This window comes from Molothrus aeneus, chromosome 27, assembly GCF_037042795.1.
Source record: "Molothrus aeneus isolate 106 chromosome 27, BPBGC_Maene_1.0, whole genome shotgun sequence".
Classification (NCBI taxonomy): domain Eukaryota; kingdom Metazoa; phylum Chordata; class Aves; order Passeriformes; family Icteridae; genus Molothrus; species Molothrus aeneus.
Window position 1 is genome coordinate 1066020 of NC_089672.1, and position 65332 is coordinate 1131351.

The window sequence follows — 65332 nt, forward strand, 5'->3', positions numbered from 1 at the left end:
CCCTGCCCTGCCCTGCCGTGCCGTGCCGTGCCGTGCCGAGCCGAGCCGAGCCGAGCCGGGCGGTGCCGTGCCGTGCAGTGCCGAGCCGGGCGGTGCCGGGCGGTGCCGTGCCGTGTGGCCGGGCCGTGCCGCGCGTTCCGCTCCGTGCCCCCCCCGGGACCCCAGACCCGGCTCGGCCCCGGCGCCGGGCGGGGCTCGGGGGCGGTGCCGCGCGGGCGGGGGCGGCGGTGACGTCAGGCGCTGTCCGCGGTGCTGAGGGAAGATGGCGGCGCGCTAGAGCCGGGCGGCGGCCAGGGCCCCCCGCGCCCCCCGCGCCCCCCGGCACCCGCACCGCCGCCATGTCGCTGCTCTGCGTCGGAGGTACCGGGGCGCGGGGCACGGGGCGCGGGCCGGGCGGGGGGCGCGTCCCGCGCGGGGACGGAGCAGAGCCCGGGGCGGAGAGGGGGGAGCGCGGGGTTGCGGGGCCGGCGGGGCTGAGGGGAGTGCGGGCGGGAGGGGGCGGTGAGGCGGGGGGGCCGTGGGAACGGCTCCATTCACGAGCGCCCGGCGCGTGGATTTATGAATGAACCGGCGGGGGCGCGCGCGCGGCGCGGGAGCCAGGAGCGGGGGTGGGGGAGGGGCGGGGGTGTGGGCGCGCCCTGCCCGCGCAGGGATCCCCGGAACCCCCCGGGATCCCCGGAACCCCCCGGGATCCCCCCGAACGCTGGTCCTGACCCCAAACCCCCGCCGGGAGGGACGGGGCTCCCTCCGCGCCTCCCGCCGCCCCATGGGGACGGCAGGGGAGGGACGGGGCTCCCCCCGGAACCCTCCCGGGCTCCCCTCCCGCTGTGGGAAGGGGCTCCCCCCGGAACAACTCCCGGGTTTCCTTCATATCCTCCCAGCGCCGTGGGGCGGGAGCTGCCCCCATAACTTCCCACTGCCGGGGAGGGAGGGGGCTCCCCTATAAACCCCCCTGGGCTCCCTCCGTGGCCCTCCCCCGCCGTGGGGAGGGGGCTCCCCTCTCGCCGCCCACCCCAGCCTCTCCAGATTGCCGCCCCCTCGGAGCCCCCTTCTTCCCATCCTGCCCCCTTCGTGTCTCTTCCCACACCCCCCTCAAGCGCAGACCTCACCGTGCTCACCCCCCCAGACACCCCTGCCCATACACCCACCCCCCCACCATCGCATCTCTCCCCATATACCCCCCTCCCCAACCCCCCAGGACCCCACCCCTCACGCCTATCCTCAGGCACCCCCATCCTGCAGATGCAGCCCTCTGCATTCCCAACCACCCCCTCATCAAAAACATCCCATCTGTGCCCCCAACACCCCACATCCATCCCCACCCCCCCGCCAATTACACCCTGAATCATCCCCGACCCCCAAAATCCCTCCACTCCCAAAATCATCCACCCTCATCTATGTATCTCTACATTCTCTCAATCCCCCCAAAATCATCCATACCCATCTATGTATTTCTACATTCTCACCCCCCGAAACAGACCCCATGCACCCCAAATCCCACGCCCGCCCCACTTCCCTCTGTGCACCCCTAAATCCCCCCCTCAGATTACAGCCTGAGCCCCAGAGCCCCCTGTGCCCCTGCAGGTGTTGCTCAGCCTGGCATGGGGATGCTGGTGGGAGTCGGGGCAGCTGGGGGGGTCAGGGTAGGAGCCTGGGGGCCTGGTGCTGTGTGCCCAGTTAGGGGATCTGATGCTGGTCACCCCATACTGGGATGTACTGGGGGACTGCCCAGGTAGGGGATCCCTGCACTGAACACACTGAGCCCTGCCCACCCCAGTGCACAAATGAGTCCTGCAGGCTTGGCCTCAGCCTCGCTGGTCAGTCTGGATTGAATGCTCAGTGAGGGGGGACAGAAGTCGGGGGGGGTCCCTTTACCCCCTTGTCAAGGCCCTATGACATCCTGGTGGGGACGGGGTAGCACTTGTGTGTCTTGGGGTCAGAGGATGGAGGTGGCAGAGTGACAGCTGGGACAAGGGTGGGGGCATAGAGTGTCTGGGATTCGCCCACCCCAGGAGAAATCTGGAGGAAATGGGGCTCTCCTGGTGCTGCCTGAGTTCATCAGGATGGGGGCTGTGCCCCTTCCAGCCCCTGACGTGTCCATGTCCCTGAGGTGCTGTCACAGCCCCCTCTCTGGTGGCAGTGCCACAGCTGGCGTGCCCCTGTGTGCCCCCCCGCCATCCCCAGATTTCGAGGACTCTCCTCTGGCAGGGGAGGTGCCTCTTTACTGCCACTTAAAGGACTGTCACATGTGGTGACACCCTCGGTGGCGCTGGGGGTGGCTGCTCAGAAGCAGCTCCGAGTGGGCTGGGGCTTCCCCCAGTGCCCTGTCACCACTCGCTGCTCACGCTTCCCGTGCTATTTTGGGGGTCCCGGGGGCGGGGGTGCCACCCCAGAGCCTCCCCCCGGCTTTCCCTGCCCCTCCTGGGGGGCTTCGTGCCAGGGGCTGTCCCTGTGTGACAGGCACTGGAGTGACCTGGGAGTGTGGGGTGAGTGGGGACAGGAGGGGGTGTCTGGAGTGGCGGGAGGCAGACGGACAGATGGACAGGCGGGCGGACGGGCAGCTGGAGAGACAGATGGAGAGACGGAGGGACAGATGGATGAAGGGGATGGGAGACGTGATCACGGAGGCTGAGGGGTGGGTGGGTGGAGGGACAGAGGAAGAGGAAGGACAGAGGGGTGGATGGAAGGACAGAGGGGTGGGTGGACGGATGGAAGGATGGATGGAGGGGTGCATGGAGGGTTGGACAGAGGGTTGGATGATGGACAGACAGATGTATGGGGGGACAGACATAGGGAGGGTGTGTGGAGAGACCGGTGAGTGGACAGAGAGTGGGGTGGACAGGCAGAGGCATGGGTGGGTGAACAGAGAGGGACAGAGGGATGGACACACAGGAGATGGACAAATGGTGGGTGGTTGGAGTGGGTGGACAGACATGCAAATGGATGGATAGGCAGAAGGATGGGTGAGTGGAGAGACAGGAAAATGGACAGAGGGGTGGGTGGATGGACAGAAGGATTGTGAGTGGAGAGACAGGAAGGACAGAGGCGTGGGTGGATGGATAGAGGGGTGGGAGGATGAATGGACAGCAAGATGGATGGCAGATGGGTGGGTGGATGGCTGGAGGGATGGGTGGGTGGAGAGACTGGTAATGGACAGGCAGCAGGATGGATGTGTGGACAGGCAGAGGGGTGGACAGACAGACAGACAGGCCTGTTGGGGCATGCCAATAGCCCAGCCCAGCTTTCATGCCATTCCCAGTCCAATCTCTGCCAGCTGCCTCCTGCCTCAATTTCCCCAACTATTCAACACCCCCTGAGAGGAGTGAGATCACCCCAGCCTGGGGAGACCCCAGCTTGTTGATGTCACATAAGTGTCACACTGTCCTCAGCTCCTTGCCTGGAGACTCAGGTTGAATTTAGCCCCAGGGTGGCACCCCAGGTCTCACCACCCCTGTGCCAGCTTTGGGGACCCTTTGATGGGTGGGAGGGCAGCACATCCTGCAGATGGTGATAGCAGGACTTCTCCCTGGCAGGAGATGACAGCCAGGAAAGCCACGTGTCCCCTGGGTAATTGTTTGTTCCTGTCAGCTCGGGTATTTTTGGAGCTTTTCCTTCCTCTGCTCTCCCGTTCCTTTTTGGAAGCAGCAGCTGGTGAAGAATAGTGGGTGCCCCTGGGCCCGGGGGAAGGGGGATCCCTGTCAGCCACAGGCAGGTTCTGGCTCCAAATGCTCTGTTAGAATAGAATGATATCAATTTATAATATGTATAATATAATGTATAAATACATTCTATTTCATTTACATAATCATTACACACAGTGGTGCCAGCCATCCCCACACAGCCCCCAGGCTCCCAGCCTTGTGTCACTCGAGGATCTTTGGATCCCGGAGCTTTGTGCCAAGCTCCCAAGTGTGAATTCCCCATCTCTGTGATTCCCTGGGAACATGGCTGCCACTGACGTCGCTGGTGACCTTCCTTGAGGCAGAAAGCCACGCAGGGTGTCACCCTTTCAGTGGCACAGGGCAGGCAGCTGAGTTAGAGGGTCCCCAGTTGTTTTCCGAGGTGATGCTTTCCCTTGCCTCAGTTTCCCCGAGGTGTCTGGTGCCTCCTCCCAGCCCTGCCAGGCACGTGGCGCTGGCGGCAGCCCCGCGTCCCCTCCAGCGCTGGTGGCGGCTGATAAGCGGCTGGCGAGTGGCACGTCTCCGAAATCAAATTACCTTTGATGTCGCCAGGGCTATTTTCATCCCTGCTCGGTCACGTTGGTCCTGCACCCGCTGGCACCCGCGTCATTTACGCGTTCTCCGGGTGCTGTGTCATTCCCTCCCCGCCCGGTCCCCTCCCGACAGCTCCGAGGACACTCCCGGGCCCCGCCGCCCCCCGGCATTGGCGGCGCCGGTACCGGCCCTGCTCGGTTCCCTTTGCCCCCCCACTGCAGCCACAGGCTGGGGACCGACCCCCACCCAACGGGGAACAGCTGGGGGGTGTCAGCCAGAGCTGGGGGGGTTCCCGTGGAACTGAACAGGATCAGAGGGCTCCCTGCACCCCCCAATGGACACGATGGGAACCAGCCCCACAGTGCCCCCACGGGAGAGGCAGGGCTGGGATGCAGTGTGGGAGGTGTTTTGGGGCTGTATAGGATTTTGGGGGGGCATCTCCTCTACCCCTGGGGCTGTTTTCGGTCAGGGAGGGTTACAAGCCCTGACCCACCCGGTTTCCTGCGGGAAATGTGGGTCAGTGGTTTGGGAGAGCCTTAACCCTGGTTCTGCTGGGTTGCTGCCACCCAGATGGGACTCGAGTGGGGAACAGCGTCCCCCATGTCACCGGTTTTCCTCTGGATATGGATGGTAACATCATCTGTTTCTCCAAATAAATCCCAAGTCAAAAGTGTGGGGTGAGGGGGGGTAACACCCCCTCAATAGAGGAAGGCTGGTCATTTGGGGTTGCAAGCTGTCCCAGAGTAGCGTTTTTTTGGGGGAGCATTTTCTCCCCTCCATCTCATATCTGATCCCTCACCTCACTTGGCATGGGGGATCCCAGCACTTTTCTCACCTGGCAGCTGGGGGGGCGTGGGGGTCAACCAGGACTGGGGTCCTCCCACCCCTTTGACACCCTGGTGGGGATCCCCAGCCTTTCCCCAGGGTCTCAGCCTGATTTTCTTCCTTCCCTTTGTCCCCACAGTTAAAAAGGCCAAGTATGATGGGCCCCAAGGTGAGTGAGACCCCACCTGAGGGGAGAGAGTGGGGGGCTCTTGGGTTGGTTGGGTGTGGCAGGATCAGAGGAGGGGCTGGGGAAGGGGGTCAAGGGGACCCTTAGCTCTGGAGGCATCATTTGGCAAGTTGGGGACACACACACACAAATGGGGATGCCCTGGATGGAGTGGGGGGCTCACATCCTCCCAGCCCTGGCAGATGTAGGATCTCTCCTGGGACTGGGGTGCTGAGGGAAGTGTGTGGGGGTGGCAGGGGGCAGTGTTGGGGAGTGGGGACACACTGGGGGTCACTTCACCCTCTGCTCGTTCCCACAGAGAAGTTTAACACCTACGTGACCCTGAAGGTGCAAAATGTCAAGAGCACGACCATCGCAGTGCGGGGCAACCTGCCCTCCTGGGAGCAGGACTTCATGTTGTGAGTGTCCAGGGCTGTGCAGGACTTCATGTTGTGAGTGTCCAGGGGTCCCCCGAGCTCCCCCATCCCTGCTGCTCCCCCTTGCCCCCATAAACAACATGGGCAGTCCCCCACTGCCCTGAGCCCAGATCTGAGGGGCTCACCTGAGTCCTGGCAGTCCCTGAGAGGACAGGTAGAAGCTGGGGTGGTCCCAGGAGGCTGCTGAGACCCGAGGGGGGGTTAACTTCATGGGGGTAACCTGATACCTTTCCTGTCCCCAGTGAGATCAATCGGCTGGACTTGGGCCTGACTGTGGAGGTGTGGAACAAGGGGCTCATCTGGGACACCATGGTGGGCACGGTGTGGATACCCCTCCGGACCATCAGGCAGTCCAATGAGGTAGGAGGCAGGCAAAGGCATCTCCCTGCTGAACCCCAAGGGACATGTGCCACCCCCAGCTGTCCTTTGGGCCAGGCAGAGCCTTCCCCATCCTGCCTGGGGTCACACCCTGTGTGCTGGGCTTGTGGGGAAACAAAAGGAGGGTCTGGGAGCTCTCCTCACCCCATTTCTACCTGACAGGAGGGACCTGGGGAATGGCTCACACTCGACTCCCAGGTCATCATGACTGACAACGAGATTTCGGGCACCAAGGATCCGACTTTCCACCGCATCCTCCTTGACACACGCTTTGAGCTGCCGCTGGGTGGGTGCCCCAGGCCCAGGCTGTCCTTCCTTGCCCTCAGCCCCAGGGGTGCTCATGAGCTTTGGAGCTGAGGCTGAGGGTCCAAAAGCTTGAGGGCTGTTTTTGGGAGGTCTGTGCACCAGCTGGGGTCTTTGCCCTCGCAGATATCCCTGAGGAGGAGGCCAGGTACTGGGCCAAGAAACTGGAGCAGCTCAATGCGATGCGGGACCAGGATGATGTGAGTGCTGCCAAGCCTGGGGTGAGGGGGCAGGGGCAGTGCTGCCAGCAGGAGCCCTCACCAGCCCCTCTCTCCCCAGTATGCCTTCCAGGAGGAGCAGGAAAAGCCTCTGCCTGTGCATGGCTCACAGTGCTGTAAGTGCTGCCCTGTCCCTGCCCCGCTGTGGGACACCCACACCCTCCTTTCCCACACTGAGGAATTTTAAGGGATGGGCTCCACATCTGCTTTGGGGCATTGGACCCCAGCCCAAGTGGGGTTCAACTCCACCCCATACCCAGTCCCCATCCCCACTCCTGTTGTCCTTCCTGTGTTTGCCAGTGTTTCTCTGCTGTCTCCCAGCTCCACAGTGGCTGAGCCTTCCTGTGGGTGGAGGGGAGCAATAGGAGCAATGGGGCTGATGAGGACAGTTCCACTGGGGCAAGGGGCAGCAGGCTGGTGTTGGGGGCTGCTGGATGGGGGCCCTGTGGAGGCATTTGGGGTGGCAGCTCAGTTTGTCCCAACACATGCCTCAGTTCCCCCTTCTATAACCACCCCAGGGGCATGCATGGTTCAGTGCTCCTGTGCCCACCCCCAGGCCCCGTCCCCTGTCAGTGCCACCATGCCTGGCCATAGCATTGTCCCCAGCCTGGGTCAGTGGCACCATGCCCACCTCGGGCACTGTCTCCAGTCCAGCTTGGTGTCATCATGTTCAGGCCCAGGCAGTGTCCCAGTGCCAGTGTGCCCCATGCTGGATGCTGTCCCCAGGGCAGTGTCCCCAACCCAGGGTGCCCCCTGGGGCAATGCTGGTTCCTCCCAACCAGCTGCCTCCATCTTTATTGTCTCTGCCCCTTTCTTTGTAGGCAACTGGAATTATTTTGGCTGGGGAGAACAGCAGAGTAAGTATCCTGCCCACTCCTCTCTTCCCAGCCTGGGGGTCCCCAGCACATCCCTCTTTGCCTGGCCCCAGGGCTCAGAGGACCTGGAGCTTGGGTCTAGCCTGTGGCCTTGTGCCTTGACTCTGTACTGGGTGAGGACAGTGTCACCAAGTGCCCTGTCCTGGGCAGGGCTGTCCCCATGGGCTGGTGGGGATATGGCACCATGGGGCTCTGTGCCCTTGGGGTGTCCCAGTGGCAATGAGCAGCTCAGGCTTTGCCTCTGTGGTGGAGCATTGGTGGGGCAGAGGGAGGGTCCCTGCCCCCATCCTCTTCCCCCTTCTGTATGTCCCAAATTCCCCCTCCACCTTCCCCTCATCCCCCCAGACCCTTCCTGTGCTGACAACGTCAGCTCGCCCCTCATCCTGCCCTGGGCCCACCTCCCCAGCACAGTCTCACAGCGGTGGGGATACAGTGGTGGCACTAAAGGGTCTGTGCAGGGTGGGGGGCAGATTTGGGCCATCCCCTGCCCTGCTCACTGTGGCCCCTTGCAGACGATGACCCTGACAGTACCGTGGACGACCGGGACAGTGACTACCGCAGCGAGACCAGCAACAGCATCCCCCCACCCTACTACACCACGTCCCAGCCCAACGCCTCCGTGCACCAGTACCCCATGAGGCACCAGCAGCAGAGCTCCCGCGACTCCTACACTGACTCCATGCAGAGCTACGAGATGGACTACTCGGACCAGGCTCCCATCAGGTACAGTGGCCACAGCCAGCTCACCCTGGCACCGGCTCTCTCAACCTCCCCCACAGGTGACAGAGGCCAGCGGGTCCCCAGGGGGACGCCAGGGATGGCGCTCCCAGTGCGGTGGGTGACAGAGGGAAGGATGAGGTGAGGAAGAGCAGGGTGGTGCTGGCCCCATCCAAACCTTTCCTTCTCACTGGGAAGTTTTCAAACTCTTTTGGGTCACTGCCCTCCTCTGTCCTCACTGGGCTTGGGGCCCCCCACCCCTGGCTGTCCCTGCTGGGAGCTGGGCAGCTGAGCGTGGGGTGGCTGGGGACACAGACGTGGCAGGGCCCAACCCAAAGTGCCAGCCCCATCCAGGTGGACAGAGCCTCCCTGCCAGTGTCCCCACGGCAGCAGGGGGTGGCGGGTGGCGGTGGGACCTCGCTGACCATGTTCCTCTCCTCCCCTGGCAGACGCTATGGTAGCGTAGACTCTGCCGCAAACGGACGCAGCGACGCTGAGTCCGGTTCTGAGTCGAGCAGGCGGACCAGCCGCCAGCCTTCCCTTGAGAGCAGGCGGTCCCTAGACCTATCGGATAGGTGGGTCCCTACCTGTGCGTGTGCCGTGTGCCGTCGCAGAGTGCTGTGCTCGGTCCTTGCAGCCATGGTGAGGCCAACACCAGTCCTGGCAAGGGCGGCCTTGTGCCACCCTCCCCGCCCCGAATCAGCCTCCTACAGGGACAGCTTTGGGGTGCTCCAGGTGTCCTCCCCAGCCCTTCTTGCTGCTGCACCCCAGTTCATGGGGTGACGTCCCGGCATCCTGGTCCCGCTTGCTGGCACTGCCACTGTCTGGCAGCACCGCTGCCTGTTCCTTGTCGTGTCAGCGGGTGTGGGACTGGGCCCTGGGGGACTCAAATGCCACTCCCTGTTCCTGGTCACCTGCCACGGTGTGCCTGTCTGGGCAAAAGCTTCATGCAGTGATTTGGGATCCTGCGATGCGCCAAGAGTGCCTCTCCCAGCTCTGGCCAGGATCAGGATGGGGAGGTGTGGGGTTTCCAGGTGTGAGCTGTGTCTCCTGCATCCCTGTGCCCCAAGTGCTCCTTCCCAAGGTACCTGGATGACGCCAGTACCCCTCCCAGCTGGGATCAGCCTGAGCCATCCCCCAGTACTCCCTTCTCTGCGGTGTCCCCTGGCTTCCCACAGCCTGGCTCAGCCACTCTGGGCTCTGCCCAGCCCAGCCCCTCACCTTTGTCCCCTCACGCACCCCCTGAGCCCTGGCTGCCAGTGCTGGAGACGTGGTGTCGGCCTCTTCCTTGGCATGTCCCTGTCCTGTCTGCATGTCTGCTTCTGTCAGCCTGTCCCCACGGAGCCATGGGGCTGCCCTGTCCCTGGCAGCCTCCCGGGCCACAGGGCCCCTGTGGGCCTCCCAGTGCAGGCACCTGTGAGAGGAGGGGGCTGGGGGGACACATGGGGTGGGGGAAGGAGTCTGGCCTGGCAGCAAGAGCAGAGAGGAGCCCCCCAGGTAGGGATGGTGTTAAGAGGAGTGAGGGGGTTAAGGGGGTGTCCTGGGGTGGGGGTGCCTGGGAGGGCTGTGCAGAGCACGGGTGACAGATCTGTGTGTCAGGGGCAGGACAGGGTGAATGGCAGCAGCAGGAGGCAGGATCTGGCTGGGGGTGCTGCTGTCCCCACCCCTGGCTGGGGTGAGCCCAGGAGACAGACACTGTCAGCCAATCCCCACTGTCAGCCCAGGCACAGGCAGGCAGCTCAGAGTGCCCCTCTTGGGGGGCTGGTTCCAGCCGATGGAGTTTCCTGGTTCTGTGCCTTCGGCTCCCGATGGGAGCTGCACATCCTCCCGGCCCTGGTGCAGGGCCTGGGGCTCTGCCTGGGGTGCCACGGACCCACGGGAGCCCTGTCCTTGTGTCCCCTCGCCCCTCAGCCCTACAGGGAGCAGCCGCTACGCCTCGTCGGCCGAGCTGAGCCAGGGCAGCTCCCAGCTGAGCGAGGACTTCGAGAACGAGAGCCTGAGGGACTCGGAGCTGGACGAGAGGGACGGGGACTCCTACCACTCCTGCCACAGCTCCGTCAGCTACCGCAAGGACTCCCCCCGCTGGGAGGAGGAGGATGATGATGATCTCTACCTGGAGGAGGAGGAGGAAGAGTTCATTGAGGACTACAGTGAGACTGAGGAAGGCTACCCCAAGGAAGAGGAGTTGGAAGAGGAGGAGGAGGAGGAGCTGCGGGAGCAGGACACCTATGAACCCCCTGAGCATGAAACGTACCCACCACCACAGAAACCCCTGCCACAGCAGCCACAGCAGCAGCAGCAACAGCAACAGGTCCTGCAGCAGCAGCAACAGCAGCAGCAACAGCAACAGCAGCAGCAACCCCAGCTGGTCCCACAGCAGAAGCCTCAGCAGCAGGAAAGGAAGGAGGAGAGGAAGGAGGAGAGGAAAGAGGAGAGGAAGGAGGAGAGGGACACCTCTGCTCCCCAGGAAGCCCCTGAGGCCCTCCAGGCCCAGCGGGCAGAGGAGGAAGTTCCCCTGCAAGAGGCAGCCCCGGAGACTGAGCCCCCAAAACCAGCGGAGAGGTAGGAGGGGAAGCTGACCTGTGGTGTCCCTGCGATGGCACTGTGCCTGCAGGCACTGAGGATGCTCTGGAGGTGGGTCAGGGATGGTGCTGGTGCTTGGCACAGGACCAGGGACCTTCTGCTGTGTCTGGAGCTTTTCCAGGTGCCTGAGCCATCGAGGTGGGGCAAGCCCACCTTGTGCCACCCAGGCAAGAGCCAGCACCCTGGGCACATGGCCTGGGCCCCTGGGCCCAGCCACCCCCTGTGCTAAGCATGGCTCAAGGTGTTCAGGAACCTGCTGGGGCTGCAGGGCTGCAGGTTTATAACCTGGGACAAACATGGGGCTGGGGGAATGGGATCTCAGGGCTGTGATTCCTCTCCTCTGGCATAGGCTCTTGGCACCCTGGGTGGAGCTTGGTCAGAAGAGGAGATTTCCTTTACAGAAGTCAGTCCTCTCCCCAGGCCTGGTAGAAGCTCATCCATGGCCTCCTGTGCTGTACAAGTGAATTAATTGGTGGTCAGGTTCCTGGTGCAGCATGTGAATAATTCATGTCTTGGGGACAGATTATTCAAATATCATTATTGATCATTTCCATTTTCAGTGAGTGTCACTGCTCCGTGCAGAGGTGAACCGCTGTGATGGGCTTTTTCAGCCTTTTATTTAGTTTAAATTACACAGCAGGAATGGAGAATCTCAAATTTAAACCAATGTGTAATGAGCTGTTAAAAAAAAAAAAAAAGGATATTTAGGCCCAAGACCTAGCAGGAACCTGAGGGCCTCAGGTCATCTCTGCCTCAGTACCCACTGGGCAGGGGACTTAGGAGTCCTGTGCTAGGATTTGGGGACTGTGGATTAGTGCTGGGGACCATGGATTGTGCTGAGAACCCCAGATTGTGTTGAGACACCCAGATTAGTGCTGAGGGCCTCAAGTTAGCACTGATGACCCCAAATTAGCTTTTGGGACCCCAGAGTAGCACTGGGGACTGTGGATTACTGCTGGGAACCACAGGTTAATGCTGAGGATCCCAGATTAGCACAGACAGAGCCCCCAGGTCTGAGCAGGTTCATCTCCTGAGTGCCCCATGGCCTCTTCCCAGAGCAGTTCTGGGTTCCTCTCTCCATGTTGCATCACACCAGCCTCTCCAGGAGACTGGTGTGTTTGAAGCATTTCTTTATTTTTCCTCTGTGTCTTGATTTTGTAGGAGAGGAGAAAAAAACCCACAACACCCAGCACGTCCAGGCAGACACTTTTCACTGGGCTTGGAACCACTGGGGTGTTGGGTGCTCTTTACCCAGGGAAGTGGCCAGAGGACATTGTGCTGGGGAGATGGGGGGCAGAGGATGTTTAATTCACATGCTGGTGTCACCAGCTGTGCCCTCTGTGCCACTTGGGTGCCCAGGGCAGGGTTTCCTGAGGATGGGGGAGCTTCTGGCTTCTCCCCAGTGCTCTGCCCTGATTGTGGCTGCCCTTTGCAGTGGCACCTGCTGCCTTTTCAGTCCTTCCTGGTTCCAAGGGGCAGTTTTGCCATGTCTGCACTGTCTCAAGGCACATCAGGATCCCCCAGTTGCAGCCTCAGACCTGCTGGGGCTGTGGGGGCTGCTCCCCCCTCCCTGGTGCTGTGCTGGGAGGTGACAGGGGGTGTGTGTGCTTGCAGGGAGCCGGCAGAAGAGGAGGTGCAGGACCCCAAAGCACGAGCCAAAGCCAACTGGCTGAGAGCCTTCAACAAGGTCTGCATGCAGCTGCAGGAGGTGAGGACCCCCTGGCCACGGCTCAGGGCTGGGGGCACAGCCCCTTTCCACACCTGGGCAGCTTCCAGAGACATCCACAGACTCTGTGGTGCCAACAGTGGTGCCCACAACCCCACTGGCACCAAGTGGGATGCCCCAGAGGGGCCGGGAGTGCTGAGGATCCCCCGTGTGTGCTGCATGCGTGTGCTGGTGCGAGACCCCCGCCCTCTCCCCTCTGTTGAGTTGACAATATTTTGTTTTGTTTTTAGACTCCATCCTCCATCTTTTCTTTTTGTTTTGGCTCTGGATTCGCTCCCCGGGGTCTCGGTCCCCCTCCCCACCGCTTCTCTTTTCAGTTGTCCACCACCATGGCCCTTGCATCTGCGTCTCCCCTTCCTGCAGGGAAGGGGTGTAGCCTGCCTGCAGGTAAGCATGTCCACCTGGAACCTCCCAGCCACGTGTGTGCCTTCCCTGTGTGTGTGTGTGTGCTCAGGGATTGCCCATGAAGGAGGGGTAATGGTCTCTCTCTGCCCTTTTCCTCCAAAATAATCCCCTGCCTGCCGGGGTAGCTGGCACTGCTGGATGATCCCTGCACACACACCCTCTTCCATGTGCTCTGGCTTTTCCCTGCTCTTTTTTCCAACTGCTGTGGGTCCCTGAGGACCTGCTGAGCTTTTGTGATGCTTCTTCACTCCCCCAAGCCCTGAATTTTCACACAGTGTAGCCATGCCCCCTGCTTTACCAGCCTCATTCCCTTTGCTGAAGCCCACCCACTTGCTCACCCAGCTCAGCCTCCTGAAGAGATTTATTCCCAGTGCTGGCTCTTTGCTGGGAAGAGCCCCCTTGGTTTTGGAGCACACCTTTCTCTGCCCACCCTGCTCATCCTTCCATGCTCCTGCAGTGCTGTGAGCGTTCACTGCCCTGGGGGCGCTGTCCCCATGCTGGTGGCTCTTGCTGTGCCCTGACACTTGTCCTTTGTTTTCCAGGCCCGCGGGGAAGGTGATGGAGAAAAATCCCTGTGGTTCAAAGGCGGGTGAGTACAAGGGGAAGCTGGGCACACTCTGCCCCCTGGGATCTCAGCCCCTCTCCTCATTAGGATGTGATTAATGAACTCAGCATCAATGGGCTTGTGTGGGGAAGGGTTGCCAGGCTGTGGGCATTCAGGGAGGCCAGTCTTTTGGAGCTGAATTTTGGGGCTGGTCAGTGCTTTTGGAGCAGCCAGCAGACATGACATTGCTCTGTGACCCCAAGAGCTGCTGCTGAGGGGGAGAGCGAGGAGGTGAGTTGAGATGGGGATCAGGAGGGGTGGCAATTCCTGCTTCCCCCATGGAGTGGTGTCATGAGGAATCCAGAGCCTCTCACCTGGACAGGCTGGAGCTCTCAGTCCTGTCTTGCCCTCGCAGACAGCCCTGCCATGGACCTGGGCAGAACCTGGTAGGTTGCCTGAGAACCCTCAGATCACTCCAGGGGTTTCTTTCCAGCAGGGCTGTGAAGTTCCACTCCTGCCTTGGGTTCCCTTGCAGCAAAACTTGAGGCTCACCTGCACAGTGCTCCCCTTTGGGGGTCCCAGAGGGAACCCCAGCTCTCCAGCCTCACACTGCAAAGCCAAAGCTGACTAAGCCAAATGGGCAGTTTTTCTCCTGGGTTTCATTTCATGGTTAAGCTCCATGTGGGGAAAAATCACAGTTTTTTACCAAAATCCCTTTCCCCTTAGTTTTTAGTTCAGTGATCCCTACCCTGGCTGGAGTGGTGGTGGGAATGGGGATCCCATGGGTGGGTCCCTGGCCACTCAGGGGTTGCTTTGCAGTCATATTCTCCAAGTCCTAGATATTAAGAAGAAATCCTTTCCTGTGAGAGTGGTGAAGCCCTGGCACAGATTGTTCAGAGCAGCCGTGGCTGCCCCACCCCTGGAAGTATCCAAGGCCAGGTTGGCAACCTGATCTAGTGGAAGGTGTCCCTGCCCTTAGCAGGGCATGGAACGAGATGTGCTTTAAGGTCCCTTCCAACCCAAACCATTCCGTGGTTCTCTGAAGTGCTGAGTGACCGTGGGGCAACAGCAGGGGGCCCCTTCCTGCCTCAGTTTCCCCTTGCCCGCTGACTCTCCTCTCTCTTGCAGGCCTGGTGGTGGGCTGATCATTATAGACAGCATGCCGGACATTCGCAAGCGAAAACCCATCCCCCTAGTTAGCGATTTGGTGAGGTTCCTCCCAAGGCACGCCCCCACAGCTGCCAGCTTTGCTCCTGCTGCCCCACCGGACTGCGCCGCCCGTGCCCCGCTCCCCAGCTGCCTCTAACATGGCTTGTGTTCTCTGTTTTCTTTCCTGTGGCCTGGCTGGGCCTTCCCTGCGGCAGGGGGGCGGCTGTAAGGTTTCTGCGCTGCATTAACAGCATGCCCGACATTAAGCCTGGACGCAAATCTCTCCCTCTAGTCAGCGATCTGGTGAGCGCGGTGCGAGGGGTTAAAGAGACAGCGCCCTGGGGCTGCCGGCCAGCCCCCTGCCCCCAGCCCTGCCGAGGGGGGCGTCCCACACTGCCCGGGGGGCTCCTGGCCCTCCCTGCAGTGGGGAGCTGGGCTCTCCCTACCCGAGGGTGCTTCTCTTTAACGGAGCTCTGGTCCCTACCCCAAGCATCAGCCTAAGGTTTCCCAGGGCTGTATCTGGTTTCCCATTTTTTACTGGTGCTGTATTCCTGCCCCTTTGTGTCCCAGCTGCCGTGCCAAGCTGTCCCTGCAGCTTGGACCACGCTGGTGCTGGACAGACAGACAGACCCCCGTACCAGGGGAGGGCTGGCAATGGCTTTTCCAAGTTGCCCAGACCCTGTGCTCCTGTCCCCACTGTCCCAGTGTGTGGGGCTGGAGACCCCCGATGTGTGGGCCCCCCATGATGGGGTCCCCTCCAGTCCCTGGGCTCAATTGCACAGGGTCACTCTGCTGGTCCCCTCCCGCTCCTGATGACAAGAGACAGCAATTTTGGAAACAAAGACACCCTTGTCCCCCAGAATTAGGTGCCCTTCTCCTCCTTCCCCCTCTCTTTACACCTTGTCAGCTCCACTGTGTGCCCTCCCTGGGGTGCCACCCTCCTGTTCCCAACCTGTCTCCCCACATTTCCCCACCCCCTTGCCGTCCCCAACTTGGTGCCCCACCCCAGCCCTCTTGGGCAGCTGCTGATGCTTCTGCACTGTGCTGTGTTGGTGTTTTGGGGGTGGGGGGTGATGGGGTGGGCAATGTGTGGGGTTTGGGGGTCTGCTGCCTTTCCCTGCTGGGATTTGCAGGCTGCAACCAGTGCTGTGGCTTGGGGACACAGTGCCCCCACCACAGACTGCTCAGTGCTGGATGAGGGGGTGTTCCCCCAACTCCCACTGGTTCTGGCAGGGAAGGGGCTCTCCTGGGAAGTGTTTGCACTAATGGCTTTTTATTCCCCCCTCGCTGGCCCTGGCTGCCCACAGGCCATGGTAAGTGCCCCCTTCAGGAGTCTCAGACACATGGTGAGAGGCTCTGCCTCACTGGAGCTGAACTGGGAATGTCATAGGCTGCTGAACTGGGAATGTCATAGGCTGCTGCCCTGGTTCCAGTCCCACTGCACAGCAGTGCTGGCAGTAATGGGAGCTGGGCTGTCCCCGCTGCTCTCCATGCAGCCAGGGTCCTTCCCTGTCTGGGTTTGGGGTCTGTCCTGGGTGTTTCACAGCCTCTGGGGCTGTAGGAGGGAGCTCTCATGGTCTGCTGGATCTGATCCTCTTTCTTTCCCACAGTCCCTGGTCCAGTCCAGGAAAGCAGGAATCACATCTGCGCTGGCCTCAAGCACCTTGAACAATGAGGAGCTGGTAGGTGCTGGGGTGGGCTGGGTTGGGGATGGTGGGAGGGGGAAACTGAGCCTGGGGGGCTGGGCCAGCAGTGGAGATGCAGAGTCTGTACCCCACCAGCACCCTCTGGTGATGCCTGAGCATCTGGGATGCTCATGGCAGCACCTGGGGATAGAATCATGGGATCATTAGGGTTGGAAAGGACCTATAAGATCATCAAGTCTGATTGTCAACTCAGCACCACCACCATTAAATCAACGTCCCCAAGTGCATCCTCTGCCCTGATTCAGCGTTTCTCCCCCTCTCTCCCCTGTCCCTGCACAGAAAAACCATGTTTACAAGAAGACCCTGCAAGCCTTAGTGTACCCCATCTCCTGCACAACGCCCCACAACTTCGAGGTGTGGACGGCCACCACCCCCACGTACTGCTACGAGTGTGAGGGGCTGCTGTGGGGCATTGCCCGCCAGGGCATGCGCTGCGCTGAGTGCGGCGTCAAGTGCCACGAGAAGTGCCAGGACCTGCTCAACGCTGACTGCCTGCAGAGTAAGGACCTGGGGCCCACAGCCTTGTCCCTTCTCACCTTGCAGAGGAAGGAGGGAGCAGCTCCAGGGAGCTCTGCTCCTGACTTGGGCATGGGAGAAGTGATGGGCAGAGCAGACTCATCCTGGGCAGGGGGTAGATCCCTCCAGGTTTGGATTAATTCATGCATGGAATCGTAGAATCGTGGAATTGTTAAGGCTGGAAAAGACCTTTAATATTATCAGGTGCAACCACCAGCTCAGCACCCTTGTGGCCACCACTAAACAGTGTCCTCAAGTGCCACAGCCACATGTTTTTTGCACACTTCCAGGCGTGACTCCACCACTGCCTGGGCAGCCTGGCCCAGGGCTGGACAACACTTCTGGGGAAGAAGTTTCCCCTGATAAACCTTCCCTGCTGCAACTTGAGGCCATTTCCTCCTGTCCCTGTCCCCAAGCCCACCACGCCAACCTGTGAGATCTCTTGTCTCTCTCCTGGGCACCACCAGCCCCCCAACCCATCTCACCCATGCCTGTCCTCTCCCAGGAGCAGCAGAGAAGAGCTCCAAGCATGGAGCAGAGGACCGGACCCAGAACATCATCATGGTGCTCAAGGACCGCATGAAGATCCGGGAGCGCAACAAACCAGAGATATTTGAGTTGATCCAGGAGGTGTTTGGGGTCAACAAGACCACGCACACACAGCAGATGAAGGCGGTCAAACAGAGTGTCCTGGATGGCACCTCCAAATGGTCAGCCAAGATCAGCATCACAGGTAGGCAGCTGGTTAACCTTGGGGACCATGGGAATGTCCCCATTGCCCAACCCCTCATTCTGCCAGGCAGCTTCAGCCCCTGGGGAGACACAGGTTCCTGTTTTGGGGATTTTCATGTGGCTGTGGCACTGACTTCTCTCTGTCTGTTCTCTCTGCCATGCTGTGCTGTGCTGTGCTGTGCTGCAGTGGTGTGTGCCCAGGGCCTGCAAGCAAAGGATAAGACAGGTTCCAGTGATCCTTATGTCACTGTCCAGGTTGGAAAGACCAAAAAAAGGACTAAAACTATCTACGGCAATCTCAACCCAGTCTGGGAGGAGAATTTCCATTTGTAAGTTCACCCCTGGTCTCCCCATTCCCCTCTCTGGCCACTCGTGCTTGTGCCAGGCTGTGCTGGCTCTTGCCATGTCCCAGTAGGATGAGGGGAGCCAGCTGGGCTTCATCCTGCTCCCATTGAGGTGCTGGGGTCCCTTGGGGTTGTGTTTTATGCCATGAGGGTGTGACTCCAGGGGCTGATCCAGGCTGTGCTGGGGCTGCCTGGGTGTGGCACAGAGCCCGCTGGGAGGGGATCGGTGCCCCTGCATCTGCTCTCTTGCCCAGTTCCTGCTTTGTGCTAGTCCCTTTTGTTTAGGGAAGCAGTGATGGGGAGTAGCTGGAAAGGTTTCACTGCTCATGCTGGGGCTTTTGTCACCTCTCCAGCGAGTGCCACAACTCCTCTGACCGCATCAAGGTCCGTGTTTGGGACGAGGACGATGACATCAAGTCCCGCGTCAAGCAGCGCTTCAAGAGGGAATCTGACGACTTCCTGGGCCAGACCATCATCGAGGTCCGGACCCTGAGCGGGGAGATGGACGTCTGGTACAACCTCGGTGAGCAGCACAGCCTGGGACCCTGGCCCTGGGCTCAGGGGGTGCCACGTCCTGCTCAGCCTGGGACCCGCTGCCCTGGACTCCAAGGGGGAAGTGCTGCCAGCCATAGGCTGAAGGTTATTGCAGCAGGGTCTGCTCTTAGAAATATTTAATATCAAAAGCCATCAGGATAAAGTGTTCTCCCAGTCATTTTGAGAACCCTCTACCCAGGAGGTTCTAGAACACCAGCCTCCTGTAGAAGGGAAACTGAGGCACAGAAAGGCCATGTCTCTAGTAGCTGGAAATGTGGCCAAATCCCACCCCAGCCTGGCTGCACACCCTTCTGGGTGTCCCTTCAGCCCTAGCCCTGTGCCAGAGGACTGTGCTCCTCTTTGGGGCTGGCAGTGAGCAGGGTTGCCCCAGGGAAGCCTCACACCTTGTCCCTCTCCCTGCACCCACAGACAAGCGCACAGACAAGTCTGCAGTGTCGGGAGCCATCCGGCTGCACATCAGTGTGGAGATCAAGGGTGAGGAGAAGGTGGCTCCCTACCATGTTCAGTACACCTGCCTGCATGAGGTGAGCAGCCCAGACAGGCACAGGGGAGACAGCCCCCTCCCCAGCAGTGCCACCCTGCCACCACCTGCCCTGGGGAGCTGATGGGACTCATTTGTACCTCCAGAACCTGTTCCACTTTGTGACGGATTTGCAAAACAACGGGGTGGTGAAGATCCCCGACGCCAAGGGGGACGATGCATGGAAGGTTTACTTTGATGAGACAGCGCAGGAGATCGTGGATGAGTTTGCCATGCGCTATGGGGTGGAGTCCATCTACCAGGCCATGACGTGAGTCCTGTACCCCCATCTGGTTCAGAGGGGCTGCACCCACCCCCCAGGTGGAGGGTTACTGTCCCCATCTTCCTCTCCTGCTGCCATTGGCACTCACCTCCCTGCCTTGAGTGCAGACTGGCCCCAAACCTGTGCACCCATCCTTCCCCTTCCCAGCACGCTCTGGCACAGCCTCATCTCAAGTCCTGTGTCCAGTTTGGGCTCCAAAGATCAAAAGGACCCAAAGCTGTTGGAGAGTGGCCAAAGGAGGGACACGGAGCTGGGGAAGGGCTGAGGAGCAGCTGAGGGCACTTGGCTGGTTCAGCTGGAGCCCAGGAGACTGAGGGGAGGCTCCTGGGGGCTGCAGCTCCTGCCCAGGGCAGGTACAGGGGCAGGGGCTGAGCTCTGCTCTGGGACAGGGACAGGAGCCCAGCAAGGGCTGGAGCTGGGCCAGGCCTTGGCATGGAGCTCAGGGCAAGGTTCTTCCCCCCGAGGCTGCTGGGCACTGCCCAGGCTCCCCAGGGAATGGTGCCAAGGCTGCCACAGCTTCAGAAGCTCCCAGGGCTGCTCAGGGTGGCTGTGCAGGCACAGGGGCTGCACTGATGATCCCTGTGGCTCCCTTCCAATTTGGGATGCTCTGGGATTCAGTGACTTATGCACCCCAAACCCTGCATCCCCTCCCATGGCCCTAAACCCTCCACTGCCACCTCTTTCCATAGGCATTTTGCCTGCCTCTCCTCCAAGTACATGTGCCCCGGGGTGCCGGCGGTGATGAGCACCCTGCTGGCCAACATCAACGCCTACTACGCTCACACCACGGCCTCCAGCAATGCCAACGCCTCCGACCGCTTCGCCGCCTCCAATTTCGGGGTAAGTCCCATGGTACGTAAACGCTCTTTTCTTCTTCTCTCCTTTCTTTGGGAGGGGGTGGGGGGCTCAGGAAGCAAAACGAGCTGTGCAAAACACCCCACTCCAAACTGCGGCCAGGCAGCAGTGGGGTCAGCCCCTGCTTGCCCCAAAAGTCAACCTGCTCCTGTACTTCAGGAAGGAAAAAAGCCACCACCTTCCCAGGAGAAGGGCTAAATTTGCTCCCCTATTTATTATGGGAGCCTGAGCAAATTGGGTGGCATCATGCCAGGAGGAGGGGGCACCTTGGTGGCAAAATCAGAAGCATGTGGCCATGACCCACCCCTGCACTTCCTGGGGGGTCTTGCACAGCCTCGTGTGCTTTGGGGGACCCCAGCCTGCTGCAAACTCAGCCAGTTGTGCCAGCACCAGTGGGTGCCAAGTGGGGCGAGTTTGTGGCAGGGCTGGGTGCCCCTTGGGGACGTGGGCGAGGAGGGGCTGAGCCCTCACCTCGGCTCCCCCAGTGCCATCCCAGAAGCAGGAAATGGTGGCTCTGGGTGTGCATGGGGCGAGCCAGGGTCAGTGCCCAGCCCCGGGTGCAGCAAGGTGCTGGGTAGCCAGGGACACAGCCAGGGCCGAGCACAGCTCCGGATCACGCAGCTTTGGCTCCCCACCCCGTTCCTGTTGCAGGGGTAGCCAGAGCTGAGAGAGCTGTGCCTCCGGATCACGCAGCAGGAGGAAACCAAAATCCAGCCTTTTCTCTAACATGGAGGATTTTAAAAACTTGTCTCTTTCTCTTTTTTAGAGAGCCTAAGGTTGGGTGCTAAAGTGCCCGGCCGTGTCGCTTTACCCCCGAGTAGCCGCCGTGTCCAGTGTTAGAGTGCTGCAGCTGCTCCCGGGTGTTGGGGACGCACGGCCCGGCCCAGGGCCCGCCTGGGCCATCCCCACCAGCGCCGGAGGTTTGCGGTGCCAGCACAGGCTGTGGCCATGGCTGAGCCGTGGACTCACTGCCCCTCCCACCCCTGTGCTCCTGTCCAGGACTCAGACGCTGCTCAGGACTCTGCAGAGCCCTGCGGGTCAGCCCTGACCCGTACAGCCAGTGCTGAGGGGGGAGCCCAGGGCTCTCATGGCAGGCACACATGGCTGTCCAAAGCCTCTCCACCAGCAGGAATGCAAAGGGAAATGCTCCCCAGCAACGTTTTGGGGCCAATATTGGGAAGAAATTCTTCCCTGTGAGGGAGTGAGGACTGAGGTTGACCTGAGAGCAGCTGTGGCTGTCTCATCCCTGAAAGTGTTCAAGACTAGATTGGACAGGGCTTGGAGCAACCTGGGATAGTGGAAGGTGTCCTTGCCCATGGCAGAGAGTGGAACAAGGTGGTCCTTAAGGTCCCTTCCAACCCAAACCAGTCTGGGATTCTGTGATGAGTTGCTTTGCCATCAGCTGTGACCCCTGCTCCAATCCACAACCCAAGATGGGATTTGCATCCTTCTTCCCTGTGCTCCCTGGGTGGGAGCTGGGCTGAGCTGAACTACAGCTCCTCAGCCCCAGTGGAGACCCCCCATACGGGGTGTTCCCTGCCCATGTCCCTTGATGCAGCCCAGTGGGGTGAGTGAGGGGTCATGGAAATGTCCAACTCCTGGGGCCACCCTCAAGATGGGCAACCACTGCACATCTTTCCCCTGCCCTTTTTCCTGAGCTCTTGGAAAGCCCCAATCGAGGGGCTACTGATCCTGCAGCCCTTCTCTCAACTCTTGTCCTGAGCACAGACTCAGAGGTGTTGCAGTGGGCAAGGCAAACAGAGCAGCCCCTCAGCCTCCCAGCAATGACGGGACAGGTGGTGTCACCTCTCCATCCTGAACCTCACCTGGCATGGCCACATGTGCCCCAGGAGCTGCTGAGGGCTTTGAGTGAGCCCCAGCCACCAGCAAGGAGATGCTCTTCTCTGCAGGCATGTCCTGCCTATTCAGGGCTCACAAAGAAGGAAGGCAAGGAAGGCAGGAAGGCAGGAAGGCAGGAAGGCAGGAAGGCAGGAAGGCAGGAAGGAAGGAAGGAAGGAAGGAAGGAAGGAAGGAAGGAAGGAAGGAAGGAAGGAAGGAAGGAAGGAAGGAAGGAAGGAAGGAAGGAAGGAAGGAAGGAAGGAAGGAAGGAAGGAAGGAGAGGGCTGAGCTGAGAGCAGAGAGAGACAAGGGTGGGGGGTCGGTCTGTGCCTCCTTTCCCCTGCTCACCTGCCCCCGGGGTGTTTCTCCACAGAAAGATCGCTTTGTCAAGCTCCTGGACCAGCTGCACAACTCCCTGCGCATCGACCTCTCCATGTACCGGGTAAGGTGCCTGCCCTGCCTCAGTGTCCCCACCTGAGGCAGCAGGTGGCTGCTCCCTCACCCTCACTTGTGAATTTTGAGGGCAACTCCCCTCTTTCCTTTCCAGAACAACTTCCCTGCCAGCAGCCCCGAACGGCTGCAGGACCTGAAGTCCACAGTGGATTTGCTGACCAGCATCACCTTCTTTCGGATGAAGGTACTGCTGGGGCCCTGCTCGCCCTGTCCCTCAGGGGATCTGACTCTCTTTGGCCCTGGTTCTCTGCAGGTTGGGGTTGTGCTGGCCTGTGGTGCTCCTGGGTGGGTGTCTGGGGGTGCTCCAAACACCATGCCCGCTCTGCACACCAGGTCCAGGAGCTGCAGAGCCCCCCACGAGCCAGCCAGGTGGTGAAGGACTGTGTGAAGGCCTGTCTCAACTCCACCTATGAGTACATCTTCAACAACTGCCACGAGCTCTACAGCCGCGAGTACCAGACAGACCCGGTGCGTGGGCAGGGGGGATGCTGGGCACTGACCTCCCCACCCTATGCCCTTCTCCTTTTCCTCATGCTCCTGCTCCCTCTCCAGAGTGCTCAGTCCTGTGCAGAATGATCCCCAGGCCTTGGAGTTTGAGCTGTGGGGTTGAGATCAGGACAGACAAGAGGGGGTTGCATGGGGCCTCCAGGGTATTCCCTCCTGCTCCCTTGTTAGCCCCGACACAAAGTTGATCCCTGCACTGGGGTGACCAAATTTTCCACTGTGTCCCTGCCCCTCCAGACTAAGAAAGGCGAGGTGCCCCCTGAGGAGCAGGGCCCCAGCATCAAAAACCTGGATTTCTGGTCAAAGCTCATCACCCTGATTGTCTCCATTATTGAGGAAGACAAGAACTCCTACACACCCTGCCTGAATCAGTGAGTAGGTTCTGGGGAAGGGGACACACTGCTGTGCCCACAGAGGGTGCCCACGTGGAGGCAGTAGCATCTCGAGGCCTTTGGAAGTGGTTATAACATCCATTCTACAGATGGGAAAGCTGAGGCTGCTGGGAGGTGTGTGAGGGATGTCTGTCCACATGGAGGGCTCATCCACCCTGTGTTCATAGCCTTGAGCTGTGCTGGGGAGGTTCAGGTTGAGCATCAGGAAAAATTCATGGAAAGGGTGGTCAGGCATTGGCTGAGGCTGCCCAGGGAAGTTTGGAGTCCCTACCCCTGGAGGTGTCCAAGGAAGGCTTGGGGATCTGGCACTCAGTGCTTTGGGCTGGGTGGTAAGGGGGGGGGATCATTCACAGGCTGGACTCAATGGCCTTGGAGGTCTTTTGCACCCTAAAGAATTCAAACAATTGTGATTTGCACTCTCCCCTCGCCCCAGGTTCCCCCAGGAACTGAACGTGGGGAAGATCAGCGCTGAGGTGATGTGGAACCTCTTTGCTCAGGACATGAAGTACGCCATGGAGGGTGAGTCCCACCTGCCCCCCGAGCCAGAGAGGGGGGAACCAGGCAGGAGCTGTCCTCACCTCACACCTCCCCTGTTCCCTGGGCAAACCCATTTCATCTCCTCATCAACATCATGCATAGCTTACCCCCCCCCAGAAGCACTTCCACCTTTTTACCCTGGAGCGGCCCCTGTGGAGCCACACCCCAGATTTGGGACTCAGAGTGAGCCCCAGGCCCTTTTCCCGTGCAGAGCACGAGAAGCACCGCCTGTGCAAGAGCGCAGACTACATGAACCTGCACTTCAAGGTGAAGTGGCTGTACAACGAGTACGTCACCGAGCTGCCCTCCTTCAAGAGCCGCGTGCCCGAGTACCCCGCGTGAGTGCAGCCCTGGGCCGGGCAGGGGACTGCCACCACCAGGGCTGCTGGCCTCACCACGGCTGGGTCTCTCTTCCAGCTGGTTCGAGCCCTTTGTCATCCAGTGGCTGGATGAGAATGAAGAGGTGTCACGGGATTTCCTGCACGGAGCACTGGAGCGGGACAAGAAGGATGGGGTATGAGCAGGACTAGGGGAGCAGTCTCAGAGGAGAGGGGCCAAAATTGTCTCTTGATGCCCAGTATGTCCTGACTGGGGCCAAAATCTCCCCCTCACATCCTGCTGACACCTCATCTCACTCCTACAGTTCCAGCAGACCTCGGAGCACGCGCTCTTCTCCTGCTCCGTGGTGGACGTTTTCTCCCAGCTCAACCAGAGCTTTGAGATCATCAAGAAGCTGGAGTGCCCCGACCCCCAGATTGTGGGACACTACATGCGACGGTTTGCCAAGGTGGGCACCAGCCCTGGGACCCCAGTGCCAGCCCTGGCTGGGGCTCCTGGGCTCCCTGTGCCCCCTCCATCCAGCTGTGGGCAGGCAATATGCTACCAACACACCCTGGAACACTCCCAGCTCTGCTAGCACAGGATATTTGTTAATTAATTATGAGATAATTGATAAGTTATTTGCTTAATTAATATAGATTAATTAAAACTGGCTTGCTGCAATGTAGGAGGGAGTTGCATGCAAGCTTGGTGGCTGTTGCCTTCACAGCTGTGCTGAAGCAGCCCATGGAGACCATTTGTGCTGGATCTGGCTTCCAGTGGCTGTACCCATGTGGCTCCTGGTGCATGAACGTGAGCCAGGTGTGCCCAGCTGGGCAAGGAGGCCAATGGCACCTGGGCTGTACTAGCAATGGTGTGGCCAGCAGGACCAGGGCAGTGACTGCCCCCCTGTGCTGGGCACTGCTGAGGCCCCATCTCGAATCCTGGGGTCAGTTTGGGGCCTCTCGTGACAAGAAGGACATTGAGAGGCTGGAGCATGTCCAGAGAAAGGAACAGAGCTGGGGAAGGGGTTGGAGCTCCAGGAGAGGCTGAGGGAGCTGGAGAGGCTCAACCTGGAGAAAAGGAGGCTCAGGGGGGCCCTTGTGGCTCTGCACAGCTCCTGACAGGAGGGGGCAGCTGGGGGGGTTGGGCTCTGCTCCCAGGGAACAGGGACAGGAGGAGAGGAAATGGCTGCAAGTTGTGCCAGGGGGGTTGGATGTTGGTAAAATTTCTTCACTGAAAGGTTTGTCCAGCCCTGGTGCAGGCTGCCCAGGGCAGCAGTGAAGTCCCCACCCCTGGAAGTGTTTAAAAAACATGTGGATGTGGCACTTGAGGATATGGTTTAGTGGTGAACGTGGTGGTGGTGCTGAGGTAATGGTTGGACTTGAATTTATAGGGCTTTTCCAACCTTAATGATTCCATGATTCTGTGATCCATGAGGCCGGGTGGTCTGGGGCTCCCCATATATATCCAGATATGAGGTTGTTTCAGGGCTGTTGGATTCATGGTTTCCTTCTCTCCCTCCTTACCCTTTGTTGCTGCTGTCTGGGTGTCTCCCTTGGTGCCCTGTTTGGCTGCAGACCATCAGCAATGTGCTGCTCCAGTATGCCGAGATCATCTCCAAGGATTTTGCCTCCTACTGCTCCAAGGAGAAGGAGAAAGTGGTGATGTATCTCCCTTTTGCTGTCCCCACATGTCACCTCAAGCCCAGGGTGGGTTGGTCCCTTCCTGATGGCAGTTTCTGACACACTGCCAGGGTGGCTTCTGTGCCATTCCCGTGCTCATGTCCCCCAGTGAAAGATGGGAGGGTTCTGGGGCTGTGGGCAGCTGTCCCAGCCATATGTATTGGTGCTGACCCCCCTCTCCATCCCACCCCTTCAGCCCTGCATCCTGATGAACAACATCCAGCAGCTCCGTGTCCAGCTTGAGAAGATGTTTGAAGCCATGGGTGGGAAGGACGTGAGTATGGGGGGGTTCCAGGAGAGAGCCCTGTGGGGGTTGGATCATTCCCTTCCCCCCTGAGGTAGTCCCATGCCCAGTTCCCCAGTGCTGGGAGCAGACCCCTTCCTCACTCCTGTGTGGGATCACACTGTCCCACCCTATGGCACTCTGCTCTCCCACCATATCAGACTGGGAAGGGCTTCACCCTGCCCAGGGATACATTTGGGATGCAGAAACTTCCCTGAGGGCTGGTTCAGGAGCCCTGTCAGCTTCAACAACCTGTTCCTCTTGCAGCTGGATACAGAAGCCAGTGATATCCTCAAGGAACTGCAGGTGAAACTTAACAACGTCCTGGATGATCTGAGCCGAGTGTTTGCCACCAGGTACAGCTGGGGGGGAGGGCAGGGGCAGTGGGCAGAGGAGCTCTGGGGGTCCAGAAGCTGTGTCTGAGGGCTCTGGGGGAATATGCTGAGCTGCCTGCGTGTTGTGGTCCCCAGTTTCCAGCCACACATCGAGGAGTGTGTGAAGCAGATGGGTGACATCCTGAGCCAGGTGAAGGGCACCGGCAACGTCCCCGCCAGCACCTGCAGCAGCGTGGCGCAGGACGCCGACAACGTCCTGCAGCCCATCATGGACCTGCTGGACAGCAAGTGAGTGTGGGGGCAGCTGGAACCCCCACCCTGCCCCTCCTGGCCTCGCCAGGCAGTGTGGGGGCCTGCAGAGTCAGGGTGGCACAGAGGGGTGACACGTGGCATCTCCTCCCGCAGCCTGACGCTCTTTGCCAAGATCTGCGAGAAGACGGTGCTGAAGCGGGTGCTGAAGGAGCTCTGGAAGCTGGTGATGAACACCATGGAGAAGACCATTGTCCTGCCCCCGCTCACAGACCAGACGGTGAGTGATGGGCAGAGGGACCAGGGACCCTGGGACACAGGTGACTGACTGGGGCCAGTGTGGGACATGGCTGGCCAGGTGCCCTCATGGCATGTGAGAGGATAGGAAAGGATGGAAGAGAGATAGGTCATCCTTGCTCCAGAACCTTCTTGGTTGGCTTTGGCAAAGGACCTTCCTGCCACCTCCCTTGTGGCATCAAGAGGGGACACTGGCCCTTTCTTATCCATCCTTCCCTCAGAGCTGGGACAGCATCCCATGCCATGCTGATCCACACTGGCTGTGGGTGTGCTCCCTGTGCCAGGAGGTGAATCCAGGGGCTCCTGGAGTGTGGGGAGACTCTGCCTGTTTGCCTTGCTGAGAGGCTGGGGTTTCATGAGGGTGGGGGGACATATTCCCCAGCAGGGCTGAGCTGTTCCTTGCTCCTGGGGTGTTTGGGAAAGCAGAGCAAACCCAGGGAATGGTCCCTCTCTGAGGCTCCATATCACATTGCTGTTTGCCTGCCCCCCTGCACCTGAAGCTTCCTGAGGTGGTTCCTTTGAAGTCAGGCAGGAAAGGGTGACACTGAGGGCTCTCAACCAGCCACAACACCTGTCACTCTTTGGTGGCTTTTGTCACAGTTACAAAGCTGGGCTCAGGCTCCTCCTTGGAGTTCCTGGAGCTGTCAGCCTTTATGTCTGGGACTGTGGAGCTCCTGTGCTGTGTCTGTGAGGGACAGCACAGTGGTGACATGTCAGCCCTCAGTGGTGCCACCTCACTGTCACCGTGTCACAGCCCTGAGCCTGCCTCAGGTCAGCCCCATGTCACTTCTGACCAGGCTCACACAGCCTTGGCCAAAGGTGGCCAAATCTTATAGGGATGGTGGTGCCACCGAGTCCCCGTCCCCATCCCAGTCCCCATCCCAGTCTCTTTGCAGCCAGGCTGTGGGGACAGTGGGGTCTGTGCTAGGGCAGAGGAGTGGGCAGGGACATGTGGCTGTGGTGGGTGATTTTCCTGAGGGCACACAGTCCCTGGAGAAAGCTGTGCTGGGACTGGTCCCTCGGGCAGGGGACATCCTGCCCAGGTGTCCCTGGTGCCAGCCCAGAGGGTGGCCAGACAGGTTTGGGGGTCCATGTCAGAGCCAAGTGTTGACTGGGGTCCCTGGAACTGAGCCCCCCTGAGGCAAAGCTCCCCCCCAGAGTCAGGAGGGACTGGGCAGTGAGGCTGGGGCTCCTGGGGGGCTGCGAGGCCCGCGGGGCAGTGCCAGGGCAGTGACACTCAGTGACACTCAGTGGCACTCAGTGCCGTGGCCCTGCCGGGGGTGGGGGGCAGCCAGGGCTGGCGCTGGGGAGGATGGAGGAGGCGGGGGCCGGCACTCACGTCACGGTTGTTCTCTCCAATTGCTCCTCTCGCCTCTCAATGGCAGATGATTGTAAGTACGGCAGCTCCCTGTCTGTCTGTCTGTCTGTCCGCTCTGTGTCGGTCCTGGCCTCGCCGGTTCTTGTCTTGTGTGGCTGCCCGTGCCCTGCCCACACCCTCCTTCGGCTCCTGGTCCGGCTCCTGGTCCCCGCCCCTGCCTGGCCCTGGCTCCTGGCCGGCACATGCCAGCCCCTCCGGGATGTGGTGGGTGGAGAGGCCTTGGGCAGGTTGGCAGTGCCGGGATGTGGGGAGGGACAGGGGGGAGTGATGGGGTGGGAGGGGACGGTGATGGCAGTGCCATCAGTGCCATGTCATCGGGGACTGCCACACCTGGCCTCCGTGCTGAGGGGAGCAGCACCGCGGGAGGCACGAGCCTGCAGTCAGGGCTGCTCGTCCTTCCCCTCGTGCCTCAGTTTCCCCTCGAGGCCCTGGCTGGGGTCTGGCTGTGGTGGGGGTGAGGGCAGAGGTTTTCCCAGCCAGGAGGAGGAGGAGGAGGAGGAGGAGGAGGAGGAGGAGTCTCTCGGGGACGCGGCGGTCCCTGGCCCGGTGCTCGGTGTTGGGGCAGGCTGCTGGCACGAGTCGTGAGGCTCCTCCTGGTCGGGACGTGACCCTGGGAACCCGGACTGCTGGTTCCCTTCTCGGCATCGCTGCTGGGTCCTTGCATGGCTTTGACTGAGCAGTTTCCTTCTGTCCTCTTCTGACCAGTCTGTGGCTGTGGGTTTATGCCCCTGGGGGCAAGGAAGGGCAATTTACCCCCCAGTCCTGTCCCCACCCTTGTTGTGACCCAGGCACCTGTGCAGGAAGAGCAGTGGGAGCCAGCTACTGAGTGCTGGTGCCAATCCCTACAGGGACAAACACTCCTCTGCTGTCCCCCAACACTTTTTGTGTCCAACAGCAGCATTTGGGAAAGCCTTGGGGGCAGCCTGTGGCTGAGTGTCCCCTCAGATCTCATGGGGACCTCATGGGGACCTCATGGGCACCTCGTAGGAGCCCCATGTCCCATCTTTGCTGAGGCTCTGGGGGACAGAGCAGTGTCAGCTCTCTTGTTCACCCATCACTCTGTGCCAGGGCCAGAACCCCTCCTGGGAGCCCTATTTGGCCATACCTGTGCTGCTTGTTCCTTCTGAGGCTTCCCAGCCAGCTGACTCTGTGCTCCCCTCTCCTGACCCCAACAGTCTGTGCTGAGAGCTGAGTTCATCCCCCCCAATGGCACTGTGGCTCATTTCACACAGTTCCTCTTGCCTGGGCCAGTGTGGGGCTGGCACCGGGCCCAGCCCTGCACAAACCAGAGCTCTGCGTGCCAAAGCCAAATCCCAGCACTCCCTCCCTGCTCCCTCCCCAGTGCTGGGAGCACCTGCCAGAGCTGAAGCAGGATGTGTGGGGGCACCAGAGCCTGCCCACACACAGCTGGATCCTGGATTCCAGCAAGGATCATCCCTCACGGATTCAGCATCTCTGTATCCCAGCAGTGTCCCAGGGTGAGGACAAGTTCTCCAGCAGTGCAACATCCTGCTTTCCAGTGGGGATCCAGCACCCTGATGACTCCAGGCCCTCACTGAGTATCCTGGTGGGGACCAGTCCCCCACTGGCTGTCCTTCAGGAGCTCGTCATGTCTCTGCCACCTGTGCCCCTGTGTCCTGTCCCATGCTGTCCCCCCACCCCACACTCAACCTCTGACATTGCTTCTACAGGGCACGCTCTTGAGAAAACATGGCAAGGGGACAGAGAAGGTAAATAGCTGTGGGCTCCGTGTGTGTCACACCCTGGGGCCACACTCGTGGTCTCACACCTGCCTGCTGTGCAGGTCCAGGCTTGTCCGTGCTTCCTCTGTCGTGCTGTCTGGATGTGCTGTTGCCTGCGTGGTGTTGTGGTGAGGTGTGCTGTGCTGTGTGCTGGGGACAGCCCCAGTTCTGTGTGTCCCTGGGGTAGGGAGTGGGGGCTCTGTGGTGTTCAGTCCCCTGGGGCAGATGTGGGGTGTCACCCATCCCCGTGGGGAGCACTGCCCCACAGCCCTCAGCACCAGCTGCCTGGTGGGACAGCAAGGGTTGAGACCCTGTGCATGGGAGACCCTCCACACACCCCCTTCCTTCCCACTGTGGGGGGCTCAGGAAGAGGGGGGCCCCCGTGCTGGGCCTTTGGGGCTGCTGGGATCCCCTGGATCTCTGAACCCGATCCCCCTTCCTTGCTGAGCCCTAGCCCTGCTCCAAGGGCTTGCTCCAGCACATGGGCTCTTGCCCTGTCTGGGGGCTCCTCACCACAGGGTGGGGGCCCAGCAGTGACCCCAGCCTGCTCCCCAGACCCTGGTTCTTGGGAAGAGCCATGCCAGCATCCATCTGGGCAATGCCTGCGGCTCCCCCTCCTCTCCTGGGGGACACTGGCTCCTGCCCAGTGTGCTGAGTGTGCTGGGTGAGCTGATTCCCTCTGGTCTCCCAGCCCCAAATGGAGTGGGGAGCAAACCTCAGAAGAGACCTGGCACACTCATCTCAGCTTCACCAGCACAGGCAGGGGCTGAGCCTTTGCAGCTGTGAACTGGAGCCCAACCAGCGGCACCAGCAGAGAGCTGGGAGAGCCAGAGGAGAGCACAGGGCCAGAGCCCTCCTGGCCAGGGGATGGGGGGGCCTGGAGCTGCGGCCAAATGCTGCTGGGGCCACCAGTAACTGTCCCTTGCTGTTCTCTTCCAGAGCAGGGTGAAGCTGCCCAGTCACACTGAAGTAAGGACATGGCTCTTCTGCTCCCCACTTGGCACTGCTCTCTCCCCTTCCCTCCCCGCTGTCCCTTGTCCCTCGTGCTCTGGGTTGGGAGCTCCCAGCTCAGTACAGTGTCCTGTTGTGCTCTGTTTTGGGGACAGCAGTGTCCCCTGCTCCCAGCCTGTCCACTGACTGGGGGAGATGGGAACAGTGAGGGTGGAATTAATGGGACAGGACTGGGTGGGCAGAGGGGTGGGCACAAGGGGTTAATGGGGGCATACCAAATGTGGGCCAGGAGGGGGCAGAGCCCTGTAGAAGGTACTGGTTAATGGGAGAGGTGCTGAGGTTCCTGTGTTGGGAGGGACTGGAACTACTGGTGCTGGGAGAGGGAAGATAGTAGGGGTCTCTGGGCCCCAGTTTATCCATTGCATTTGCACACTGGAGGCGCTGAGGAGGAGAGCTTGTGCTCAGCCCAGTCAGAGGTGCCAGCCCAGGGCAGTGAGCAGGATCTGCCCATCCAGGGGGCTGCTGTGCCCACGGGCCCCATGGAATGGCCCCATGGCCCCTGCCATGGTGGGGGCACAGGTCAGGCAGGGGCAGCCCGGGTCTCCCACCTGGGGGAAGGGGCTGGGAGCCTCCCTGGGACTGCTGGGGCTGGGCTGGGCTCTGTGTGGCCGGGGGCTGTTTGGTGGCTGTGGGGTCCAGGGCACATCCCCCCGTGCCCGCTGTCCCTCGCTGTCGCGCTCTGCTCCCACCGTGCCCGAGTGATCCCTGCTGTGCCAGGCCCTGCTGGATGCAGGAGCAGGTGCTTGGAGCACAGGAAGCAGGATGGGACTCCTGGGCTGAGCTGCTTGTGCTGAGCAGAGCCAAGGGTGACACCAGGGTGGCGTCCTGCCCTGGGGTCCCCAAGCCTGCAGCCTCACAGCTGTGCTGAGGACTTGGGGCTGCCAGCCTGGTACCTGTGTCACCTTCCTGGCTGCTGTCCCCTGGAGCCTGGAGGAACCCCTGGATCTGCAGGAAGCTTCTGGCATGATGTGCCCAGCCTGGCCATGCCACCCCCAGCCCGGCTGCTCACCGGGGCTGTCCCTGTTTCTTTGCTCTCTGCAGGGCACACAGATGATTTTCAACGCGGCCAAGGAGCTGGGGCAGCTTTCCAAGCTGAAGGTGAGGCCTGGGGGGCTGGGGTGCTCTCTGTTCCAGGGTGAGTGCCAGTGCCACTGCTGCCAGGACCCCATCACCGCCCCCTTGCTAGCTGGGCTGGGCTGGGCTGGGCTGGGGGCAGCGGGGTCCTGGTGCTGTGCTGAGAGCAGGATCTGTGTCCCCCAGGACCACATGGTGCGTGAGGAAGCCAAGAGCCTGACCCCAAAGCAGTGTGCCGTGGTGGAGCTGGCGCTGGATACCATCAAGGTGAGGGCACTCTGGGGCATTTGGGGTGCCCACAAGGCTCTGACCCTGAGGCCCAGACATGGGGAGAACCAGGGGGACCCTCACAGAGCTGCTGAGCATCCTGAGGCCTTTCTCTCTCCAGCAATACTTCCATGCTGGCGGCGTGGGGCTGAAGAAAACGTTCCTGGAGAAGAGCCCTGACCTGCAGTCGCTGCGCTACGCCCTGTCCCTCTACACCCAGGCCACAGACCTGCTCATCAAAACCTTCGTGCAGACCCAGTCGTCACAGGGTAGGACACGCTGCCCTCGTCCTCCCCAGGCTGCCCCGTGGCCAGGACCCACCTTGGCTCTGTCCCAGTGGGCTGGGGGTCCCAGCCAGGCTCACGGTGGGGAAGAGAAGGGTGGGGAAGGAAAGGGCTTTTTCCTCCTGTGCCTTGCAGGTGAAGAGGGGCCGTGGTGCCCAGCAGCAGCAGCCTGGCACTCCCCAGGTCCTCACCAGCAAGAACAGTGGGTCCTCAGTGCCAGGGCATTACTGGACTGGCATGGAAATGGGGCCTGTGGGTGGGGGGAAGGTCACCCTCTGTCCAGGTGTCACAGTGTTTGTCCCCTCTGGGTGGCCCCAGGCACCCAGCACTGACAGGGTCCATGGGATCTGGATGCTGTGCCAGGGCCTGTCCTGGGCGTGCTGGGTGCCCAGGCCCCTGAGCTGGGCTCAGGTGTGCTGGGGTGCAGTGCAGGATGCTGGGCACCTTCCAGGGCAGGATCAGCCCTCAGCTCTAAATGCTGCCCTTGAGTCTGTCCCTTGGCTGCTGGAGGAGGGCCCTGAGATGCTCGGTGGTGGTCACAGGCCACCCTAGGGTGCCCCAGCCAGGCTTGTCTGCGTCCTGGGGAGTGGGACGTGCGTTTGCTGTCCGTGAGTCTCCTTCAAGGGACGTCTGTCCTGTCTGTGCCTCCTGTGCCAGCCATGTTGGGGGCGTGGGGTTGGGTGTGGTGGGTGCCAGCACCCCTGGGTGTACCCTGTCCCCAGGAGCCCACACTCGGAGCTGGGGGTGCCTGGCACTCCTGTGTTGCTGCAGTGTTGTCCGGGTGCTTGGCCGTCAGTCTGTCTGCGAGATCTGATCTCTCTTTCTCTTTGTTTCCCCCCCCCCCCACTGTTCCTGTTCCCCACACGTCATCTCCTTCCTCCTCTCTTCCTCATCTCCTCTCCTTCATCTCTTCCCTCCTCCCTTCTTTCGCATCTCCTCCCTCTTCTCTTTGTTGTCATCTCCTTCCTCTTTCATCTCCTTCCTCCTCTCTTTGTGTACTCTGTGCCGTGTCTCTGTCTCTTTCTCTCTCCTTCCCACTAGTTCATGGTGGGAAAGGGATTAGGTTTACCCTTAGTGAAGAGGTTTATCCTGAGAAGGGTACGTGTGCTACGCCCGCCCCTGCACCTGCCTTGCCGCCGGCCTGGGCTAGTAACAGTCCCAGCACCGGGCTGGGCTGGCCTGGGGACCCCAGAATGAGCCAACTGCCTCTCCCAGGGCTGCTTTGGGGGCACTTTGCAGGAACTGTGCTCAGCCATACTGACCACCCCCTGAGCGGGTCGGGGGCTGTCCCTGTGGGAATGGGGGTGTCTGCCCACACGCTCTGGGCACCCCACATTGTCCCCAGCACTGGCGCACCCACCCTGACCTCCCCGTGGGACAGTGGCCATGCCACGTCCTGTGCCCGTCCTGCCCACCCTGCTGCCCTAAGGACCATTGCTAGCCCTGCTCCGGCGCGCTCTGCCTGCCCTGGGGCGCAGGGAATGAGCCCCCGCGGGCCCTGCTTGGCCTCCATCCCACCCTGCTGGGGCCGGGGCTGCACCCCCGCTTGGCCTTCCATGCCCAGCCCCTCCCGCCGCCATCGGCTCCATCCCGGCTCAGCATGCGGGGGCGGGGCCGGGGATGGAGGGGAATGTGCCATCGCCAGCCCTGGCACCCTCAGTGGCACGGGGACATGTCCTCCTTCCACTGCTCTTCCCACTCTGAGAGCTGCCCACTGAGCCCTGTTGGATCTCCCATCAGGCCCACAGAGCCTGTCCCTCTGCCTTGCACCCTGTCCTTCACCCATGGGTGCATGCACAGCTCTGGGGTGGCGTGGGGTGGGCTGAGCTCAGGGACCCCTGGGCTTGGTGTGGTCCCCGGGATGGAGGGGTATGAGGAGGTGGGTCAGCCTTGAGACACTGTAGGGCTGTGGCTGCCCTGGCTGGGTCCCTCCTGCCCAGGGCTGTGCCCATGGCACTGTCACCCCTCTGTGGCCAGAGCACGGGGAGCTGGGCCACTGTCCTCTGCCCCACCCTGGACAGGCCCCTCAGCCCTGCCTCAGCAAGGGGGGGTTCACAGGGGTGGGATGGCAGTGTGCTGCTGGGGGTGTCCTGCCATGTCCATCACAGCTGCTGCACCCACGCTGCTGTGCCCACAGCCCTTTGGGACACACCCTAATGCCCACCCCTTGCCACCCCACGGTGGGTGACCTGCCTCCTCAGAGGGGTTAGTGTTGGGCAGGGCATGTCAGGAACATTGGGAAAACAGCACTTCCATCTTGTCCCTCTGTCTGTCCCAGGCTCTGGCGTGGATGACCCCGTTGGGGAGGTGTCCATCCACGTGGAGCTCCTGACCCACCCCAGCAGTGGTGAGCACAAAGTCACTGTCAAAGGTGGGTCCTGCTGGCCAGGTGCCAGGGTCTGGCAGGTGACAGTGCTCCCTGAGCCTCACCTGTCCCCTCCTTGCAGTGGTGGCTGCCAATGACCTCAAGTGGCAGACCTCAGGCATCTTCCGGCCCTTCATCGAGGTCAACATCATCGGGCCCCACCTCAGTGACAAGAAGAGGAAATTTGCCACCAAATCCAAGAACAACAGCTGGGCCCCCAAGTACAACGAGAGCTTCCAGTTGTGAGTGGCACCACGGGCTGGGGATGTGGGGACAGGCTGGGGGACACATCCCCAGCACGTGGGGACCTCCTGGAGTCTGCCAGGGAGTTTGTTCATCCCCAATGGGGTGTTTTAGGCATTTCTCATTGGTTGAAGCAGGGAGAGGGGAGCAGGAGTAAAAAGGAAAAGGCTTTTCTAGGGGTGGGGGTGGGGACAGCAGCCATGTAGGGGCTGTTAGATGGCCGGGCTAGGGCTGGAGTGTGACCCCATCTGCCAACACTGCCCGTCCCTTGCCCCCCTCAGCACGCTGGGCACAGAGACGGGCCCCGAGTGCTACGAGCTGCAGGTGTGTGTGAAGGATTACTGCTTCGCCCGGGAGGACCGCACCGTGGGCATCGCCGTGCTGCAGCTGCGGGACATCCTGCAGCGCCCCGGCTGCGCCTGCTGGCTGCCCCTGGGCCGCCGCATCCACATGGACGACACCGGGCTCACCGTGCTCCGCATCCTCTCGCAGCGCAACAACGACGAGGTGGCCAAGGAGTTCGTCAAGCTCAAGTCGGACACGCGCTCGGCCGAGGAGGGCAGCAGTTAAAGTCCTTGGTCCCCCAGCCCTCGCCCCCCGCTCCCGGCCCCTGACAGGATCCTCCAGCCGTGTATAAGCCATAGGAGTGGCCACAGAGGAGTTGCTGTCCCGGCACTGGGGAGGGGGCGCTGTGGCTGCAGGGACAGACCCTCCCCTCCCTCCCCGGCCAGCACGGCTGGCGGACAGCGCTGCCGAGCACAGCCGGGCCCCGGCACAGCCCGCAGGAAGGTGCTGCTGTGGGGGCTGCAGCGAGGGGCCGGAGCCCAGCCTGGCTCAGGGGAGCACTCTGCCCTTCCCCAGCCTGTGTGAGATGGAGGAGCCCCAGTGGCTCCTCTCTGAACCTCCAGTGTCCCACCCAGCCCCAGCCCTCACCGAGTGACACAAGGAAAGGGCTGTGGGGGGTGTGTGTGTGTCTTGTGCCATATGTGGGTGTTGGTGAGTGGCTGGCACAGCGTGATGGCCCCTTGTCCCCATCCCTGAGCGTGCTCGTGTGTCCTGAGGGCAGGGCAGCTGCCAGCCCTGAGCACATCCGTGTACATATGTAAATACCTGTACATACAGGGCAGCCGGACAGGCTGTGTCCTGCCCCTGGAAGGGCTATTGGGGCTGTTGGCTTGGTGGGTGCAGCCCCCACGGGCCCTGCACAGGGTCCCCTCCCTGGCTGGCAGCAGCATCACCAGGGTCGGGAGCAGCAGGGAGCAGCCCCCGGCCCATATCCTGTCTTCCCTGCCTTGCTGCCACCGTGGGCTCCCCCAGTGCCCCCCACAAGGTGCCAGGGCTTGGGGGGGCAGGGGCTGAGGGGCCTGGGCAGAGGGACTCGTTCCTCTTTGCTCTGGCCACGGGGACCAGCATCCCTGAGCAGTGCAGCCCATGGGATCTCCTTGGCGCAAGCAAAACCCTTCCCACCCCAGCCCCTCCAGTCCCCCAGTAAGCACCAGTTCTGTGCCCCCAGTTCCCCAGTGAGCACCATTTCTGTGTGCTGTGGTGTGCATGTCTCGTGCGAGTGCCTGGGAGGCCTGGGTGTGTGGTGTTGGGGTGGCCACCCCAGCTGAGTCCGGGGCACACAGAGGCCTCATGACCCCACAAATCAGTACAGCTCTCTCAGCCCCCTCCCATCCCAAAACAGGGTACCCCAAATGCTCCTTTGTCTCGAGGGTTTGCCGGGACCAGAGGGTTTCACTTTGCTCTCTCGTTTCTGTTCAATGTTTACACCCTTTTCTAGCGGCTGCTCCTGCACGGCCGGGCTGGGGCTCGGCCCCGCAGCCCCACCGTGGTGCCCTGGCCCTGAGCCCCCTCCCCAGAGCGTCCTGTTCGGCATGTGATTGAACTGACCAATCCTGCTCCTGTAGCACAGTGTCACCGATGCCTGTGTGTCTGTCCCGCCCACCGCGGCGGCTCCCATGGATGCATGACAGTGAGATGTTTTGCACTATTTTGAATTTTTTGGGCTCTGTAAAAATATTTTATTATAACTGACATTAAAAAGCACACCCTTCACTGTGGCTCCTGTGGGGAGTTGGGAGGGGATGGGCCCCTGGGGGCATTGCTCAGTGCAGCACTTCCTCCTTAAAGGGCACCTGGGGACATTCCCACCTCATCCAGCACTTCCCCTTAAAGGGAAGACCAGGGACATCCAACCCGAAGGTTAACCAGCTCCAAGGTTAACCAGCTCCAAGGATAACCAGCTCCAAGGACCAATAGCCCAGGGATGATCCCCGTTGCCACTCAGCCTCCCTGAGGACACCTTTGTCAAACCAAGGATAGGTGTTAAATGGAATTGCAGGAACACAGAATTCTGGAATATCCTGAGCTGGAAGGGACCCTCAGGGATCATTGATCCCAGCCCCATCCCTGCACAGGCACCCCAAGAACCCCACCCTGAGCAGCCCTGGGAGCTCCTGGAGCTCTGGCAGCCTTGGCACCATTCCCTGGGGAGCCTGGGCAGTGCCCAGCAGCCTCGGGGGGCAGAACCTTGCCCTGAGCTCCATGCCAAGGCCTGGCCCAGCTCCAGCCCTTGCTGGGCTCCTGTCCCTGTCCCAGAGCAGAGCTCAGCCCCTGCCCCTGTGCCTGCCCTGGGCAGGAGCTGCAGAGCTGGGACAGGTGAGTCCTGGCAGGTTGCACAATGCTGATGATTCCCAGGCATGGCAGTGACCAGGGACAGCCAGCACAGCCTCATGGAGGGCAAAGCCATCCCTGGCTGGTCTCGTGGCCTTCCCTGATGGGGTGACTCCATCAGCAGATAAAGGGTGAGGTGTTGGTGGCACTTGCCCAGACTTCTGTGAGGCTTTTGACACAGTCCATCAAAACACTTTCCCCAGTAAATTGGATTGCTGTGGATTTGATGAATGCAGGGCCCTGGTGACCTGCAGAGAGAGCTGGGGCTGTTCCTGGGCTCTGGCTGAGTCCTGCTTCACCTTTGAGAATTGTGGGGCAGCCACCAGGCTTTGCTAGGATCATGGAATGGCTTAGGCTGAAAAGGACTTTAAAGCTCAAATCTAACCCCATCCTTGTTCTTGGGCTCTTGTCTTTTTTCCAGTGATCCTTGATGGATACACCCCTTGAGGTTTTCTACATTAATTACCTTTAATCATCACAATTTCACATGGGGCTCCTGTGCCTGGGTGAAAAGAGAGCAGAGGTTCCCTGGGAGCCAGGGTAACGCAGGCTGTGCAGCCCAGGGAGGTGCATGGGGAGCAGAGATGGAGCTGCAGCCCCTGCAGGAGCCTGAGCAGAGCAGGGGATGTGCCCTGAGGGAGCTCTGAGCTGTGCAGAGCCTGTGCTGGGGCTGGAACAGCTCCTGCAGAACCTCAGGGATCCATCCATGGTGGAGGCTCCTGGAGGGCTGGGCCCATGGGAGGAACCCCAGGCTAGAGCAGGGGGAGAGGAAGAGGAGGAGGAGGAAGGAGCAGCAGAGACAAGGGGTGATGGTCTGAGCACAACCCCCACTGCCCATCCCCCTGCACAGCTGTGGGAGAGGAGGTGGAGAATTTGGGGTGGAAGTTGAGCCTGCAGAGAAGGGAGAGCTGGAGGGAAGATGCTTTATGATTTATTTCCCATGATCCTCAGAGGAGCTGATTAACAGCAATTGAAACAGTATAATAATTTATGCACCAGCTGCCCAGTGTAAGCAGGATAGTAAATAAAGTCCATGAGAGAGCTGCCCTCAAACCCTGTTCAGGAAGTCCAAGTGAAGCTCTGAGTGAGCCTGGTGGCCTCTTGGTCTGTGAGCTCTGGGATGCAATGCTGGGCACTGGAAAACCCAAACCCACCCCAAGTGGGAAAATGGAATCCCTCCCAGCCAGCAGGACCTGGTGTAAGCAAACTCCTTTAAGCCTGGAGAAGAAAAGGCTCCAGGGAGGTCTCAGAGCCCCCCTCAGTGCCTAGAGGGGCTCCAGGAGAGTTGGAGAGGCACTTTGGGCCTGCAGGGACAGCACAAGGTGAAATGGCTTCCCAGGGGCAGCACTGGCTGTTGCTGGTCCATCTTCCCACCACCAAATCTCACCTCAGTCACAGAGTGGGAAATAGTCAGGTTCTTGAATTTAAATTCAAGTTCTTCTGAGGGACTTGAGGAACTCTCATGACACTTCATCCTACAACCTTCATGCACCTCTCAGTCCTAAGGCTCCCAAAGCCATCATAACTCAAGGCCAGGGCACAGCATTTTCATGGGATTATTTCATCTGCTCCTGAAATAAATCCTGTTTATGAGGAAAGGGGAGGCTTGTCTTCAGGAGATACTGCAATTCCTCAGAGGAATGCCTTGAGAGAGGATGCTGTGGGACAGTGTCTGACTGGAGCTGCACAGGTGATTCAGGGAGGAGCGTACAGTTCTTTACTCCTGCTCAAGAGAAGCCCAACTGTGATTAACTGCACCAAACCTTTCTAGAAATGCTCCTGTTCCAGCTGGTGCCATTACTCCTGCCAGCACTCCTGACCCTGACAGGCTGAGCAGTTCAAGTCGGATGTCATCAGCTAAGCCAGGTCGTTCAAATAAATCCAGGTAGGTCTGTCCCAGGCCTGCTGACCACCCCTTCTCTGGGGGCTAAAGAGCTCCTCACACCTCCCTCCCTCCTTGAACTCCCTCCCAGCACCCTGCAAACAGCCTCAAGGCCACAGTTACATGCAAAGACCTCTTTTAGCTTCAAAGGAGTTAAAGGTGGCCAAACAACCCAGTGAAAACTCAAAAGGTGCTGAACCCCGACCCTCACGGCCTCCCCAAGCTTCAGAGGGCTCAGAGCCCTCCAAATGGGGCAGTGGCAGCAGCCCAGGGGCAGCCCAGGCCGGGGGTCTCAGGGGTGTGGAGCTCCCCAGGGGCGGTGGGGAGGGGCAGCTCACAGGGAGGATGAGCCTGGTGCCCCCAGGAGCTGCTCAGCTCCCTCCCCACCGGGTCCTGTGGCCTTTGAGGGGACAATGGTGAGAGAGATGGGGACAATGGTGACAAGGGGACAGCCCCAGGGTGGAGCAGCCCCTCCTCACTCCCTGCTGGGGGGGGGGGGGGCTGATGTGTGATGTTACATTTTAGTTAAATGGTGTGCTCTGTCTCACCCCTCGAAAATGTACAAGCCTGTGATCCTCCCCTGCAGTATCATGGATCTGTAATCCCAAAGCTGATTCTGTGCCCACCTTGAATCTTCCTGTTAAGCTGTGGGGGGAGACCACAGAGTCTCTCTTGGCCCCTTTTCCCCCCAGGCTCTCCCTCTCTCCCCCTCAGAAACCCTGCTGCTCCCGGGGCTGGGAGCCCCAATAAACCCTCATCTAATCAGCACCCCCAGAAGCCTTGTGGAGTCTCCTTGCCTGCCTGCTGCTACCAGTGAACAGACAGCTTGGGGAGCCCCCCAAAGGAACAGCAACACTCACCTGCTACTCCAGCCCCACGGCCGGGGTGTGCCCAGGGATGTGCACAGCCCGGAGCAGGGGGTGAGAACAGGGACAGGGACGGGCTGGGCACACCCTGCCGGGTCTGGGTACAACCCCAGCCCAGGAAGGGGCTGCCTGGAGTTCCCTGCCAGCCCTGTGGAAGAACCTCATCCCACAGCTTCTCCTGGTCCTGCTCCAGGTGGGGATAGTCCTGCACCAGGCTCCTGCAGCAGCGGCTATCTGTGCTGCTGGTGCAGCTCTGTGGGGACAGACAGCACACACGGGGACAGACAGAGCTCTGTGGGGACAGACAGCACACGCGGGGACAGACAGAGCTCTGTGGGGACAGACAGCACACGCGGGGACAGACAGAGCTCTGTGGGGACAGCCACGCCGTGACCCCTTGGGAGGGGCTGTGCAGACACACCCAGCCTGCAGGACCTGCCCACACCCAGGGGGATGAGGGGGTCAGAGCCCCCTTTTACCTTCCAGACCTGTGAGTGCTCCCAGGTGTGCTGGATCAGGGCTCTCCTTCCCCAGCTGCAGCCATCTCAGAAGGGGGGCACAGCCTGAGCCCTGCCCAGTGAGCCCCCCCAGGGACCTCCAGTGTGCCCAGGAGAGCAGGAGCAGCCCCCAACAGACCTGCCCAGGCTCCGTGACCTCCTGGCCCAGGCAGCTGTGCCTGTCCAGCTGTGCCAGCTGTGCCAGCTGCTGGACCTGGGCATCACAGGCCCTGTCCTCCTGCAGCTGCTGCATCTCCTCCCACAGCCCCTGCAGCTCCTCAGCCCCAGGAGCTGCTCCTGCTCCTGCTGCTCCTCCTGGGCCTGAGGACAGGGGCAGGGCTGGTGCTGTTTGGTTTTCCTCTTTTTTCTTTCCTGTTATCTGTATTTGTCACACATTGTTATATCTGTAACTCTGTTGCCTATTGCATTTCTGACTCCTTTTCCCAGTACTTTTCCATGGCCTTTCCCTAAGCAGAAAGACAAAACAAATTCCAGAGTTCTGAGCCCCCCTGTGCTATCTTGGTCCTTCCTGGGAACCAAGGCTGGGAACAACTCTCTGAGATACATTTCATGGACAAAGCACAGCTGGGACCAAGGCAGGGGGCTCCAGAGGAGGGTTTGACCTGGGGAGAAATGGAATCACCACTTGTCCTCCTAATTGGTGCTTTTTATCAATTATGCTAATTTCCTAAACCCTATAAATATGTATTCATCCCTGTGGGGTTGGGCTTTTGTCGACAACTTTCCATGACTGCCTCTGAAGGTCTTTATGATGGAATAAAGAAAATAAAGATCTGCTCTTGTTACCTCCTTACTAAAATGATCTCGAGTTTCATTTCCAGGTTGGGAAAAAGGCAACAGAGCATCAGGCAGGGCTGGGAACAGGGGCAGGGACAGATCCCTGTGTGTCACATCACTGAGAGCCCCATGGACTCAGTGGCTGCCCCTCTGTAATGAGAGCCCATTTCCCACCATCTCTTTGGAGCTCCGAGCCTTGGGCTCCCCACACACAGAGCTCAGGCCTGGGAGAGCAGCCCCCCCTGACCTGCCACCCCAGGGGCTGTAAAACCATGGCAAAGGGTCCCTTCCCCACCCCAGGCTGATCCCCACAGCAGGATTGGCCTGCCCTGTTCCCTCCAAGTCCCAGACAGGATCACAGCACCCCCCTCATCTCCAGAGACACCCCCAGAACTGGAGCAGTGACAGAGCAGAGAAACCCAGATGGTGAAAAGGGACACTGCCAGTACAGCAGAGTGGAATGTGTCACACCAGGACTGTCCCTGGCACACAGGGATACACAGGGATGCACAGGAACCTGTCCTTGGCACACATGGACACACCAGGACTGTCCCTGCCACACAGGGACACAGCAGAACTGTCCCTGGCACACAGGGACACAGAGGAACCTGTCCCTGGCACACAGGGACACAGCAGAACTGTCCCTGGCACACAGGGACACAGAGGAACCTGTCCCTGGCACACAGGGACACACCAGAACTGTCCCTGGCACACAGGAACCTGTCCCTGGCACACAGGGACACACCAGAACTGTCCCTGGCACATGGCACTGCTGCCCCACCCATCACAATGCCCCAGAGGAGCACAGAGATCCAGGAGCAGGCACAGCTTCTCCTGGGGACCCACATCAGGCCACCAGCTCCAGGGTACAGGGCCAGAGGTGCTCAGCACAAACCCCTGCAGCTGCATCACCTTCACCCCCATGCCCTGGTGCAGTGCTGGACCACGAGAGGGGCCTGGGCCACCCCAGCCCTGTGCTGCCACAGCACCTGTGGGGACAGAGACACCACTGGCACCCCCAGAGGGCACCCAGGCACCCCCAGCCCTGCTGGGCTCCCACCTCTGGGTGATGGCCCTGGGCAAAGCCGGGATGGTGACAGTGGCCTGGCACAGGGACAGGGATAGGGACTGGCCTGGCACAGGGGCAGGGACAGGGACAGGCCTGGCACAAGGGCAGGGACAGGGACAGGGACACGCCTGGCACAGGCACAGGGGCAGGGACAGGCCTGGCACAGGGGCAGGGACAGGGACACACCTGGCACAAGGGCAGGGACAGGCCTGGCACAGGGGCAGGGACAGGGACAGGCCTGGCACAGGGGCAGGGACAGGCCTGGCACAGGGGCAGGGACAGGGACAGGCCTGGCACAGGCACAGGAACAGGGACAGGCCTGGCACAGGGGCAGGGACAGGGACAGGCCTGGCACAGGCACAGGAACAGGGACAGGCCTGGCACAGGGGCAGGCTCTGGGCCATCCCCAGGGTCTTCTGCAGCACCACAGCAGCCCTGGGCCTCTGCAGCATCCTCAGAAAGCTGCAGGGAGCTGGGCAGGGAGAAATGCAGGGAATAGGGCAGGGAGAAAGGCAGGGAATAGGGCAGGGAGCATGGAACCAAGAGAAGGAACTGGGAGCTGGGCAGGAGGTGGCAGAGCCTGGAGGGGGAACAGAGCTGAGCAAGGAGTGGCAGAGCCCAGAGAAGGGACAGCAAGGGCTGAAAGAAAGGGCAGAGAGCAGGGCCAGGGGGGTTTCCCTGGGCAGAGGGAGGACAAAGCCCTGGGCACAGCCTGCTCCCCATCCCACAGGGCCACCCAGGGCTGGCAGCACTGCCATCTGTCCCCAGCCCTGCCCTGCTCCCCTGCAGCCGGGTGCTCCTCCAGCACCTTGGAAAAGCCAGGTGTGTGCTAAGGAATGCAGGAGCCTCTCTTGGAATAGAGAATGTAAACTCTTTCTCTCCAAATTTATATATGTTTGAAAATAAGGGGCTCTCAGGCAAAGATATGGGAATAGGAATAACAGTTCTTTACTAGGAAAATTAAAAATACAAATGCAATAGCACAAAAAAGAAAACAAACCCTGCCAGAGTCAGACCATGCCCTGTCCCCTGTGTGTCAGGGGGTGGCACAGCCCCATCCCATGGGGGCTCAGCCCTCCTGCAGTGCCAGCTGTGGTTCTGCTGGAGCAGGGATCCTGCACAAGGGGGGAGTTTTCCTCTGCAGCTCCAGGGCTGCTGGAGATGGGCCTGGGCTCCCTCTGGCCATGCAGGGCAGCAGAAGCTGCTCCTCTGGGAATGCACTGGGCAGAGGCTGCTGTGCTGTGCCAGGCTCACATTGGATCCAGGTAGGAATGCTTGGCTCCTGCCCTGGGCGCAGCATCTCCCCATGGGATGCTGGAATTGGATCAGCCCTGCAGGGACACTCAGTGGCCATGGACAGCAGAGATCTCCTGGAGGGAGGGTTGGTGTGGGAGAGATGAAGAAAAAACTGCCCAAAGAACAGCAGAGAACTGCCCCAGCTCTGACAGGTGGGAATAGAATGCACAGCCCCAGCCCCTTGTAACCCAGGACACCTGGCCAGTCCACAAAATCACCTTGGGCTTCCCACACCTGTGCTTGGTGCGGTCCTGCAGCACAGGGAGAGGCAGTGCCAGGACAGGGCACCCCCAGGCTCCCCCAGGAGGGATCCTTCCCACCCAGCCTCCCTAGAGGCAGAGCCCAGCCCCAGCTCACCCAGTTCTGTGCCTCTCTGGGCACCAGCACAGGGGGAGAGCCCCTGCAGGGGATGCTCTGCTGCCCCAGCTGCACCCCCAGAGCAGGAGCTGCAAGTGAAGCTCTCCCAGGGGCAGTGCTCAGGTTCATGCTGGTGCCCTTCAGCTCCCCTCTGCTCACCACAGGCCTGAGCCTCTCCCAGAACTCTGGAACATCCTTTGTGGGGCAGAGGGGGGTCAGAGGTGTCACAGCTGCAGAGGGGAAGCACCAGGGTGCTCTGGGGTAGGGGATACCTGGAGGGTGTCCTGAGCTGCTGATCTGGATGGTCCCCAGGACCCCACAAGCTCAGAGCTGCTCCACTTGCCTGGAGCCAAAGCTGGGGCACAGAGGGGCTGATCCAGAGCAGATCCTGGCCAGTTTGGGACACCCTAAACCATGCAGGGCAAGAGAGACAGAGTGTGCAGGGGCTGCAGTGCCCCAGCAGTTCCCATCCCATCCCTGCAGCCAGGCTCACACAAGGGGCTCTTCCCACTGTGGGGTTGATGCCATGGCTGTAGGGGTGGTGCTGCCCAGCCCCTCCATCAGCCCCTCAGGGAGGCTCTGAGCTGCAGGGGACAAGGCAGGGGGGCTGAGGGCCAGCAGGAACCCCCGGGGCTCAAGGGGGTCCCCAAGGCACACAGAGCTCCTGGTGGAGGGGGGGCTTCCTGCTCTGCTGGCTCCTGGCAGGGACCTGTGGCCAGAGCAGCCTGCCCCTCTCCCCGGGGTTAAAGGAGCAGCAACCACGGGCTCAGGGAGTTCTGTTGGAGCTGGTGCTGCATTCAGAGGCCAGAATAAAGCTCTGGATCCAAACCCTCCAGCAGAACCGACTCCTTTCCTTCACCTTCACCATCACCTTAAAGCTTCTCCACAGAGGGAAACCTGAGCTCCTGCAGGCCTGGGCTTGTCTCTAGTGCCCAGCTGCAGCATCCAGCCGGCCAAAGGAGTCTCTGAGGTGAAATCACCACAGCTGCCACCTTTTGGTCAAGCACCAAGGGCCAGACAAGCCAGGCACATCCTGTCCAGCTATAGTGGGATTATTCCAATAGTCCCCCCTCAGTGGCTCACAGCAAAAGGACAGCCCAGGGGACAGCCCTGAGGACACAGCTGGGGACAGCCCTGGGGACAGCCCTGGGGACAGCCTTGGGGACAGCCCTGGGGACACACCTTGGCCATACCCGCCAGGTTAAAGTGCTCCTGGAGGTTCTTGTTGGTGCAGCAGATGCAGAACTGCTCAAAGCTGTTGCACTCACACATCTCAAACCTGTGGGCAGCAGAGACCAGAGTGAGGCAGCTCCCAGGCAGAGCCACCCCAGCTGTCCCCAGTGCAGGGACAGGCACAGCTGTGTCCCAGCTGCAGCAGGACAGGGACCCCAAATCCTTCCAGGCAGCCCAGGAGAGGGGAGCTGCTCCTGCCCACAATGTCCAGGATGCCAGTGGAGGTGTGGAAACACCCTTCAGTGACCCCAGGGCAGGGCTGACCCTCCTGTTGAGGATGAGTGATGAGATGGTGGCTCTCACAGTGAAGGGTGAACACTCTGTGTGTGTTAAGAGAAGTTTTGTAGCTGTAGGGTTGTGTTACTGCACTGTGTCCTCCCCCTCACTGTTATCATGGGATGGCCTTGGGCACACAGGGGCATTTGGGAAGGTTGGCTCGTTACTATGGCAACACCTGACCCCCAATCAAGGTGCAGGAAAGTGATCTGCACCCCTGGACTCTCGGGTTTTTGGTTGTTGATTGCTGCCCCGAGATGTGCAGGATGTCTCTGCTTTGGCCCGCGTGGCTGAAGAACGAGTCAGAGCTCTTCAGTTTTCAGTCTTGAGGTTGTTTATTAATTCTTATCTATAAAATTTTCTTTCTGCCCAGCCGAGATCTGCTCAGCAGGGCAGCCACAGGCACTCTGACCACCCCTGAGGGGGTGTTGTCTTTTTATACTACAAACTACGTATAACATATTTACACTTAATTCCCAATACCTATCACCCATGTTAGACAGTGCACTTCTACTCTAAACCAATCCCAAAGTGCCAACATCGCTGCAGAAAATGGAGAACAAGAAGCAGAAGAAAGGCTGGACACACCCAAGTTCCTCCATCTTGTCCCCATAACCCCCATACCAAAAATCCTAAAATCTACATTTTCACCCTATGATAATTTTATTATTATACTATTCAAACCTCTGTGACTTTCAGATCCTCATACAAAGCTGGCAACTTGCTCCAGGGGTCACAATCAAATCCCCAGGTGCTCTGGGCTGTGCCAGGGTCTCTGAGCCCCCCAGCAGCTCTGAACACCTGGAGGGATGCACTGAGTTCTGACACTGGACAGCGAGGAAGGAGCTGACTGACAAGACTTTAGAGGAGCTACAAGTACAAAAGGCAGAGCCTCCATCTTCAGGAGGAGCACGTGGCTGATGGTCACAGGGGCTCCCAGCATTAATTTTTCCTTATTTAGTCCTTTTGTTGTGTTTTTCTGATAAGGTTTAATAAACCTTTATAATTTTTCAAAGTGAGCAGTCGTTTCTCACCCTCCTCACCATCCAGCTGAAGATCTGTCCATGCATGTCCTTGGCCAGGGCACCCCAGGCATGCAGCACCTGCTGCCTGGACAGTGGTGCCACCAAGATCAGTGACCACCTTGGGGTGGCACAGCCAGCCTGGGACACCTCCAGCAGGGCACAGAGCAGCCCCAGGGGCTCTGCCTGGCTGCAAAGGGACAGCCCTGGTCACTGAGGCCTGGCCTGGCTGCAGCTCTGGGGACAGCTTGGGGTGGCATCAAGTCCTCTCCCCCCTCCATGGCACAGCTGTCCCTAGGCTGGTGCTGCCCTCTGCTCAGTGTGTCCCAAGGGCAGGATGGCAGCAGGATCCTGAGCAGCTCCAGCTCCAGCTCAGTGACACCTGTGGGCAGATGAGGGCTCCCTCTGATTCCTCAGATTTGAGCTTTTCTATTTTTCAGGTTCTGCGCTGCCTTAGTCTGTGGGTCTGAGCTTCAGATGAGGGGATGGTGAGCTCTGCACAGAGCAGGGAGACAAAACAATTCCTGCTCCAGCTGGGGACCAAGGACAAATGATCCAAATCTCAGCCCCAAGAGCACAAACAACATGGGCTGACGAGAGAAAAACAAGGATGGGACTGGATGGGGTGGGGCTGGAATTGGACAATGAACTGCAAGATGCAAATGGAGCAGGTCTTATAAAAGTGAGAGGCCTCGTGCCCAGTCATGCATTTTGTGACCATTTTGGTTCATCTTGGGTGCAGCCCTGGCTGGGCTCTTGTGCTGCCCAGGGTGGATCCATGAAGGCCTTTTAATAAATTCCTGCTTTATTCTTTAGCTCTGTCCAGTCTCTGCTCCAGCTCAGCCCTCTCAGGCCCTCCCTCATTTCTGGCCACAGCAGCCCCAGGACAGAGCCAGGCCCCACCCTGTGCCTGCTCTTGGTCCTTGGTGGGCAGAGCTGGAGCAGCTCCAGCCCCAGGGCAGAGGGTGAGCAGCACAAGCAGCAGCACAGGTGGGTGCTCAGGTGGCACCAGACTCTTCTCACCTGTGCTGAGCTCCCTGCAAGGTGCCACAGGCTGAGCACCAGCCCAGAGGTGACCCAGGGGACACCCAGGCCACCCCAGCCCCAGAGCTGCAGGGTGTGGAGCCCCCAGGTCAGAAAGAGCCCCCCAGAGCCATGGGAAGGGGTGAAGCCCCTGAGCCCCTCAGAGCCATGGGGTCTGACCCTCCTGCTGCTGCTGCCAGTGCTCCTTTTTCCCTGGCCCTAAAAATACAAATCGGACACAACCAGAGTGATCTCAGGGTACCTTTGTATGAGGAACCTCAGGTGCACAAACTCATCAGGTAGAAAAGGCTGAAGATGCTCACTGGGCCTGACCTGTGGACAGTTTTTATGGATTCAGCAATTAGCATTTCTGACAAGAACCCTCCAATTAGAAACCCCCTGGTGAAGTAATTCCCCAGTTCCAGCACCTTGGGGGTTCCCTCCCTTAGGATAAGATCCCTGTTTAGGTTTCAACCTTGGTTTCTAAGTAAAACCAAGATAGCCAAACCAACAGGTGCTGGGTTTTTTTGTTTCTTTTCTGCCTGGGTTAGGGTAGGGATTGGAAGTGTTTGAGATGCTGCTTTGTGTTTGGACTTGGATGTTTATAAGTTCTTATCTATATTACAGTCTTATAAGTTGTGAATTCTACAGTATTTCATGAACAAGCTATAAAATGGCTCTGTATTTATTTCTGCAAGGTCTTTTAAGGAAAAACTATCGAATTAAGAAATAACACTTAAATTATTTTTACTTTTTTACTTTTACTTTTAATCTAATAACTTTTAATCTAATAACTAATCATCTATGTGGACTTTTCTGTCTAATTACACAATACCACCCAAACCCATGAAGAAGAAGGACTGACCAGTTATCTTATTTCTATTTCTATTTCTATTATATTATATTATATTATATTATATTATATTATATTATATTATATTATATTATATTATATTATATTATATTATATTATATTATATTATATTATATTATATTATATTATATTATATTATTTTCTTAGTTCTATATATATTACTATGTTCTAAAACCTTAAGTTTTCTATCACGTGATATTACACACTTCCATTCAAACTATATCCTCATAATCTTAGTTCTAGCATTGAATTTTGGGAGCCTTCTCCATGGCCTCAGGTCAATGCAGTGTTCTCTTGAAGTTCTGTGCCTTTCAACACAGAAAATCTGAAATTCTCAGCAGCCAGGGTTCCAGCACACAGGAATCCTGGAAGTTTTGTCTTTCTACCTGGGAAAAGCGTGAAATTAAGCTACAATATGAAGCTACAGAGCAACAACTGTATGTGCAACAGGCACAGAGAATTTATAAAAGCAAAAAAGGGTAAACCCCAAAGGGCATCACTCCCGCTGCCCGGCCTGCCGCCCATTAATTAGCCGTTAATTGATGCTAATTGGAGGGGGAGGGGATTATGTTCCCTGCCCTGGGGGTGCTGGGGCTGGACCCCCCCAGGCCCCTCCCAGCTCGGGCACCTCGGTACCCCTGATTCGGGACACCCCAAGGTCCCCATAGGAGGCACCCCAAGAGCTCACTCGGGGCGTTCAAAGAAGCCTCACCAGGCATCCCCAGCTCGGGACACCCCAAACTCTGTCCCTCCCACCTGGGACACCCCAGGATCCCCTCGAGGCCACCAAAGACCTCTCCTGTTTGGGATCCCCCAAATCTGTCCCCACTGAAGGGCACCCAGGTCCCTGCAGGGGTGCAGGGCACCCCAAGGCCCCCAGAGCCTCCCCTCATGGCAGGGACTCCAGCTCACCCTGGCCCTGCTGGGGCTCCAGCACCTCTGGGTGTCCCACTGCCCCTGGGTGCCACTGTCTGTGCCCACTGCCCCTGGGTGCCACTCTCCAGGGTGTCACTGTGTGCAGATCCGTGGGTTTGCCGCGGCCTCTGTGTCCCCTCAGCCCTGGGTGCTGCTGGCCTCAGGTCCCTGCTGTCCCCACACGGGGCCTGAGGGGCCTGGCCAGCCCTGCAGGGCCAGAGTGAAACCCTGGTGCCACACGGAGGGTGGGTACAGCTGGGACAGTGACAATGAGGTGGCCAAGTGAGCGAGGGATCACGAGCACGGAGAATGGTTTGGGTTGGGAGGGACCTCAAAGCTCATCCAGTGCCACCCCTGCCATGGCAGGGACACCTCCCACTGTCCCAGGCTGCTCCCAGCCCTGTCCAGCCTGGCCTTGGGCACTGCCAGGGATCCAGGGGCAGCCCCAGCTGCTCTGGGCACCCTGTGCCAGGGCCTGCCCACCCTGCCAGGGAACAATTCCTGATTGCCAAGATCCCATCCAGCCCTGCCCTCTGGCACTGGGAGCCATTGCCTGGCTCCTGTCCCTGCAGGCCTTGTCCCCAGTCCCTCTGCAGCTCTCCTGGAGCCCCTTCAGGCCCTGCCAGGGGCTCTGGGGTGTCCCTGGAGCCTTCTCTTGTCCAGGTGAGCAGCCCCAGCTGTGCCAGGCTGGCTCCAGAGCAGAGGGGCTCCAGCCCTTGCAGCATCTCCGTGCCTCCTCTGGCCTGGCTCCAGCAGCTCCACGTCCTCCTGCTGCTGGTGCCCAGGGCTGGGGCAGCTCTGCAGGTGGGGTCTCACCTGAGCACAGGGGCACAGGGGCAGAATCCCCCCCTCCCCTGCTGCCCACGGATGGATTTTGGGATTGGGAGCAGGAATATCTGTGAGGATAAGGAGAAGGCCAGCGCCAGAGCAGGATCACCCAGCCTGGGCAGGGACAAACCCACCTGTGGGAGGCAGCAAATGTCCCCACTGCTCCTGCCCCCAGGCTGGCACCTTCTCCCTGGGCGCAAGGAAATGGGAACAGGTACCAAGAGGCTCCAGGCAGGGAGACACTGGATAGCACAAGGATTCATATATAGTAAAAAGTCTTTATTAAGAAGGCTTTGAAGTCAAAAAATAAAACTCTTGATACAATTTTCATAACCGTCAAGTCAGCTCAGCAAATATATAATCAGTACTTTAGCCATGTAAGGTTAAAGGTCCGTTATTTTCTTTTTAAAATAAAATATATTTTAGTTTTTAAAATTTATTCAATAAAGTACATATTTTCCTATAAATTCCCTACATATACATAAAGAGGTAAAAAATAAAAAAAATAAAACAAAACCAAAGAAACCTAAAAAAAAAAAAAAAAGAAAAAAGAAAAGCCCCCAAAAAAGCCGCCAAACTAACCCCAAAATAAAATGGAGATAGAAATCTGTCTGGTTTTTGTGACATGGTGTGTTAACTGTGCCCCCTCCATTCCACAGCTTTCTGACCTCACATCACACATTTCTGGGCAGTTTTCACATTGGCAAAATACAAGATAGACCTGCATTACAAAAAAAAAAAAAAAAAAAATATATTTTTATAGAACCACTGAGAATCATCCAAAAAAAAAAAAACCTACATACAAAAGAACCACAAAAAAATTATTATAATAATAATAGAATGATTTTAAAAAAATAAAAGACAACCCTTGCGTGTCCTAAAATAAAAAGTGCAACCGGACCTTTTCTTTCTGGTTATTTCAGTTTGCAAACGGAATACTGGTATTTGGGAAGGACTGGTGGAGAACAGCCGGGCTCCCTCCCCAGCCCCACAGCCAGGTGAAGAGTTAAAGCTATTCTGTAAACATCGGAGTTTCCTCCTCGCGGAATTCACGCCCCTCTTTCCTCATCCTCATCATCCTCATCTTCTTCTTCTTCTTCTTCTTCTTCTTCTTCGGCCCCTTGGCCCCCACCCTCCCGACCCCCCTCTCGGCCTCCCCCCGCCCCGCCATGCCCGCCGTGCCCTCTGCGCCTCCGGCCGCCGCCTCTCCCCCCTCCCACCCCTGCGCCCATCGCATCTGGTATTAAATAAAAAGCTCGATTTCAACAGTAGAAAGTCCTTAAAACGCCGTGGTGTTGGGGTGGAGGGGGGTCCCGGGCGAGCCCCCGCGCTAGGAGAAGATGTGGATGGCTTGGGTGGCGGGCACGTGGCACGCAGGGCACTGCGGCTGCGCCCGGCCGCAGATGCGCAGGGCGCACTCCATGCAGAACAGGTTGTGGCCGCAGGGCACCAGCGCAGCCATCACCTCGCTCTCCAGGCACACCATGCACTCCCGCGAGCTCTTGCGGTGCCCGTCCGAGCTGCTCGAGTCGGTGGGCGAGCCCGAGGCGGCCGAGATGCTGCCGGGCAGCGAGGAGGAGGAGGAGTAGCCGGTGCTGTTGGAGAAGGAGGAGAGCGAGCCCTGCGCGGGCAGCCAGGCCAGGGCGCCGGCGGGGTCGCTGGGGATGCGCCGCGCCGAGGGGTGCTCCAGCCCCGCCGCCCCGCTCTCGGGCAGCGTGGGCGAATGGCGCGGCGTGGCCGGGCCGCTGTTGCGTCTCTGCGAGCTGTTGATGGAGGAGCAGCTGCTGAAGGCCTGCAGGGGGTTGCCCGAGCGCTCGAAGGGCGACCAGATGGTGGTGGTGGGCGTGGTGAGGTCGAGGGCCAAGAAGTCGAAGCCGAAGTCGCACTCGTCGGAGCCCAGCGGGGCCGGGGGCTCGCTGAAGGTGCTGTAGGGGCTGGTGGGGCTGGCGGCCGCCACGCGCCCGCTGTAGAAGGACTCGGTGGAGCCGCTGCCCAGGGAGCTCAGGCTGTCGTTGCGCAGCGCGGCCGGGGGGCGCTGGGCCGGGTGCGGGGCCTTGGCCCACGGGGCGGCCGCGCCGCCCTGCAGCTCCAGGCAGACGTCGGTGCCGTTGGAGTGGAAGTCGTTGTCGGCGTTGACGTCGATGAAGGAGCCTGTCCTCATGGTGATGTGCGCCTCGATCTCCTCGCGCGCCCGGTCCACGTTCTCGGGCATGCCCGTCACCTCGAACACGGGCTCCTTGTCCCGGCTGGGCGTCACGATGTACGTGTGCGTCTGCTGCTGGATGCGCTTGATGGTGGCGCCCTTGGGTCCCACCACCAGCCCCACCACGCGGTAGGGGACCCTCACCTGGATGGTGGTCTGGCCAGGCAGGTTGGGGGGTCCCTGCAAGGCCCCTGTCAGCCCGTTGACTTTGTTGCGCGTGGCCCGGATCATGGAGAAGTGCTCGGCGGCCGAGAGGATCTCGCGCTTGGCCATCTCCACGTCCTCCTTCCTGCCGGTGACGATGAACACGGGCTCCTCGCCCCTGACCGGTGTCTTGATGTACGTGTTGGTCTTGGCACGCAGGGCTTTGATTTTGCAGCCTGCAGGGTGAGGAGAAGGGGGAAAAATGACACATCAATGCTGGGGCTCACAGTGACCCTCTGCTCACCCAGGGTGGGGACACAATGGACCAGCAGGAACCAGCAGGAACCAGCAGGAACCAGCAAGAACCAGAAGGAACCAGCAGGCCCCTCTGGCTTTGCACCTGCAGCATGGACACCCTTGGAGATAGGGGTCCCTCCCGCCACCAAGGCAGATGGGGGCTCATGGCTCAGTGCTGGGGGGCTGCTCTGGCTTCTCCCAGCTCCTGGCACTGTTCTGACCCTCAGGGGTTGGGGATCAGCTGGATGCAGCCTGCAGCCCTGCTCCAGAGGGCTGGGACAGGCGTGGGCAGAGGTGCCAGGGCAGGCAACCATGGGGCACCATCAGGGCCACTGAGCAGGTGAGAAGCTGCATTCACTCCAGAGGTGTTTAAGGAGGTACAAAGAGAATAAAGATGTCAAGATGGAAAGAAAAGGCTGTTTGGATCCTGCAGGTCCACTGACACCTCTGGGCCAGCAGTTGAACCTGAGGAACAGCCCTGGATGCACTCCTGGAGGGACAGGGGAGCTGGACCCTGCCCAGGTGGGGGACACAGCCACCCCCTCCCCTCCCTGTCCCATGGGAGGGATCCCCCATGCCTGGGTTGGGGCAGGGGTGCTCCCAGGGCTCTCCCTGTTCTGGAAAGTCCTGCTTCCCCTGCAGGAGGAACGTGATTCAGCAGGCAGAGCTGCCCACGGCTGCCTGTGGGATTGCGAGATGGGGCTGCAGCTCTGCCTTGGCCCCGTGCAGCGCTGGGCACAGCCCTGGCCATGGCCCTGTCCCGGCCCAGCTGGGCTCTGGCCGTGGGTCCTGGCAGCATCGTCCAGCCAAAGGCTCCTGCCCTCCTCTGGGGCTGCAGAAGGCTCCAGTTCTCCTCCAGGGCCCCTCTGCTCTGCCCCACTGAGCTGCAGTCTGTGGCTGCCAGCCCAGCCCCACTCCCTGCACCTCCAGCCCTAATTGCATCCACTCTCAATTAAGTCCTTGCGAACCAGGCACAGCTTAACCAAGCTGAGCTCAGTGACCACTGCCACACAGCAGTGAGGGACCCCTCTGTCCCCTGCCAGCCCTGAGCTTTGCAGGGCACCCAGCACAAAGCTGGGATGGAGGAGTCTCCCCTGGAGCCCTGGGTGGGTCCCTGGCCATGGCAGAGGCTGCTGCAGATCCCTGTGGATGAACAGCTCGGCTCCTCCGGGCACAGCCAGGCAGCTGCAAGGGCCTGGCTGGCTCAGGGCACTCCTTCCTTCCCCTCCTCCTCTTCCCAGACACTCCCTGAGGAAGGGCAGGGCTGCTCTTCCAGCTGTGAGGCTGGAGAAGGAAAGGCCTGGAAGGCTGAAGGGCCTCAGCACATGAAAGATGCAGAGCTGCTGGAGAGAGGCCAGAGATGCTGCAAGGGCTGGAGCCCCTCTGCTCTGGAGCCAGCCTGGCACAGCTGGGGGAGCTCACCTGGACAAGAGAAGGCTCCAGGGACACCTCCGAGCCCCTGGCAGGGCCTGAAGGGGCTCCAGGAGAGCTGCAGAGGGACTGGGGACAAGGCCTGCAGGGACAGGAGCCAGGCAATGGCTCCCAGTGCCAGAGGGCAGGGCTGGATGGGATCTTGGCAATCAGGAATTGTTCCCTGGCAGGGTGGGCAGTTGGGTTTCTGTAGCAGTGAGGTTACAGGGGTGGTTTCTGTGAGCCAGAAGCTTCCCCTGTCTCCACAGAGCCAACTCCAGCCACCTCCAGGATGGATGTGGCGCTGGCCAAGGCCCAACCCAGCAAAGATGGTAGGGACACCTTGGGATCATGGGTTTAAGACGGAAGAAAGGTCTTGAGCAGCTGTAATTGGGTGTAGAGCAGAGCAGGCTTAGAACCTGCTAGAAGCAGCTCTGCAGACACCCAGGGCAGGGCAGGAGGAGGGGCAGGAGCTGAGATGCCCCTGTGGCCTCCAGGGAAAACCATGGTGAAGGCCATGGAAGTCCTCGGGGGTGTAGATGCACCTGCAGCCCCAGGAGGAGCCCACAGGGAGCAGGGACAGGCTCAGGGAAGGCTGTGAGCCTGAGGGAGGCCTGAGCTGGAGCAGGGTCCTGGCAGGGACTGCAGACCCCTGGAGAGAGGAGCCCACACTGGAGCAGCTCTGCTGGAAGCACTTGGGACCCTGAGGGGACCCAGCTGGGACAGGGTGGAGACCTGGGAGGGACCTGTGTCCCCTGGGGGGGACCTGTGTCCCTGTGTCCCCTGGGAGGGACCCCACACTGGGGCAGGGCTCCAACTCCTCTCCCTGAGCAGCAGCAGGAACAATCTGGGATGAAGTGACTGTGATCCCCATTCCCACCTCCCTGCACTGCTGGAGGGCAGAGGGAGAACCCAGGAAGGAGGGAGGGGGAAGGGGAAGGTATTTTAAAGATTTATTTTATTTCTCATGGTCCTGCTCTGATTTTGTTAATAATAAATTCAATTAGTACCCCCAGGCTGAGTCTGTTTTGCCCTTGTCCATATTGGGTGAGGGATCTCTCCCTGCCCTTATCTCAAGCCATGAACCCTTTGCTGTATTTTCTCTCCCCTGTCCACAGAGGATGGAGTGAGGGATGCATCCCCCCATGGAGTGGGGGATGCAGTGATGGAGCAGCTTTGGGGGGTGCCCAGAACCAGCCAGAGTCAACCCAGTGCAGTGAAAGAGACTGCCCAGAGCAGCTGGGGCTGCCCCTGCATCCCTGGCAGTGCCTGGACAGGGCTGGGAGCACCTGGGACAGTGGGAGGTGTCCCTGCCATGGCAGGGGTGGCACTGGATGGGCTTTAACATCCCCTCCAACCCAAACCATTCTGGGATTCTGTGACTGAGCCAGGGCTGGAATGGCACCAGGAGTTGAGGCAGGTCTGTCCCAAGCAGGTGAATCAGCCCAGGCTCTCCAGCAGAGCAGAGGGGGAGCAGGAGCTGTGCTGCAATCCCAGCACTAAACCTTGGGGATGACAAGAAGTAAAAAACTGTCACAGTCAGTCAGTGGTGTCACACTGGCTGGTGTCACAGCCAGGCTCTCTGGCACCACCAAGCCCTGGCAGGTGGATTTATGGCTGGGCACACAGAGCAGCAATGGCCCAGGGACTGGGGCAGGGCAGAACCATCGAAGGTGACATTTACTGAAGCCATTGCAATGTGCCAGCTCCTACAGGGCTGTCCTGGGAGAGGCACCTGCAACTCCCACGTCCCCTCCCAGATTTATCCTGGTGCCTGCTGCAGGATCTGCCCCTGCTCCACTGCTGGGCAAAGCAGGACAAGCCCAGGGCAGAGGGAGGAGGCTCTGCTCTGCCTCCCACGGGCACCAGCCTCATGCCCAAGGTCCCAAATTCATCCTTTGCAGCATCACAGAACCATGGAATATCTCAGCTTGGAAAGGACCCTCAGGGATCATTGATCCCAGCCCCTGTCCCTGCACAGGCACCCCAAGAACCCCACCCTGAGCAGCCCTGGGAGCTCCTGGAGCTGTGGCAGCCTTGGCACCATTCCCTGGGGAGCCTGGGCAGTGCCCAGCCCCTTCCCTGAGTTCCATCCCAACCCTCAGCAAGTGGCAGCTCCAGAAGCTGCACTCAAACCCAGTCAGGAGCCACATCCCACAGGGACACGGCCCAGTGAGGCTCCTCCTCACCCCACTGCATCCCACCAGCAGCACCAGAGGGACCCAAACCATGCCCTGGCAGCACCAAAGAGAGGAAGAGTTTGTCTGGCTGCTCCTGTGAGCTGTTCACAGGGACAAAGCCAGCAACCTTGGACAGAAATCAAAGGGTGCCTGGCTTGGCCAGTTCCACCCTCCTCAAACCAGCAGCACAGGAAAAATGCCCCCAGCCCGTGGCTGCTGGATGCTGCCAGGAGGGCACCAAACACAGCTGGGGGGGAAGCTGGGTGACCCAGGGGAGGGGAGGGGAGCAGGTGGCAGGTCTGGGAGGGTGGGGGTGTGGGGTCACCCCTGGCTGCCCCAGAAGCACGGCAGGAAAGGCTGGGGAGGGAGGCACTGCCTGGGGCTGTGCTGGCACCAGCACCAGGAACTGCCTGAGAGCATCTCCAGCAGTGGGACACAGCAAGGGACCAATGTGTCCTGCCCTGTCCCCAGGCCCAAACTCCTCCTGAGACAACCCCTGGCTGCAGGGACTCCCCAAAGGTCCTAAAGCTGGAGCAGGCAGGATGGGCAGTGCCCAGGCTGCCTCCAGGGCAGTGTTTAACACTGGCACAGAGAGCCATGGCTCTGGGACAGCAGGGACAGGTGACACCAGCTCCCAGCAGGACAGCCCTGCCCTGCAGCACACCTGAACCCCTGAGGTGGCTGAGCCAGGGATGCTCCTGCTCAGGAGGGGGGGTGGCACCTCATGGCTGAGCCCCCAGAGCCAGATGGACTTGAACTGCAAACTGGGCTTCAACTGCAGCTGGGGAACCATGGAATGGGTTGGGCTGGAAAGGACCTCAGAGCTGATCTTGTTCCACCCACTGCCATGGATGCAGGGGCAGCCCCAGCTGCTCTGGGCACCCTGTGCCAGGGCCTGCCCACCCTGCCAGGGAACAATTCCTGATTGCCAAGATCCCATCCAGCCCTGCCCTCTGGCACTGGGAGCCATTGCCTGGCTCCTGTCCCTGCAGGCCTTGTCCCCAGTCCCTCTGCAGCTCTCCTGGAGCCCCTTCAGGCCCTGCCAGGGGCTCTGGGGTGTCCCTGGAGCCTTCTCTTGTCCAGGTGAGCTCCCCCAGCTGTGCCAGGCTGGCTCCAGAGCAGAGGGGCTCCAGCCCTTGCAGCATCTCCGTGCCTCCTCTGGCCTGGCTCCAGCAGCTCCACATCTTTCTTGTATTGGAATGATCTGGACCAGCCCAAGACATTTCAGATGAGCCTCTGCAAAGCTCCACCCCAGCACGCTGTGACTCCATCCTGGATGGCCACATCCCTGTGAAGCTGCTGCAGGACCAGGGCCATGCCCGAGGGGGCTGTGGAAAGGACCTGGAGCTCCCAGGCCAGGCAGTGGCAGAGCTCAGCCCAGAGCAGCAGGTGGCACCCACACATTGCCCTGGCCAAGGGCTGCACAGCAGAACCAAGTGCCAGACTGGGCTGCAAGTCTCCACCTAAGTGGCTTTAAAGATCCAAATAAAACCAGCCCAAAACCAGAGGACACAGGGGACAGACCCAGGGATGCTTCAGCCCCAGCAGCTGCAGCAGAAACACCACACTGTGAACACCAGAGCCTGGCTGAGGGTGGCTCAGCTGCTGTGAAACCTCTGAGTCCCTGAGGGCACAAACTCATCCTGACACCCAATGGCCACACTCAGCTGCCAGCAAACCCCAGCATTCCAGAGGTGTCCAAGTGTCATTGCAGAGGTGCCACCCCCCTCCAAGTGCCAGTCCCCTGTGCCGCCACACCCAGCTGTGCCTGCAGGGACAGCCCCGATGGGGGTGAGCAGGACACTCCTCCCAAACTCTGCCTCAACTCCATGTCCTCCTCCTCTTTCACCCTCTCCCCATCCCACACAGCTCCCATTTCTCTCCACTCTGCAGAACTGCCCTGGCTGAAGCCATCCCAGCTGCCCTTGGATGGGGCATTGGTAATTTCTGACAAGAAACAGAATCCAGGGAATTCTCCCCTGGGAAAACGTGGTGATGGAGGCAGGAAAGGCAGCAGCTCTCCCTGGACATCCTCACTTGGCATCACCACAGCAAACCTGGCTCTCTGTGAGAAGCCCCAGGCAGATCAGGGCTGAGAGCACGGCAAGAGCCCATGAGAAGCAGCACAGGGCTGGGAAGGGCCTCTCCATCCTCTGTCCTCCAGTGATGGATCCCACACAGCTCATCCACACCCTGACCCCAGCACAGCCCAGGCAGCCTCTGCTCCCACATCAGGATCCTCCTGCCATGAGGACAGGGCCACCTCATCCCCTTCCCGACCACATCTCTGTGTCACCAAGGTCTGTGCTGGCAGTGCCCAGCTCTGAGTGATAAAACCCAAAAAGCACCAGCAGAGCTTTTCTGGAGCAGCCTCTGATGGCACCAGGCAGGAGGATGGTGTCTGTCACAGGCTCAGGAACTCTCTGGTGCCTCACCCATGGCTCTTCCTCTTCCCCAGCTCTGCAGCATCTCCTGGCCTCTGATCCAGAGTTCTGGAGCTCCTGGTCCCCTTGGTCCCCAGTGGATGGCACAGGACAGGACAGGCGTGGAGGAGAAAAGGCTGCACCCCCAGCACAGCTCCTGTCCCCTTGCTGAGTGCTCCTTCCCAGCTCTGCACACAGCCACGAGCTCAGCCCTGCTGCAGGAAGCCAGCACATCACACCTTGGCTCCTTCTCCAGACACTGAGCAGAGGGGCAGGGAGGCTGCTGGGCTCCTCTCCTTGGGACACAGTGTGCAGCCAGTGCCAGCTCTCAGATGCACAGGCACATCCTTCAGCAGCCACATCCATCTGTGTGACCAAGCTCAGGAGCTCCCAGCTCTGCTGGGACCCAGCTGGAGGAGGCAGCCAGGGAGATGTGCCAGGTGCCTCCAGGGACAAGGCCCTGGCAGGAGACAACAGAGAGCAGCAGCCCAAACGAGAGAGGCTCTGAAATGAGAGGATTCCTTGCACCCCTGTGAGCCATGGCAGGGTTACAGGTGCCCAGGCTGGCCCAGAGGGGCCCATGGCCACCCTGGGCATCTCTCAGCACCAGTATGCCAGCCACACTCCAGCAGTGAGGAGAGGTGCCATGTGCCATCCTCCCCTGGATTTACCCTTCGAGCATCCCAGCATCTTCAATAAACATCAACTTTCCTTCTGTAGAGCTGTGACAGTCCCCAGGTGTCACAATGGGGAGAGGAGCTGTGGCTCCATCCCATGGCAGGCACCTGGTGTGGGAGGGCAGAGCAGCCACTGCTGGAGATGCCCCTCCAAAGCTGGCACAGCAGGAATCCAGAGCAGCACAGAGCCCAGGTGCCAGCCAGGGCAGCTCTAACCCTGCCCCGTGCTCCTGGTGACTCCAGTGATCCCCACGGCTCTCTCTGCTGGATGGCAAGAGGAGCCCACCTGCTCCAGTCAGTGCCACAGCACTTTTTGGAGATGATCCCTCCCACAGCAGGAGTCATGAGCAGGCTGGGAGGCAAAGGCACAGCCAGGGAATCCCACCCCAGCTATGTGGGCAGGGGGGAGAGGAGCCTCAGGTCCCAGCTGGAACAGGAGCCCCAGATCTTGGCTGGCAGATGCTGCTCTGTGGTGGCACCGATGCCAATCCAGACACAAACACTCCTCCAGCCCAGGGAAGAAAACACCAATTTGATTTAAAGAACAAAGATTTACCTGATGGGCTGCTGCTGCTGCTCCTTTGTGAAAGGGTTAAATTAGGGCATCTGAAGGAGAGAAACTGAAGAAGAGAAGTAGGAGAAGTTGTGTCCAAGTGCCTGTGTCCCATCTCAGCCTGCACAGGACAGGACATCCATGTGCTGGTCCTGGCTGCCAGGACCTCCCTGTCCCCACTTGCCACAGCAGCCAGGTCTGGGCAACGCAGGACAGGTCCCAAAGAGCCCCAAAGTGAGATCCTGAGCCTTGTCCCAACTCCAGCCCCTTCCAGGGCACCCAAAATGCACATCTTCATCCCTTCCCATGCTCCAGGCATGGCAGCACCACAAATCTCTGCTCCCTGGGTCACGACCAGGCTGGGCAGTGAGGGAAAGACAACAATGACAGGGACATGGTCCGGGTGACCCAACCCAGCCCTGCAGTGTCACCAGCAGGGCACATTTTGTCACCACAATGACGATGGTCCAGCCAAACACCCCAAGGCTCAGCTCTACAGCCAGACCTCACTGCCACAGGGCTCCCAAAACCGAGGGAGACTCGCAGGGGGGCCCTGGGAACCAGAAGGTCTGGAGGGGGAGCAGCACAGGGTGAGTGAGAAGGGCTCTGCTTCCTCCCTGAGGAATAAACTCGATATTGCTCAGGCTACCCCTGAGCATCCCTGCTGTAATCCAGCTGCCAGTGGCACGGAGAGCAGCTGGAGCACAAAGCCACTGCTGCCAGCCCCGTGCCGCCCACTGCCCACCCACAGTGGGACCAAGGGTGCTGAGCGCCCCTCCTCAGCAAAAACCCAGTGCAAGGCCCCCAGACTGTGGGGTCCCGCAGCATCCCGGCAGGCCGAGAGCAGGAGAGGGGCAGGAAACACAAAGGGAAACCCCCGGAGAGGGGAGAGGGCTGTTCCTGCCCAGGGGCTGGGGCTGCAGCAGGGAGCTCCAGCTCACAGCCGGCCCCAGGTCACCTCCAGCCTCCAGCCCCCCTCCTCAAGCCAGTATCATCATTTCTTCGGCAGTATTTTTTTCATAAGTTTCACAAGCCCGTGAAGCTTAGCGAGCACCCGAACTCCACCGAGGTGTTTGGGCAGGTATCTGTGTGTGCCTGTGTGTGCAGGTATCTGGCTGTGCCGCGAACTCCTCGGGGTGCTGGAGGGGCAGCACCGGGGTCTCACAGCATCGAAACACCCAGGACAAGGAAGGCACGGACCGGCAGCTCCCGGGCCAAACGCGGCCATTCCCGGCAGCACCGGCGGGCTCCCAGCAGAGCCCAGCCCCGGCACAGCTTCTGTTCCACCAAATCCAGGTCTCATCCAGCCCGGGAGGAGGAGGAGGAGGAGGATCCCCGGGAGCAGGGCGCGGTGCCACGCTCCGCTCCCCGGCTCTGCCCCGGCTCTCTCCGGGCCCGGCGGGGTCCGGCAGCCCGGAGGGACCCCCGGCCGGGGCGGCGGGACCGCGGAGGGGGGCACGGAAAGTTGGGAGGCCGGGAAGCGGGGCCGGCTGGGAGGCAGCGCAGGCCAATGGGAAGCGCAGAGCATGATGTCACCGCGCTCATCACAGCATGGCTCTGGCTAACAAAGAGAACAATGAGCCTGCCCAGCTCCCCGCTTCCCCTCTGGAAAAAAAGCCCCCCGACCCCCGGCCCGCAGCCCCCCGGGCACGGAGCGCTGGGAGCCGCCGGGCGAGGGCAGGGCTGGGCTGCCAGACCCCACAAGGGCAAAACAGCCCGGAGGTCACGCTCCTCGCCAGGGGATTCCTGCCGGGATCCCTGCGGGCAGCAGCTCCCTTCCTTTTCCCTTTTTTTCCCTTAAATCTTCAGCCCTGGGTCTTTTCTTTTTGATTTTTCCAGGTGAAAGTTTGGTTTATTCGGTACGTCCTGGAGACAAAGCCCACTCCAGGGCACACCCACCCGGCGGGGGCTGGGGCGTCCCTTTGTGACAGGTGGGTGCGAGGGGCTCCAGGGCCGCCTGCGGAGCTCCGGCCACCGCAAACGAGCGGGTTAATGACCATTTATATCGGATTTATCAGCAGGATTTGTAAACGAAGTCTGAGATAAGGGGCACCGTTTACACGCCGGGTCTGAGATACGGAGCTGGAGGGGAGGGGGTAGAGGCACAACTACAATGAAAGCAAAGCTCTCGCCTCGCTCCGTGTCCTGGCAGCTCCCACGGCCTCGCGTGGCTCCCGGGAACTTTCCGTGGGCGGCCGGCGTTATCCCAGCAGGGCCGATGGAGTTTAATTTCCAGTTTAATTGCCATTTCCAGGCAGTTCGCTGGGACCGGCGCGGAGCGCGGCTCCCGGGACCCGCGGCCGACTTTCGGGGCCGCGGCTCTGTCGCCGTTAAGTTTCCGCCTCCGCAGGGAGACAAAGCCCCGAGACTGCCCCAAATCGCGGCGGGCGGCGCGAGGGAGGGAGGAGGGTGCCCGTGTCCCGCCGTGTCCCCACGCCGCGTTACCTTGCCGGCCCACGATCTCGGCGACGTGCTCGGAGCTGGGCACGGGCACGCACTCGGTCATGTTCACGCTCTTCTTCCTGCTCGCCGGCGGCTCGGGCAGCAGCGCGGGCGGCCCCAGCGGCGGGGCCAGGCTGCCGAAGGCGCCCGCGGCCGGGGCGGGGGCCGGCACCGGGGAGCCGCCGCCGCCGCGCTCCCGCTCCCTTAGGCCGCCCGGCCCCGCGCCCCCCGCCGGCTCCTCCGCGCCCTCCAGCCCGAGCAGCGAGAGCTGGTCCAGGGCGAACCTCAGCGCGGCGGCTTCGCCCTGCGCCGGCGGCCCCGGCGGCCCCTCCCGCTCCCGGCCGGGCTCGGGCTCCGGCGGCGGGTCCTGCCCGGCGGGCGGCGGCGGGCTGAGCAGGGTGAGGCAGCGCGGCGGGCCGCGGGCCGGCTGCCCGGGCTCGGGCTGGTACATGGAGCCGGGCATGGCGCGGAGCGGGCGCGGAGCGCAGCGGGCCGGGGCCGGGGCGGTGCCGCTGCCCGGGGCCGCCGCCGCCGCCTCCCTGCGCCCCCCGCCCCGCCCGGCGATGGGCCCGCCCGCGCCCGCCGCGCGCATGCGCGACACGGCCCCGCCCTCCGGCCCGGGGCCCTCCCCGCTGGAGCCACGCCCACCGGGCCACGCCCTTCTGTGCTCCGCCCACCCTGGAGCCGCGACCCGGGCGAGGGCCCGGGAATTTGGGGGGGGATCCCGGAATTTGGGGGGCTCCGAGCGTGGGGGGAAGGGGACCCTGAGCACCCCAGGGGAGGGGAGCGGTCCAAGCATGGCTGGGGCGTTCTAAGCACCCCAGGGGAGCTCCAAACATCCCGGGAAGGATGTGAGCGTGACCGAAGGGGTCTCCTAAAATTGCAGGAGGTACTGAGCATCCCAGAGACACCCCAGCATCGCAGATGGTTCCGAGCAACCCGGGAGCGTCCGGGCAGCCGAAGGGGACCCCGACGATCACGGAGGGCGGGTGTCGATCATCCCGAGGGGTTCGAGCAGCCCCGGGGTCACGAACATTCCCGGCGCACGGCACCGCCGCCCTCCCCCATCCGCAGCTCAGACTCCGCTGTTCCCATCGCGGAGCGGGGCTCGGTGCCTGAAAAGCGCCGCCGACACCGAGGGAGGCGGGAGGCACCGGGCGGGGACAGCCCGGCAGTGCCACCGCTGCGAGAGCACCGAGCGGGGCGGTGGGAACCGCCCGGCACCGCACGGAGCGAAGCGGCGGCAGCACCCCCGGTACCGGGCAGCTGCAGCTCCTCCCGGTACCGGGCAGCCGCTCCCCCTGCCCCTCCCAGCACTCGGGACAGAGCCGTGGCACAGCCCCGCACCAGGACCGCTGGGTTCCTCCTTCTCGTCGAGTCACTAAACTTAGGAAAACATCAAATCTGTCTTTCCCCCTGGATCTTCAGCTTCTGTTTCACAGGGTTATTCTGCAGGGTCCCAGAGCACTCCGGCGTGGAAGGGACCGCCCGGTTCCAAGCCCCGGTTCTGCTGCTCACTCTCAGCAGCATCGCCAGGTTCTGCCTGACAGAGCCACGAACGCCTCAGCAGCCTGGAGACCCCGAGCCCAGGGATCCCCATCACCCTCCCCACCAGGTCACCACAGCAGGTCCCTGCTGCCATGGGTGTCTCCCCATGGGTCACTGCCAAGCAGCTGCCTCCAAACCCTTTGTCCCTGCTGGGCCGGGGCTTTACAGGGCCCTTCCACAGCCAGGACTTGAGAAAACCTTCCCTGAGCATGCTGGCCCAGCACACTCCTTCCCTGGAAAAACAGAGACCAATTCCCAGCTCCCCCAAGACCCCACGTGCCCAGACATTCCCACTCCACACTCAAGTTTCATTTTCTCCATTTACACAGAATTGTCTTTCCCAATCACTGTCTTTGGGATTAATTCAACCGTTTGGCTTGGGATTGCTTTTAATTGCAGGAGCCATCAGTGTCTGGGCTAGAAACCCCCCCTTCAATCCACCCACTCTGTTCCCATTTCAGATCCCAGGAAACATTAACTCTTGCTTCTCCATGGCCCCAAAACAAGCCACATGGGCTGGCTCTGTGCTTCAAAGC

The 65332-nt window shown here is 60.3% G+C and overlaps 2 protein-coding genes across 18 annotated transcripts; one reads left to right on the plus strand and one right to left on the minus strand.

The window, feature by feature from the left end:
- Window positions 1–258: 258 nt before the first annotated feature.
- On the plus strand, window positions 259–37365 carry UNC13A (unc-13 homolog A). 16 transcript variants are annotated; one of them, XM_066566562.1, is made up of 44 exons: window positions 259–360; window positions 5179–5208; window positions 5525–5624; window positions 5885–6002; window positions 6183–6306; window positions 6450–6523; window positions 6603–6657; window positions 7363–7398; window positions 7929–8139; window positions 8583–8708; window positions 10045–10695; window positions 12331–12424; window positions 13390–13436; window positions 14520–14598; window positions 16151–16222; window positions 16526–16745; window positions 17268–17495; window positions 17682–17823; window positions 18192–18361; window positions 18802–18917; window positions 19021–19184; window positions 19886–20048; window positions 22264–22332; window positions 22438–22527; window positions 22677–22811; window positions 23085–23218; window positions 23673–23758; window positions 23988–24114; window positions 24194–24290; window positions 24420–24563; window positions 25675–25758; window positions 25976–26053; window positions 26330–26418; window positions 26533–26685; window positions 26803–26926; window positions 30013–30051; window positions 31003–31032; window positions 32116–32172; window positions 32335–32415; window positions 32537–32684; window positions 33741–33797; window positions 34978–35070; window positions 35147–35306; window positions 35589–37365. In XM_066566562.1, exons 1-44 carry the CDS (start codon window positions 339–341, stop codon window positions 35875–35877), a joined length of 5406 nt encoding a protein of 1801 aa, XP_066422659.1. In that variant the 5' UTR covers window positions 259–338; the 3' UTR covers window positions 35878–37365. The 16 variants fall into 16 exon arrangements, with proteins under 16 accessions (XP_066422659.1, XP_066422661.1, XP_066422658.1 ...); XM_066566564.1 differs by having other exon boundaries at window positions 19886–20036; XM_066566561.1 differs by lacking the exon at window positions 14520–14598 and adding an exon at window positions 14756–14843.
- A 14735-nt stretch (window positions 37366–52100) lies between these two features.
- Window positions 52101–63711, minus strand: MEX3D (mex-3 RNA binding family member D). Of its 2 annotated transcripts, none has more exons than XM_066566262.1 (2): window positions 63252–63711; window positions 52101–53502 (listed from the first exon to the last, which is right to left on the minus strand). In XM_066566262.1, exons 1-2 carry the CDS (start codon window positions 63709–63711, stop codon window positions 52250–52252), a joined length of 1713 nt encoding a protein of 570 aa, XP_066422359.1. In that variant the 3' UTR covers window positions 52101–52249. The 2 variants fall into 2 exon arrangements, with proteins under 2 accessions (XP_066422359.1, XP_066422360.1); XM_066566263.1 differs by lacking the exon at window positions 63252–63711 and adding an exon at window positions 60810–60988.
- Between the last annotated feature and the right edge of the window lie 1621 nt (window positions 63712–65332).

Coding starts and splice junctions, on each gene's coding strand:
- MEX3D (XM_066566262.1), bottom strand. CDS start 63,711: ATGCCCGGCTCCATGTACCAGCCCGAGCCCGGGCAGCCGGCCCGCGGC. Junction 53,503..63,251: donor CGAGATCGTGGGCCGGCAAG/GTAACGCGGCGT, acceptor CTCACCCTGCAG/GCTGCAAAATCAAAGCCCTG.
- UNC13A (XM_066566561.1), top strand. CDS start 339: ATGTCGCTGCTCTGCGTCGGAG. Junction 18,362..18,801: donor GGACGTCTGGTACAACCTCG/GTGAGCAGCACA, acceptor CTGCACCCACAG/ACAAGCGCACAGACAAGTCT. Junction 24,115..24,193: donor CGCGTGCCCGAGTACCCCGC/GTGAGTGCAGCC, acceptor TCTCTCTTCCAG/CTGGTTCGAGCCCTTTGTCA.